At 44.7% G+C, this 60948-nt stretch overlaps 1 protein-coding gene and 1 pseudogene across 4 annotated transcripts; one reads left to right on the top strand and one right to left on the bottom strand.

Annotated features, from left to right (window-relative positions):
• The first annotated feature begins 3604 nt into the window (after window positions 1-3604).
• On the top strand, window positions 3605-54860 carry EMB2411 (DNA replication helicase). 4 transcript variants are annotated; one of them, XM_086782250.1, is made up of 36 exons: window positions 3605-4072; window positions 4830-4903; window positions 5007-5243; window positions 5396-5683; window positions 5770-5829; window positions 6120-6572; window positions 6853-6900; window positions 11799-11860; window positions 12082-12214; window positions 12528-12638; window positions 15173-15269; window positions 15425-15507; window positions 15640-15705; window positions 15914-16069; window positions 16221-16276; window positions 18461-18518; window positions 18615-18725; window positions 29874-29930; window positions 30050-30187; window positions 30287-30526; window positions 30971-31045; window positions 31216-31337; window positions 31453-31522; window positions 31722-31826; window positions 38173-38340; window positions 38521-38590; window positions 38670-38821; window positions 38978-39055; window positions 39170-39262; window positions 39375-39518; window positions 39669-39708; window positions 39805-39878; window positions 40033-40179; window positions 40343-40459; window positions 54130-54201; window positions 54391-54860. In XM_086782250.1, the coding sequence occupies exons 1-36, from the start codon at window positions 3898-3900 to the stop codon at window positions 54496-54498; spliced, it is 4338 nt and encodes a 1445-aa protein (XP_086638376.1). In that variant the 5' UTR covers window positions 3605-3897; the 3' UTR covers window positions 54499-54860. The 4 variants fall into 4 exon arrangements, with proteins under 4 accessions (XP_086638376.1, XP_086638378.1, XP_086638379.1 ...); XM_086782253.1 differs by having other exon boundaries at window positions 3806-4072; window positions 5770-5854; XM_086782251.1 differs by lacking the exon at window positions 3605-4072 and adding an exon at window positions 4589-4725.
• On the bottom strand, window positions 11203-11626 carry LOC147612976 (sm-like protein LSM8 pseudogene; annotated as a pseudogene).
• Window positions 54861-60948: the final 6088 nt, after the last annotated feature.

The raw sequence follows: 60948 nt of genomic DNA, 5'->3' as shown, positions 1-60948 counted from the left end.
CATTGATCCTTGCTCAACACTATGCATTGGGGATGATGCCCAACTGGGATTGCATGGCGAGGTAAGATTATGTGAAATTTATAGAAATGCTTTCTTTGTAGGTGGATGTCAATGTAGAAAAGAGTGTTGGGATAGTCTCTTGAATCACCATGCAAAAGAAGGGCAAGTGATTGCGGTGCTTTATGTAGGATGTGAAGGTAGGATGTGAAGATTGCACTATGGTAGCCCGTAAATTAGGCATGAACATAGTTTGTATTGATCCCAAAGAGAAGGTTGTGAAGGCTATCTTGATGAGCATGTCATTGTTTCCACCACTAAAGGGGCTTGGCCCGACGATGTAGATGCAGAGAAAGAAGATCATTGTAACCTCTTGTTCGTTAGCAATATATTCTTGGTGTTGCGATCACTCTATTGTCATCTATTCTTACATGGTATTAGAGCACATGCTTTGATTGTTCCACTTTGGAGAATGGAATAGGAATACGGTGAGACATGGGAAGAAGAAGCCTCTTTTAACATCATAGGAACAATCCCAAGAGAGTGAGACTGAAAGGAAGGAAGAGTGAAAATGAGTGGGAAAGGACAGGCAATAGACAACTAATCAGAGAGAGGTGGGGAGAGGGTTAAGGGTGATGAAGACAAGGAGGGAGAGAGGGGGAGAGAGAGGGAGAAAGAGAGAGAGAGAGAGAGAGAGGGAGACAATGATAACAGCTAATGAAAGAGAGGAGGGGAGAGGGTTAAGGGTGACAGAGATACGGAGGGAGAAAAAGAGAGACATGGGAGAGTGATAGATAGTGATAGACAACTAATGAAAGAGAGGAGGGAGATGGTTAAGGGTGATGGAGACAAGGAGGGAGAGAGGGGGAGAAAGAGAGAGACATGGGGGAGAGAGGGGGACTGGGGAGATCGAGAAAGTGGGAGGAGAGGGTGAGGGCAAGAGGGAGGGAGACGAGAGAGAGAGAGAGAGAGAGAGAGAGAGAGAGAGAGAGGCAGATTGAGGAATTGATGAGGGAGACTTGGGAAGAGGAGAATGTGAGAACTTTGATGCAAGGGAGGAGAGGGCGACAGATAGGGTGAGAGTTAAGGGTGCTGGAGAAAAAAAGGGAGAGATAGGGAGAAAGACAAAAACAAAGAGAGAGAGAGAGAGAGAGAGAGAGAGAGAGAGAGAGAGAGAGAGAGAACAAGGATTTGATGGAGAAAAAGAGCGAGAGAGAGGGAGAAAGACATAGACAAAGAGGGAGAGAGAGCGAGAACAAGGATTTTGATATCTTTCATAACTTTGCAAAATCTTAGATAAGATGAGGGAGATTTGGGAGAAATATAGAGACAAGAGGGAGAGAGAGAGTGAGAACAAGATGAGGGAGACTTGGGAGAAAGACATAGACAAAGAGGGAGAAAGAAAGATTTTATTAACGTCTTCCAAAAGACTGAACTCGGCCTATGAGACAAATCGGAGTACCTGTATGGGGTATCCTCTGTCATCCCAACAAAATGGAGAAAGACATAGACAAGGGCGATGGAGAAAAAGAGGGAGAGATAGGGAGAAAGACATAGACAAAGAGGGAGAGAGAGCAAGAACAAGGATTTTGATATCTTTCTAAGATAACTTTGCAAAATCTTAGATAAGACGAGGGAGACTTGGGAGGAGAGGGTGATAACTTTGATGCAAGAGAGGAGAGGGTGAGATGTCGACAGATAGGGAGAGGGTTAACAGTGATGGAGAAAAAGAGGGAGAGGCAGGGAGAAAGATAGAGATAAGAGGGAGGGAGAGCGAGAACAAGAGAGATGGTGAGAGGGCGACATATAGGGAGAGAGAGCGGAGTTGTTAGAGGAGGAGCTGAGCTGGGCTAGGCAGCGGTGGTGGTGATGGAGGAGCTAACCTAGGCTAAGCAGTAGTTAGTGGTGGTGGAGGAGCTGAGCTAGGCTACTACAACGGCTGTAGTAATGGTAAAGATGCGAGGAGTTGAGTTGGGCTAGGCCGAGCGACGAGCGACTATAGTAATGGTAAAGATGGGAGGAGCTGAGCTGGGCTAGGCCAAGTGACAAACGACTGTAGTAATGGTAAATATGGGAGGAGCTGAGCTGGGCGGCTAAGCAATGGTGGTGGTGGTGCTAGGCTGAGCGACAATGGTTGTAGTAATGGTAAAGATGGGAGAAGCTACTTATAGAAGGCTAGTGAGAGAATATATCAATTTTAGAGAGAGAGAGAGAGAGAGAGAGAGAGAGAGAGAGAGAGAGAGAGAGAGAGAGAGAGAGAGAGTTTGACACAAGAAGCTCCCTTTGATGAAGCTCATTCTTTGCCAAGCCTCTAAGGGATGTAGGTTTACTAAGTTGTAACTCATGCACTTCTTCTTGTTCTAATGGATGAGTTTCTCAGAAGGTTCAAAGATCTCAGAGAGCAGCTTGCATGTATTGATGAGGCATATTCAGACAATTCATTACTGTCTACTATTCTCATAGCTATGTCGGATTCACACTTTGACTCATCATGACAGGTAACCCCAATGCCCTTACATTTGATGAGTTGGTTTATAGTGCGATTTTGCAAGAAGAGCAATCCTAACAAAACCGGACATAATATGCATGTGGGAGATTAGGCATTCACTACCAATTAAAAAGGTAAAGGCAAAGCCTTCCCTCAAGGGCGACTACAAGCCAAAGGCAAAATCAACCTAGTCTTCTAGCAAGGATGCTGAGAAAGGGGGATGATAAGCATAAGAAGAAAGGAAAATGCAACTATTGTAAGAAACCATGCCATTATATCAATGAATGCAATAAATAGGTTATAGTAGGATAAAAAGAAAGATTTAGGCATGGTTGTGATGATGCATCAACACACCAAGTGCCACAAAGGCTAGAGAAGGATAAGAAGAAAGATCAGGCATGGCTGTGGTGATGCATTAACACACCAAGTGCTAAAAAGGAGTCAATGAACTATACACAGGATGATTGGGCATTCATTGTGCATTGTAGTTATGACCCTTCGGTTGATGATGTATGCATGTCAGTGGATGGCTGGTATTTTAATAGTAGTGTGAGCAAGCACATTACTTCTTAGCTTGGTTTGTTTTCCTTTGTTAAGTCTTCTACTCAAGGAGGCATGGTCACATGTACGAACAACTCCTCATACTTGGGCAAGAGTCACTAACATCTTGAGCACTCATCGCATGATTAAAAACTATATTTCAATTTTAGTATATATTGTTAATTTAGGGAATACCCTTGAAGAATCATCTTGCTACAAGGTGTGTACACATTATTATAGGCTAATTTGGCCTTGAGTAGACATTAATACACTTCTCTCTCTCTTTCTTACTCCCCCAAAATCATAACATCAATGCTTGTGATGGTCAAACGATCCCCCTCTCAGATGGTGTACGATGGAGTAAGAAGGTCAAGAAGGTAAGATGGACTAGCAAGAGCATATGCGGGGCCCTCATCTAAAGGGTGTTTACAGACTATGGGCTTACCCATGAAAAAGGTTGAGAGCTATGGGCAGGCACCTTTTTGATAAACAATTGCTGGGCGACAATACCCTTTACAAATCGCGGGCATGTCCATGAAAAAGGCATCCTACAACTCAGAGCTGTGGGCAGGCTATTTCGCCCGAAACTGGAAGAGTGGTTGCTGGGCTCTAGTTAGCAAACACATCAGCGTTGAGGATGCATGGGTGTAGTCATAGTCTATAAAAAATGTTAGACGAGCATGTGATTGATTGGTTGTTGGGCAAAACTTTTTGGTGGGATTAACAAGCTCTCACAATGAGCTCTTGTTCATAACATGCACGAGAGTTAAAGGAACCGGCGGGGAAGCTTTCTTGTTTAGCTTTCGCTGTGGTGTTCAGGTTGGAGCTTGCTATGCTGTGAGCAACGCACCCATTACATTGGAGGCCTAGCTATGGCTCCCCACAGGCGAGGAGCTTCCTCCACTTCGGCGAAGCGTCAGCAGCAGCAGACCCAATCCACTCAGCCTGGCATCCAACGCTTCTTCAACAAGAATGCGCGGAGCTCCTCTTCAGCGTCTTCAGCACGTGCTGCCGAGCCTGCTTCTCAATCGGTTACACCCCCTCAAGGTACTTTTACCCAACAAAATAATCGTCCTTTCTCACTCTCTCAAATCTATTCTCTTCCGCGCTAGGACTCGCATTGATCGATTGGGGGTTTTCTGTTCACGACTTGGTTCTCCTACGTGCTGTTCATGCCGTGCACTTACAGGGTTTTCTCCGTGCTGTACGCACGAGCCATTATGGTTTGCTTCATGCGAATAGGGTTTTCCTCCATTCTGCCATGCGTGATGATGTTCGCAGTTGTGTCAACTGACCTAGGCTTTTTCTCCATGCCCTGATTAGTGGCATGCAAAGCCTTCATGGTCCTTATGCTGGAATCATCGCACACACAGATGCACACACCTGCATTTTTGCAAGAGGTGGATAGTGATGCATGTGTATGCAATTTTGTGACACCAACTTTGCCCTAGAGTACTTGCATAGAGTATGATTTGATGTTAAGGCAATGTGACATGGCGTTGTTATCCATCTTCATTTCTCCTATTTTATGTTTCCATATCTTCACAAGGATCCCATATGGAATGAAAACGAATGGCTGTTTCAATAACTACATCCATGCAGTATGTGATTTCGTCTATGCCCCGTGCCATAAGAATGCTGTTAGCGTTTCTGTTTCTTTTCACCTTGGGGGGGTGTTTGCTTCTTGCCAAGGGCTTAAGGTACTCGCTTCTTTTTCTCCATTAAGGTTTATTCATGCTGTTAGGGGTTCTATTTAAGTCTGCCAATAAGGGAATCAAGCTAAAAACATCTTGTGTGAAATTAGGCACGAATATCAAGCCGCCTCTTGCTGCAGATAACCAACGGCAGGATAAACGGTTGCGGATTTCTCCTGGCATGGTCTGCCTCTTACTCTTTACTCTCTGGATGTATACAAACTCCAGCTTCTATAGCTGTTGAATGGACTTTGGTAGGAACATATTACATGAACTACTTTTTACAGCTCATACAGCAGAGCCAGGATGATGGAGGCGGGGACCAGGTAGTATGGAGAATGTCGCCCACTGCAGATCGCCTCCAAGAAGCTTCTGCCATTGATAATGTCCATCACTCAAGATCAAATGTACCCATTCTGTACACTAGTAAAAATGTGTGCAGCCTGCCTAACGTGCACCAAATTCTCAACAGGACGCCAGCAGGTGGGGGTAGTGTACCATTGACAACACTTCCTAATAAAAAGGTTAGCAAATCAAGTGCTAGTTTTTCCTGCGCATTGCCAATCTATTATAATTTTTTGGATATGGAAGATCATTATTAATGGTGATCTATGCTGCACACACTGCTTGTGGTGTTATATCAAGGCTTACTAGCATGTTTTCATTTACATGGCAGAGGTCTCCTGGCCTGGCTGGAAAGCTTGAGCGGTGGCTCTCTACATCTGAGACAACGCCTATCGTCAAGCAGGGGGATCATTGTGGAGCCTTGAAAATTATACCCAAACATGTCACTGTGCAATCACAGGAGGCTTCAGAATGGCACCAACAAACACCTGCCTCAAGAGATAAAGAGAATGATGTTGCTGCTATTATTGTATCGGGGCTGGGGTTTGATTCGAACCCACAGAAAACATCACAGGGTCAAGGCCATTCGGTTTTGTCTTCGTCACGCCGTCACTCATCGGTACTTACGGAAAACAGCAATTGTGGTGCATGCACATTTGAGGAAAGGCATTCTTTTGAACTCTAATGCTATTACTTGAATTGTAGGTGGTCAAATCACAGAGGAAGAGAAGTGCTAAGCAAAGAGGAACAGGCCAACGGCGGAAGGTTTTTGAGCTCTTCTGATTTTGCGGTTTGCTTAATGGAGCATTGCTTGTTGGTTTTATGGACACACTTAGGTTATTATATGAAAGGAGAGCCGTCTTTGCTCGTAACGTTGTCTTAGGTGTTCTTCACAAGGGTTCACCTGTGCACTTCACATCTGCCGTGGGCCGCAGATCCTTGTGATCTAGGCCTTAATAAAGTGTTTGTGCTCATAGTGCGTGGTAACTTGAGATGGCAGAGGTTGGTCTTTTCATATACAGTTCTTTGTCATGACAGCTGATACATTTTGGCAGGCATTACTCGAGTTACTGGATCAGGTGCAGAATGTCATGTCCGATCCTGAGTCTGTTTCTAGCCACGCTGATGGCCATGCAGATCACTTCAAGAAAGAGCAGGCCACAAAGTGCTTTCCAGCTTGTAACCAGATAAAACCAGCAAAAGAGAGTAGGATGGCAGAAGCAGTGTCAGGTTCTAGAAATGCTCTTGCCACATCTTTAGAAAATGCAGCCAAGGATTCCTGTTTATATTTGTCTCAGGAAAACATGTCTGAAAGGCAATTATGTACAACAGAGGATCTACAGCAAGGTGCTCCTAGTGTTTCAGAGGCAGATCCTAAGCATGCTGTCAATAGCAGGAATTGTGTGGAGGCTCTTTTGCAGCACTCTAAGTCTGACCAGAAAATGCTTGCTGACATCCACGCATCTATACCTGAAGCTCTTGCAAGCATTCATTTCCTTGTCCTAGAGGTCAGCTCTTGACGTCAGTGCAAAGACTTGTTGTTTTCTGTGTATTAAGATAGAACTTGTGGCTTGTTTCCCACTGATTGCACAAGTCATAATATGCAGGTTGTGTAGGTTACTTGAGTCATGATATTTCCCACTGATTGCACAAGTCATGATATGTAGGTTGTGTAGCTCTTGACGTCAGTGCAAAGACTTGTTGTTTTCTGTGTATTAAGATAGAACTTGTGGCTTATTTCCCACTGATTGCACAAGTCATGATATGTAGCATTTGGGTCTTGTGTAGGTTGCTGACACAGCTGACAAAAGCAGTCAAAATAGCTCTCCTAAAAAGGTAACCTTTCCTATTCTCGTATTTTTTTTTTCTTCTCTTGGTAGATCACTTTTTGTTTGGAGATGTTCGAGTCATCTCTCTCTCTCTCTCTCTCTCTCTCTCTTTCCCTCTCTCTTTCCCTCTCTCTCTCTCTCTCTCATGTTGTCTTGACATCCAATTTACTCATGGATCACATGTAGCATCTTTTTGGTCTCATAGACCTTGACCAAGAAAAGATTGGATTCAAGAGATTGCCAACTGTCTTAGTGAGAGCTACACTCATCAGATGAGCCCAAATTGCACCAAGAATGGCAATTTGTTTGTGCGGTTGCTGACTGGCAGCCTTGTGGGGATGCAGACAGTGTCAGAATACGCAGCGGAGATGATGACCAGATCTGGGAACACAAGAGCAAAAACGCATGCAGAAAAAACAGCACAAGAGAGAGAGAGAAGTAGGCGTGTAACTCTGCTCTATATACACAAGAAGATCCCGAATATGATACACAAAGTGGTATGGGGGTGGGGGCCTATTTATATGCCCCCACATGTGCAGTTGGCCTGCTGAAAAAGGCTCCACGACTGCATATGCAGTCGGCCAGCAGCATGCAGCCAGTCGGCCAGCTCTGAGGAGTCCACGACTGATCAAGTACAGTCGGCCAGCTCCAGTACACACATCTGATGTAGTCGGCCAGCAAATGGATCCTCTTGTCAACTCAGGGCTGCCTCCCAAGCCACAGAAAAAATGGAAAAAATAAGGGAAAAATGCGGAGAGTGGGGAAAAATGGTAAAACACCTCATAAGGGCGGGCACACCCACAACAAAGGCCCTAGTGTCTAAAGCTGGACAGGAGATGACTTCTAACACCCCCTCTCAGCTCCTGGTTGTGTAACCAACCACCACTGGGAGCTGGGGTGCCGCCTGAGCAAGTCCTGAGAGAGCGACTTCGTGAAAGAGGTCCACCGTACTGTCCTCCGTCGAACAGAACTCTAGCAAGATGTCATCAGCAACGATTTGTTCACGAACAAAGTGCCTCTGGATGACTATGGGTTCCTCCAGTGGAAGCCCAAACCTGCCATGCAACCTCTGCATCCTCACCACCTCACAAGCAGCATCACAAACAGCCGGGTACTCTGCCTGTGTTCTCGACAAGGCAAAAGATGACTGTCTCCAACTGCTCCGTAAAACTGCTCCTGGGCCTGAAGTAGATCCCCTCGTGTCCGGATCTCCTCCCCAAACTGAGTCACTCCAACCGTGGAGTCGGACTCCATCCAACAATCCCCCTCCTGTATACAAGAGTCCCTGATCCTTCGCATGCCGCAGAAACCACAGGAAACGCAATCCTGCCCCCCAAAGAGACATCTGCAACCATGAGCTCAACTGCCTCATCAGGAAGCTCCCGTCCAATCTGGTGTCCATCAACCAGATCAATGAACCATACAGCTTCTGAGTCAAAAAGGCATCACACTGCTCACAAGGATCAACACCTGTTACGGTGCACAAACAAGTCCTGGAAACCTGTTGAAGACCATGCAAGGCCTTCTGAAACCTGTCAACCACCCCCTCTGAATCCGGAACCACAAAGCCTGGAGAAACCACCTCCTTCTGCAAGTAAGCACCTGCCACTTGCCTGGCTTTCTGAAAGGTCCCCGTGGAAAGAACATCCTCATCTACTGGAGGTTCTTTTTCCCGAACACGACGAGACATCAGAGCATAAGTGACTTGTTCAGTTTCCTCTGACTCACGAACACAAGAACCACCAACATCGGTACTAGAGAGTTCCTGTCAACTGCTGCCATCTAGTGGTAAGCTATCCACCATCTGGTCCCGGAAAGCCCGTGCCTGCAGCGTATCCACACTTAAATGGCCATTACCAGACTGCCACTCATCACAAACTTGAGGACCTGGGAGAGAGAGTGCTGAAAGCCTGTAAACTCTATTCTCCACTCCGCCTTCCCAAACCACCTGGTCTGTTGCTTTGTCCCGGAGAGCAACAAAGTGCTCATCAAACTCCACCCGTACGCCAGTCTTGCAAACCTGATGCACTGACAACAGATGAAAACCAAGTGCCGGAACATACAACACCTGGGAGAAATGCTTCCCTTCTCTGCCATAGGGTACTATCTCTATCCTGCCCTCGCTGTGAACTGGGATAGTGGATGTATTCCCAGTAAGAATATGACCAGAAAGCCTGCAGAGATTCTGTAAACCGGAACGGGAAGGAGTCATGTGCCTAGAAGCACCACTATCGAGAATCCACTCCCGAGTATCCGTTGTGGAGAGTCCTCCAATCTCCTCCCTGCATGAAGAAAATGAAGCATCGGTGTCCATCACCTCCAGGTGCACAAAAGCCGGAGTCTTCATGATTGCTGCTGAGGAATCTTCACCCTTCTCGGTCTTCCGCTTGGGACACTGCCTCCAATAGTGGCCTTTCTCGCCACAATCATTACAGGTCCTCTCTGCCTTCAGTTTCTCGCGGTCAACGTCGGACTTCTTCTCAGAAGACTTCTCCGATGAAGCCTTCCCTTTGCCCGAGTTACGGCCTTTCGACCGTTGGCCAGTTAAGGCCTCCGAACCTCCACCCTGAGGAGGGTTCGTGAATCGTTCCTCGTGGTCTAGGACCATGGGCACAAGCTCCTCCCACGTGATGGTGCTGAGCCTGCCATTGGTAATCAACGATGAGTAAAATGCAGAGTATGAAGAGGGCAAATGTGACAGCAAGGTTATGGCCATGTCCTCTGACGATATCTCCTTCCCAGCTTGAAGAACTTCCTGCTGAAGAGCCTGCAGCTTGTTAATATGCTCCCGCATCGTCGACGACTTTGCAGGGCTCATAACCCGCGTCTGTACTTCCAAGGAAATCCTTTTCATGGGCGATACCCTGTTGTAAAGTGAGGCCAAATGTTGCCATATACCTCTGGCCAGCGTCATATGCTTTCCATAATTGATTACCTGTGGTGTGCAGTTGAGAAAGATAAACGAACGGACCCTAGCGTTGACACGATCCCACATCTGTGTCTGAGCCTCCCGGTCCTTCCGGATCGACGGTAACTCCCCTTCCTCTACTTCCGGCCGTGGAACACCAACAACGACGAAATCGGCGAGGTCGTAAGACTCCAGAACAGATTCCATCATCACCTTCCATATGCCGTAGTTGCTCCCGTCCAACTGACGGTCCACCGGGAACGTGGGGAGTGTCGGGATCTTCACATGTCTCTCGGCCATCTCAAACAGATCTGCCATTGCGGGGATGTCCTCTGAAAAGGGTGGGTGGGTGGGAACAAAGAAGAACTAAAACCTGCAAGTGGCTGTCCAGCAAATTAGCCCGCCTTCCTCTTGCTTCTTCTCTTCCCGAACAATCCAAAACAGTCCACCAATCAGCCACAAAACAGTCCCCCTCTTGCTCACACAAATCCCAAGACCTATCTAGAGCCTAGGGCTCTGATACCATGTCAATACGCAGCGGAGATGATGACCAGATCTGGGAACACAAGAGCAAAAACGCATGCAGAAAAAACAGCACAAGAGAGAGAGAGAAGTAGGCGTGTAACTTTGCTCTATATACACAAGAAGATCCCGAATATGATACACAAAGTGGTATGGGTGTGGGGGCCTATTTATATGCCCCCACATGTGCAGTTGGCCTGCTGAAAAAGGCTCCATGACTGCATATGCAGTCGACCAGCAGCATGCAGCCAGTCGGCCAGCTCTGAGGAGTCCACGATTGATCAAGTACAGTCAGCCAGCTCCAGTACACACATCTGCTCCAGTACACACATCTGATGTAGTCGGCCAGCAAATGGATCCTCCTGCCAACTCAGGGCTGCCTCCCAAGCCACAGAAAAAATGGGAAAAATAAGGGAAAAATGCGGAGAGTGGGGAAAAATGGTAAAACACCTCATAAGGGCGAGCACACCCACAACAAAGGCCCTGGTGTCTAAAACTGGACAGGAGATGACTTCTAACAGACAGACAGCCCGTAGATACTCTCAAAGTGCAAATAGACACGTAAACACAAGTCTTCACAAGCGACCAGTTTACAGACCATGTCAAACCCATTTGCTGATACAAAAGCTCCATCTAGCCACAGTGAACCATATCATGAAAACAAAGTGAAAACCTCAAAATGCTATCTAAAGCAAAGCAGCATCAGTCTTTGTAGTAGCTTAGTCACCTGACACTCTTGTCCACTCTACAAAAACCCTCCCCTCAAACCTGTACGGACTCCTCGGGACAAATTCACCATCATGAAATTGGTATGGAGTACTTGCATCAAGCAAGCTTGCACTGTCAAGTTTTTGAAGGAAAAAAAGGCTAATTGGGAATTTCCACGAGAAGATTCCAGAAGATCAGAAGTGTTGGAGAAGGGCCTAGCATTCTGTAAGATGCTGACACTGTTAAGATCACCTCCATAAGACCATCTAATGTTGCGCAGGCTTAAGAGGATGTGCACACACTGAGTCCATGTCCAGATTTGCATCTAGCACATCATCCAGCTCCCCTACAACAGCAATATTGTCTCCTTGTATAATGTAAAGCCCTAAGACCAACTGTTCATCACCAACCTTGGTCGAATACACTCGTTCGTGGGACTCGTCCAATATAAGGTTGGTGGCCTGATCAAAGCCCTTAAGTATGCCCACAATGTTGCGACCATCATTTGTGATAACGGAGATGGTCTGGTTGACAAGGGGTTCCAAGCTGGTTGTGGCCATTGCAATTGGTCCTGTTTTTGGAGCACAGCCCCTCTCTCTCTCTCTCTCTCTCTCTCTCTCTCTCTCTCTCTCTCTCACACACACACACACACACACACACACACACACACACACAAATGAATGCATGTGCACAGAAAAGTTTTGACCTAGCTTTCATGAGTTTGGTCTGAATGTAACCCTATGTGTGTTCTGACCTCTTTGTTGAAGGTTTTGCGGTTACTCAACGAATATAGTGGGGTTGAGCGGGTTTTGTACCTTGTTGATGAGTGGTAAGAAAGGTCAATTTTTGAATGCAATGTGCATTTTCTTTGATAAAATGGCTTTTAGAAGTATGCTTGTGCTTAATTACCAAAATACACAAGGTACTACATGCCTGTGCAAAGGTTTATTTAAAATCAGTTAACGACCTCAATTTGAAACAGGCTATGTGAAAGCGATTTTTATAAACTGACTGCAAAAGGCTCTGCTGACAGTTTTCTGCAAAATGCAGGTTCTTTACAGTTGTGCGACCCGGTGACACTGTGAATGTAATCGGCGACTTTGATTTGGATGGCAAGTGCAGTATAGATCGAAACAACAATCTGCTAGTTGTGCACCCCGATGTTTTAATATCAGGATCAAAAGTAGGTTTTCAATGCTGTCTGCTCCTCCTTGTCAACATTTTTGGCAGCTGTACTGTTAAGCCCTGAATGTAAATGTATGAACTGTTTCACCACCTAATAATCCCTTTTTAGTCACGATAGAATAGCTGGATTTGCTCTCAGCCATTTGGAAATACTCTGTGCTGGAAATACTCTGTACTATGATCGACCACTGTTTTTTAATTGGCTTGCTTTTACTCTCTTCTAGGCAATTGTTTTCTGATTATTTTGGACATATTCAGGTCTTGTGATGGTACAATGCTGTATAGCTTGATTGCTCATTGCTGCCTAGCAGGTTGGGACTAGCTTCAGCTGTCCAAGGAGGGCAGTTTTAGATGAGCGAATTAGGTCAAGCTCAGTGGCTTTTCCTGCTTTGTTGGGGACAATGATGCACGAGCTTTTTCAGGTCTGAATGTTTTCCCTGCCTTTTCTGATTTGAAAGTTTAGATTTGGAGTTCTGGTGGCGGCGTCAAAATCTCATAGCATGCTTTCCCTCGACGATTCAGAATGCTTATGCTTTTGTTGCGTCATTTTGTCTGTTTTCTTCTGTTTTGCATTTTTCTTCATTTAAGCAAGCATGAGTGATATATGAGGCTCATTAGTTCTAATCCTTATAGGGCAGCCCATTCCCTCATTCATGATCATATGCTTCTCCATGAAGCCTGTATGCCTTCTCATGCACAATTGTTCGAATATAGCATATTTCATATTTACACTTCTTGAAATGAAAAAGGGCAATGTGCCTCATGTACCTTTCGATCCCATACTTGATGTTTCTAAACACCTTGCTTTTGAGCTCATGACTTGAATCTGCCTTGCAAGTTGCAACCCCATTGCAGATAGCAAATGAAACGTGGACACCGTCATTAAATGATTCATAGAATTAAGGATCACGTCTAGGTGCGATCCATGTGGAGTCAACAGCAAAGTGAGATGGCTAGAAAGGAGCCATAGGGGGTAAATCTCAAGTGTTATGCCTGTGTCAAAAAGGTTGGGGGTGTGTACCGTCAGATCTTTGTGCCATACACCATGAACACTGTGTTTGATTTTTTATGTGTAACATGTGGAAGTTTACAAACAGGATTATACTTCGGATAACGAATATTCAGCACCTTGGTTCCTGACGATTTGCACAATGTAGCGAAAGTAAGAGTGCAAGAGAGAGAGAGAAATGAAATGAAATGTTATATTAACGTCTTCAAAAGGCCAAAGTGACCTATGAGACCAAAGTTACAACCATGTGACATCTGATACACGGTCTGGAAAAGAAAAGAAAGAACTGAAGGTAAGAAAAGAGAGAGAGAGAGAGGAGAATCACAATAAAGGCACAGTACACCCGATTGGGTCCAAGGTTGGATCAAAACGTACGTACGGATCCAATCCGTACCGTACATCCGTACCGTACGGGGATCCGTACGTACGGATCGAACCGTACGCGATTTTTTTTTCTTTGCTTTGCTTTGCTTTGCTTGCCTGCAATAAACGTTTCGCTTGGATAAACGTTTTTTTTTGGGGGTTTCGCCTGCGGTAGCGTCTGGACTCCGTACGGCGCACACCTTCCGGTAAGGGCCTCTACAGTCGCACTCTCTCTCTCTCTCTTCGCTACTGTCGCCGTCGCTACTATCGCCGTCGCCTTCCTTTTGCTTCGCCTCCTTCCCGACGCCTCGCCACCCTTGCTCATCTTCTGTGTTCGCCTGGTCTCGGCCCCTTTTCGCCACCCCCCCAAGGCAGCAACATAACTCTCTCTCTCTCTCTCAGAGCCTTAGCCCACCCTCTGTGGACCGTGCATAGAGCTCTCAGCCTCTCTCTCCTTCAAGTCTCTCTCTCTCTCTCTCAGCTGAGCTGCCCACTAAATATTATGCATTGCATGATTGCTGAATCCTGATTGAAATTGTATGGCATTGTGCACTGAATTTGTCAGAGCAATCATGCATTGACTTGTGATTCTAATTTCTCACTTTTGAATTAGTAGGTTTTTGACCTTGTTGTGTCTCTATTTCGAAAGTTTTATATGTCAATGTGGACATGGACTGAAATACCGTGTAGGTGGCTGAAATTTTTGAGATTTTATGTATTTTTACCAATAGTACGTATTTTTACGTACCTTAATTTTTTTTCCGTACCAAACAACGTACAATACGTACAGTACATAACGTTTGGAACCACCTTGATTGGGTCCCAAATACTCTCTGCAGGGCCCCCACCAAGGATGGTGTATTTGCTTTATTGAATGATGAGAAAAAGACTCAAATCTGTAGATCTTCTCTTGGCTGTAAATCTTCAGCTTGTAGATGATCTGTTCTTGAGCTTCAATCCACCTTTGTGTTATGCTCCCCTTGGCTGTCCTGGCCCTTGGAACACTTCAGCACTTTGTGAATTATGAGATAATTTGACCTTTATTAAGCCCATGCCTATTTTGTCAACAAGTGGCTGCTCGGTGGATTCTAGAAGGTTGTCGGCCTGCTGAAATGCTGCCCACGGCCTGTTTCATGTTCATTAAATAGGTGCCCTCCACATTATGTACTGGCCACCTTTGCTCTTGATGCCTTGTGCACTGGCCCTCCATGGGCTAGCTGACTGGCTGCCCAGGCCTTAGGGGTTGGCCAACTGGCTGTCCTTGCCTTCTAGGCTTGGCCGGCAGCCAGTTCTTGCCCCCTAGGGGCTTAGAGTGGAACCCTGGCTGACTCGTCCTGGATTGGGGCTCACAAGGGACTAGTTACCTGTTGTACATACTGTTGTACATATATGTCCACGTGGCATCCAAGTGCGGGATGCACATGACATTATGCTTTTTCAAGGGTGCCAAGAATGCAATCATTACACATGAAACGTGATAAGCTGTTTGCTATTGTTGCTATTTTGTGGTTCAATCCAAATGGCAAATACAACCTGAATTCCACTGACAAGATGTTTTGTTCTGAGCTTTTTGACACTTCTCAGGTTGGACTGATCAGCAAGGCCACAAGCAAACTGGTTTTGGAGCAGGAAGCAGAAGTCCTCGTGCGCCGATATATTGACAGCCTCTTTGCATGTGGAGGTGATTTCTGTTGCCTTGCATTCCTTTTACTATTTATAACCCTTAGCCTGCAAGCAGCAGTTTTTATGTTTGCTCATCAAGATTTTCTTTCTCATGTGAGGCGAATCTTACCTTGGTGGTGGGTGTTTGTTTTTTTAACCATGTCAACAAGGCAGGTAATGAGAGAGACGCACTGGACAAGCTGAGAGATTGTATACCCACAATAATGAACTGGTTGGATTGCTTCCTTCATGCCTCTGTAAGCTCCTGCATTCCACATGGTTGTAGTGTTGAAATGGATTTTCTTGGCAATTGGTTCTTACTGCAAGTCTCTTATTGCTCCACCAAGATGACATACATTAACTCTTTGATTGATGGGATTGAAGAGAAGCCTCCTGCATTGCCGAAGGTGGACTTTGGAAGGAAGAGCAGCCAGCTGTCTGTATCAGTATCTGAGGTACTGTGAAGTAGGAGTTCTCATGTTTCTGTGAGAAGAAAAAGAAGGGTTGACTGCTTGTCAATACTGCCCTTTAGACACTTTTCCCTGTGGTTGAAAACTAGTCAGATGGAGAGAGGAATTTGCTTGTATTCCATTACTCATATTCATGGTAACAAGCTGGCCCTTGTGGTCTAGCAACTTTCTAATAGAGATTTGATTGCTTCAGGTGATTGATATTGAGGAGATGATATACTCTCCCAAGTTTGGGCTGAAAGGGATGATTGATGCGTCTCTACTCGTGAAGTTTGGTGGCATGAACTTGGGTGAGAAGGATCGGATCTTGCCTTTAGAGTTCAAAACAGGAAAACTAACAACTGGACAAGTAAGCTCCACTTTAGAAAACTGCATTTCACTAAGTTGTGGCATAAAGTCTTGTCATGGTTTTTTCACCAAGCTAAATCGATTAAGGTAACTTTATCTTGCACTTAATGTTCTTGAATTTTCTGATTGTTGCTTTGAACCTTGAAATGCAGGCTGCTTTGGAGCATCGAGCACAGGTCATTTTGTATACTCTCCTCATGTCTGACAGGTACGAAAGGCGGATCATCCTTATAACTGTTTGTAGGGTGATTTTTTCTGATGTGAAGAGGTTGATTTATGGGGAATTCCCATATGTTTGTTTTTGAATTTGCAACCCAAAATACAAGAAAGCTTTTTTGCACAGACAAAACTGATTAAGCATAAAAACAGGAACATTTTGTTGCTGGGGCAGCAACCTTGTTTTTCTCTATGGGCACTTCGAAGAGTTTTTTTTCCTAAACCAAACCTTTCAATACTCGACTCTGCATGGAAAAAGTTTGTTTAAGGGTCATGGCTTGTGACACCTGCATATATAATTGGACGTTGTACTCAATGCATGATTTGTTTATGCCACATCAACATGCCTCCTCCTGTTCATGCTGGTGAATTCAAGCTCCAAACTGCCTAGGTTTGAAACCATGAGGAGTATCATGCTTGTAAATTTTGGTGATGTCACAAGGAATAAGTACGGGATACATCTTGTGTAGTTGTGTTTTTGTTGGCTGTTGGGAAGTGGCCCTCTAATATACTCGTATGTCTTCTGTAATTCACATTGTCACCAAACCTTGATAGAATTGCATAAGCTTGGTCAATTTGTGAAGCAACGAAACTGGTACATTGGCTAGCGGAAGATGCCTGATTAATGACTTTTGGTGTGTTACTTTAATGCTGAAGAGAAGCGAGGAAAGAGATATTATTTAGACACTCAATTAATAATTTTGGTGTGTCCATTTTATTGCTAAAGAAAATTAAAAAGAGAGGAGAGAGATATTATGTCAGACACTCAATAAGGTCCCAATAACACAGTGAAGGGCCCCCACCTTGTGGTTTATTTGCTTTATGCAGGCTAGTCTTATAAACTACACCTCTGCACCTCTACAACAACAAATTAGTGTTGGCAGATGCCATTTGTGGCCTTCGGCAGTGCTCAGATGCCATGCAAATTCATCCTTTGCTGCTTAGTTGGCATGCAAGAAGGGGTATAGCCTCTGCTTTGGAGATGAAAGCTGTCTGGCCAAGCATGCTAAAAAGAGGGGTGAGCACTTGCTTCTCTGTACAACCACTCACTGGGTCCCAAAACGAATATAGACAAGAGGTTGGCTCTCCAAGATCCAAAGTCTCTAGGCAAGGTTCACTTCCACCAAGGATCTGCCAAATGCAGCACATGGCAGCTCCCAATCCGTATTGCCAACTCAAGGTCAACGTGAGATCGCAGTTAGAGCATATCGTCCAAAGAGGTTGGCTCTCCAAGATGCAAATTCCCAAGGTGAGATTCATTTACACCAAGGATCTGCCAAGTGCAGCCCATGGCAGGTCCCAATCTGTATTGCAAAATCAGGGTCAATGTGAGATCCTAATTAGAGCACCTTGTGCCCTGTTGCAAGTGTCATCTGGAGTGAACATTAAGCAAGTATCAAAAAGCCCGAATCAGAATGCCAAGCAGGGTTCGTCATTTGGTTACTTCCTCATGTGCATCATTCGGCTAGTTGTAAATTGTGTAACACTTGTGTATTCAAATTGAAAACATTCTTAGAGCATTTCCTACGAATTGCTCGCAGATAATGATTAGATAACCCTGCTAAGGCCAGACCCAGTCCCTAATGGATCTATACAAAGAACAGCCAATGCACTGTATAGGCCGAGCTCCTAATGAGTCTATACAAAGGAGACAGTCCATACATTGTATAGGCCCAGCTCCTTGTGGGTCTATATGAAGGAATGCCCGGGCTTTTGGGTTAGTAATGTGTACTTACAACACCAAATTAGTCAGACTTTTTGATGTTATCCCCTAAGCTCCTGTTGTAAGATAGCTGTACTGTACTGTTCAAATTATTCCTTATGCCATACTGAACACCAAAGCTTCCATACAGGTCTGATTTATCTTGGACCTTATTGAGCAGCCGTTATACTTCTCCATGCAGCCCGTATGCATATAAGTCTTTTGAACATGGAATCTTTTTTATCTATTCTTTTTAATTGATAAGGGCAACGTACCTGATGTACCTTATCCGTTTTCTTCATTCTGTAAGCAAATACGTACTGTACGTTTCTAACCGCCTGGCGCATTAGGGTGAGTCAAATCCCCTAACATGAGTGGGTTCTTATCAGCCGATTTGCGATCTACTTTAACATTTTTATTTGCAAATAAAAATGATACGGTGGCTGATGATACAGTGTTGCATGAATTTGGCAGATATTTGGAATCTGTAGATAGTGGATTGCTTTATTACCTCCAAACCAATCAAACTCAGGTATTCTTTCTCTAGAAAAAGGCTTACACAGGTTGATTGATATTCTACTCAGTAATGCTTGTGAATGGTCTAGTACGTATTGGTCTGGGCTTGTAGGGTGTGGCAATTCAACATGCTGATCTTGTGGGACTTGTCATGAGGCGAAATGAACATGCCACAAATCTGCTGTCGGCATCATCAACCCAGCAACTTCCACCAATGCTGCAGGTTTGTTTCACGTATGCTTGTCTGTTAACTTGTTGAGAAAGGGATTCTTGAGGATTTCTTGAGCTGTGATCACCCCCTCCAGCGAACTGAGCTGCTGCCTCCTCTCCTCCTTCCGCTCCCCACTCGCTACCGCCCCCTCTCACCCTCTGCTCACATGCGCCCCCTCCTTCCGCTTGTGCACCCCTCCCCCCCCCTCTTCCCCCCTCTTCCCAACTGTGTCCCCTTCTTCCGCCTGTGTACCTCCCCCCTCCTTCCGCCTTCGCACCTCTCCCCCTCTCTTTTTCTGCCTGCACCCTCCCTTTGGTCCCGTCTCGCCCCCTCTTTCCGCCTGTGCCCCCATCCTCCTCTCACTCTGCCCCCTCCTGCGCCTCTTCCATCTCTCATGCTGCCCCCACCTTCCCCCCCTTTTTCTTACGCTGCCCCCCCCTCCCTCCGCTCCACCTCTCTGCTCGCCCCAGCTCCCTGTAGCCCCCCCCCCTCCCCTCGCTTCCCTCCCCCGCAGCCTCTCCAGTCCCCCCCCCCCACCCGTCTCCCTTTGGCTCTGACTCTCCGTCCCCTCCATTATCATTTGGCAGTTTCTCTAGTTCTTGGGAATTTTATCATTCGGCCAGCCGAGGGCCCTTCTGGTCTTCATCCCTCGGGAGGACTCCACGGCAACCGCTCTGTCATCCCTGACCGAGGCTGCCATCCCTTGCCTATTCTTCTTAGAAGCGGACCTCCAGCTCCTTGCTTGGATAGTTGCATCCCTAGAGGCCTCCACTCTGGTGTGCAAGATTGTTGGTAGCCGCCCGGTACGCGGACAACTCCGAGATCTTCTACAGGCTAGCACTCCTTGGAGTGCTTGCAAATTCATCCTAGGATTGTCTGTGACTACTCCCCGTCAAAACCCACGCCCAAGACTCTTCGAGTGGAGGGCAGTTCCGATAGTTCTTTCTCCCACAGAGATTGATATGCGGATTGTCTCATGGAACATTCAGGGTTTGGGGGGGCCTCAGTGTTTTCAGGGGCGAGGCATCCTTAGAGGAGAGCTCCATTGCGCTCTCTTTGAGCTCCCCCCCCCATCCAGCTTGAATTCTGCGCCCCCCCCTCCTTGCCTCTATTCCGCCCCCTGTGCTGGCCGTGCCCTACCCGCTTCCACCCTCCCACCCTTCGCTACTTTGCACCCCCCTCCCCTACCCTTTTTTTTTTCGCCCCCCCCTTCGCCCGCCAAGCCTGATTCCCCCCCACCCCCCCCCCCCACCCCCCCCTTTCGTTCCAAGCCTTAGGAAGGAATATTTTCCTCCTCTCCCGGTGATTGGTGGTGCCATCGAGAGAGTGATGGAATCCCTCCCCACTGGTGTCTCAGCCCTTGCATAGGCAGCCGAGATTCCATCCCTCCGCATCTGTGTTACCTCACCAGATTTAGTGCCTCACGTCATATCTATTCCTTGCCTCCAGGGTGACCCCATCATGCTACGCGTGGAGTATTTAGGCCTTCTAGGTTAATGCTTCATTTGCAGGTAGATGGTACATCCAGCTAGAGCTTACCCTCGGTGCCAGTCTAGGAGACCGCCTCCGGTGGTTCCTCCATCTGTTCCCCGCTCAAATCCTCACTAGAGGAGAGAGAGAGAGAGGCAGGTTTCCAGGCAGCGGAGCATCAGGTCCCGATCGTCGCAGACGACCTAGCTGGCAGAGAGTGGCAGACGGTTGGCCTGCACTCGGGCCGTCAGCCGACCACCAGAGCTGAGTGCCATCATCGCGCGTGTTAGGATGGCAAAGTACAGGAGGATTTAGTTCTGTCAGAGAACCATTTTGAGCATTTATCACAGCACCTATCTGTTGGTGATGGACTCCCTCCGATCACGGAGCGGGCCTGGTCGATTTACCGTCAAGATTCCTCCCCCGGCTCTCAATGCCCAGTGAGGCCGGTAAACCTCACCGAGTCCCCGACGAGCCTCTCCTAGCAGCCTTCCTCTCCGATGGATATCTCCTAGTAGCACCACTCTCCGGCCTCTTTGTCCCCCGCCCCCGTGCCACCTCCCACGCCTCCTCCCCCTCCTCCATCCTCACCCCCAACTCTACCTGCAGCAGTTCCTTCTGCCTTGTCCTCGTCAGAGCCCGCTCTCCCTCCCCCTCCGCCTCTTTAGAGCACTCCCGTCGATCCCAACAGCCCTTGACACGAGTGGAGACAATCGGCGAGTTCCGTTCGTTGCTTAATTCACCGTTTCTTTGAGCCGGTTGAGATGACCATTGTTGTCTCCTCGATGAGGGCTCTCCTGCTAGAGTTCCTAGGTGGGTCCCCAGGATCTTGGGGCAGCCTGTGGATTATAGTTTCTTCCGATGTCTTCCTGTGGAAGGGACATATATGTTTGAGGGGATAGTAGCCCCTATTCGGATATGTGTGGTTTTACACCACTCCAGACCCTCTACGCTAGAGAATGGCGCGATGATCTTCTATTTCCCGTTGAGTGTAGTCTCCGAGACGGAGTGGAATTGAGAGTCGGTGGTTGTCGCCATCCAGGGCTAGGCAGTTGAGCTCTCCCATCATCTTCATGATCTTCGCATCACCGACATACTCACCCATCTATGACCATTGGCTAGGATGGAGTTTGGAGGATCATGCCACAGAGACCAGGATGGGGAGATGGTGGCCTCCAGCTAGGAGGTGTTGCTTTTTGTGTTCATGCATACTTCTGTCGTAGTACCTCTCCCCCCTTCATATAGGTGCCTCCATTGTGATCGATGGAGTCTGGAGTATGCATACTCTTGCGCTCAGATAAAGTGGCGTCACATGGAGGACAGGATCAACGCCCACTTGGCGCGCCTTCGTCCCAAGATGGATTGTGATTATTCCCCGTCTAAACCCTCGCCCAAGACTCTTCGAGTGGAGGGCAGTTCCGCTAGTTCCGCCTCACATAGAGATTGATATGTGGATAGTCTCATGGAACATACAGGGTTTAGGGGAGCCTTGATGCTTTTTGAGACGAGGTGTCCTCAGAGGAGAGCTTGAGAGAGCCACAGTTGGGGGACCTATTGACATTGTTTTCCTCCAGTAGCATCACCTTTCTGAGGGGCGCACTCGTTGATGCGGGAAGATTTTACCAGGTAGGAGTCATTACTTTTTGGTCTCCATCCTTCTGCCCTTCAGGGACACAGGGAGGGGTTTGTATTTCCATCAGTGAGAGTAGATTTTGTCGGAAGTGACAGCTCAGGAGTCATAGTTTTGGGGCGAGCACAGTGGTTTACCATTTTGATTGGAGAGGATAGCATTGGCTTCCTCAATGTTTATGCCCCGAACTCCTGCAGGTAGAGCCTTCTTTTGGAGCACAGTCCGGCAAGTCCTTCCCTTGGCTGACTTTTGGTGCATGGGTGGTGACTTCAACATGATAGAGGTAGCAAAGGAGAGACTTGGAGGAGTCTCAAGAGCATCGTACTCTGACTGGGAGGAGATGATACTGGTACTTAGGGGACAGGACCCTTGGCATCTTCTAGAGTTTGGGTGCAACCTTGGGAGCCTTAGCTTCTTGCGATTGGAGAGGAGGAGCACCGGCCCCAACCTCTCTAGACTTGATAGGTGTTATGTTGATGAGTAGGCTTGCAGCTGTGGGGGCATGATTGGTATCTTGGCAAGCACTACTTTTTTCAGAGCACGCCTTGGTTATTTTGTCCCTAGAGGACCCTTAGAGACATGACAGGCATGCGAGCTCTAGGATTTCAGATAGCCTCATTGAGGACCCCAAGGTTTGTAGCAGGACAGAGCAGATATGGGTGGGATTGGACTTTATCTCAGGCTTCGCTGAGTGCACATTGGATGTGGGCCTAGGGGAGAGATCAACGGTTTCTTGCAAGAGGCAACCTAGAGCAGATTGGAGGGATTTTGGGAGTAGGAGAGGAGTTTGAGGAGGGGTCTGGCCTCTCTACAGCGCCTTTTGGAGAGTTTCCCAGATAGCCTATGGATTGAGAGTCAGCTTGCTGTCGCCTGCATGGAGATTGGATCCATTGAGGAGAGGAGGGTTGAGTACAGGTACCATGACAGGGCTTCATTCTGGACTTAGGCCGGTGATAGAGTCATAGGGGATTTCTTTGAGATAGCCGGCCCGCAGATGGTATTCACAGGTTGCGTGGCCAGGATGGAGCTATTGTTTGTGATCCCCCCCATGTGAGAGCCATCGCCATTGATTTTTTTTCGATCTCTTCTCACTGGTGCTCCATTATCCCCATAGGTGATGGATGTGTGCAAGAGGGTCTGGCGGCACATGAGAGAGGTGGTTCCCCCCTCTCTTCGGTCCTTCTTATTGACTCCATTCACTGTGGAGGAGTTGGAAGAGGCGTTGACGGCACTACCCAGGGGCGGACAGGCTTCCAGTCTCTTTCTTTCTTTGTCACTAGGACCTCATGGAAGGTGGCCTTCGAGCTACCTTCAATGAGACTATGCTCACGTGTGCCATGCCAAAGAGGCTCTCAGAGGGTTTGATACGTTTGATTCCTAAGGAGGGTGGTAATAGATTGGAGATCCGTTAGTGGAGACCCATCACTCTTCTAGGGACCGCCTATTAGATCTTGGCCAAGGCCATCAGCAAGAGACTCCTGCCTTTCCTCCCTGACTTGATTCATGACACTCAGATTGGCTTTGTTTAGGATTGGAGCATCTTGGACAAAATCTTCACCTTTTGGGAGGTGATAACGTCGCTAGGATGCGGCAGCAAGACCTCATAGTGCTACTACTAGATTTTGTGAAAGCTTATGATAGAGGGGATTGGAGCTTTCTGGAGGGCACGATGAGCCAGAGGGGATTCTCCTTGGAGTGGATTCGTGGGGTTTTAGGACTCTATTCAACCTCGCATAGCCAGGAACTCATTCAAAGAGCCCATGGCGACAGATTTCTCCTTTCTTGCTCTGTATGACAAGGTTGTCCTCTGGCACCTTACCCCTTCCTATTCGTCGCCGAGGCCATGAGTAGTTTTCGCTCAGCCTAGGAGACCGGACTTCAGGGGTTTCGTCTCCCCTTCTGCCTTCAGGAGGAGCTACTTTACTCAGAGTTTGCAGAGGACACAACAGCTTACATTTCAGGAGATGTGGGGAATCTCTAGAGATTCGTGGATGCGATTGAGACCTTTTGTTGCGCATCACGAGCATTGATCAACTGGCACAAGCCGTGTGGTTTTGGGTAGGCCAGTTGAGACTTTCCAGTGGATCTCAAGGGGCACTCCAGTTCGCTATCTTGGATGCTAGGTGGACATTGATATTTCTCTTAAGTAGCAGCTCGCCCCTCTTCTTTTGAGTATTTGGAAGAAGCTTTTATATTGGAGTTCTGTGAGACTCTCCCTAGCAAGCAGAGTGGTGGTGGCAAACTAGATTCTTCTTGCCACTATGTGGTACATCACTTTGTGTTGTGCCTGCTCTCGAGCTTGTATTGGCTAGGTAGAGCGTTTGATCCGGTAGTGACGGGAGGCTTGCCAGGGCCAAGGTGGCATGGGGAGTGATCATTCAGCTGGGGCTAGGCCTCATTAACCCTGCTATTCAGAGCCGTGCCCTGTTGGGCAAGCTGATTGTTCGAGCACTCCTTCCCGGTGGTGAGCCTTGGAAGGATTTTCTCTTGGCCCAGATTTTAGCCTGCACCCCGAGTCTAGGGGACCCTTGACTGTAGAGCAGATGGATCTTCACAGAGATGTGGGCCTTCGGTTTTAGTCCCACTTTTGAGGACAGATTTGCAGCCAGTTTACTTTGAGTTGGGATCACCTCAAGTTGGCCCTTAGGCAGATAGCTCCAGTAGCTTCAGAGGAGCGGCTTCGATAGCCATTGGTTTGGAACCCCTAGATCCGTTTACCTAGTGGTCACATGTCGGGGGCTTGACCTCATGTATCATGGAGCATTGAGCATAGGACTTGCCAAGTCCCTTCGAGACTTGGTTGCACACAGACAGTTACCCCCGGAGGTGCAGGAAAGAGACTCGACAGGGATCCAAGGTAGAGATAGGCTTGACATCGACATCGACATCGACATCGACTCAGCTATTCCTCAGGAATGGTTGACTCCTATCCTAGACCCGACTCCCCATGTGTGGCTTGGCGTGTTTTCCAGGCATGATATTCTTGTGGTAGTCAATGGAGCGGATGAGGGTAGTGCTATGCTCACCTTTTCTATTGGATCCCATAACAAATTAGAGAGATCCAAGCTCCCCTTAGAGGATTTCAATGGCTGCACCTTACAAAGGGTGAGGGTGATTGGATTTCAGGCTCAGGAGTGGCACATAGCACATAGACCAACCACCTGCCAAGGTGGTCAGGTAGAGATTCTGGCGGCTATGGATATGGGAGTGTTGACCTCTCAAGCGCATTTAGTGGGACTCGGGTGAGTGGACTTGGCATGACCCCGCTGATCGGGAGGAGACTCTGGATGCCCCCTTCTTTGCATACATAGCGCGGCTAGGCCACAAGATCCAGATGCCAGAGATTGATGGCACCCCGGTAGTAGCAGCACCGTGGCAATCACAGGGCCTCTCACAGTGCTTCCAAGATTTTTGGAAGAGGCTAGAAAGATTACCGTCTTTCTTTGGCTGATGGCACATAGGAGCTTGGCAGTCGGCACTTGGTTGGGAGTTGGAGGTAGGCCAGCAGCTTGCCCGAGGTGCGGCCACCCCCAGGATTCTCAGCGACGTTGTCTTTGGGATTGCCCAAAGACTCAAAAGGTTTGGCGGTGGATTCTCCGCATCTTCACTATGGATAGGGCATCGACCTTGATCATTATATGGGGCACTGTCGCTTGGGCCACAGAGGTGAGGTGGTGAGGGTTTACTTGGAGGATGGGGGAGGGCTAGCCCTTCGGGTCTCTCACCGCCGCATGTCAGCAATACCAGTCTCACAGTCCCACCTACAGATCACTGGAGACCAGGCTCATGCCAGAGATGGGAGATTTGCAGTAGCATTGCTGCCTGGCACATATGGCGAGCTAGTTGCAGTGAAGCCATTGAGGGTACCCACAATCCACTAGCTGAGTCTATCAAGAGCATTTGGCTCGATATCATACATACCCTTTGCAGCCAGTGAGGGAAGTTGCAGGGAGGATTTGACCGCATGAGATAGCGGCGGGAAGCTTTCTTGAGGCTTTGGTGGCTTGGCCCTTTTGTCACTGATAGAGGTGGTGACTCCACTTGGCATTATAGACCACTTGTGTGGTTGTTCCCTCCTCCCTCCCCTGTATGAGATAGCCTTTTCCTCAGAGAGCGGCTAGCCGGAGGAGAAGCGTCTCTTTTCCCTCCTTTGATTACTTGATTCCCGTCCTATACATGAGGCGAGATTGTATTTAGCCCTTCATGGCTACTCTTTCAATAACTAATAGAAGGATCTTTTTACCGAGAAAAGAAAAGAGGAGAGCTCCATAGAGCTGCAGTTGGGGGACCCATTGACATTCTTTTCCTCCAAGAGCACCATCTCTCCAAGGGGCGTACCTGTCGCTGCGGGAAGATTTTACCAAGCAAGAGTGACACTTAGGGTCTCCCTCGTTTGGCCCCTCCGGGACATGGGGGGTTGGTATTTTTGTTAGTGAGGAGCTCTTGCTAGCAGTGGTTAGCTCAGGTGTCAGTCACAGGGCGAGCTCAGTGGGTTACCATTAGGATTGGAGAGGATTGTGTGGGCTTCCTCAATGTTTATGCCCCGAACGTCACAACTAGTAGAGCCACCTTCTAGAGTACAGTTCGTCAGTCCCTCCCTTGGGCTGATTTTTGGTGCATGGGTGGAGACTTTAACATGATCGAGTCAGCAGAGGATAGACTTGGAGGAGGCACGGCTATAGCCTCAAGCTCATAGTTCTCTGCTTGGGAGGAATCGATCCTCGCACTCAGGGGACAGGACCCTTGGCACTTGCCAGAGTTTGGGCGCAGCCTTGGGAGTCTGTGCTTCTTGCGGTCTGACAGGAGGAGCACCGGCCCCAATCTCTCTCGACTTGATAGATTCTGTGTGGATGAGTGGGCTTGCGATTCGGTAGTGGAGACCCATCACCCTCCTTGGGACCGCCTACAAGATTTTGGCCAAGGCCATTAGTCGGAGACTTGAGCCTTTCCTCCTTGACTTGATCCATGACACTCAGCTAGGTTTTGTTTAGGATCGGAGCATTCTAGACAACATCTTCACTTTCTGGGAGGCGAAAGCTTCAGCCAGGATGTGGTAGCAAGACCTCATCGTGCTCCTTCTAGATTTTGAGAAAGCTTATGATAGACTTGAGTGGGGCTTTCTGGAGGGCACGATATATCGGATGGGGTTCCCAGTGGAGTGGATCCGCGATGCTTTAGGCCTCTACTCAGCCTCTCAAAGTCAGGTTCTCATTCAGGGAGCTCGAGATGATTTCTCGCTCGGTCCAGCAAGGCTGTCCACAGGCACCATACCTCTTCCTATTTGTCACTGAGGCCATGAACAGTTTTCTCAGCCTAGGAGATGGGGCTCTAGAGCTTGCGTCTCCCCATCTGTACTAAGGTGGAGCTGCTGGACTTAGAGTTTGCAGGCAACACAGCAGTATACTTATTTGGAGATGTGGGGAATTTCCAGAGATTTGCAGAGGTGATAGAGATATTTTGTCGTGCATCAAGAGTGTAGATCAATTGGCACAAGTCGTGTGGTTTTTGGGTAGGCTCTACACCCGCCCGGACTCGGTGTCCAGATGAGGCTTTCCAGTGGATCTCGAGGGGCACTCCAGTCCACTATCTTGGATGCCAAGTGGGCATCGATATCTCCCCGGAGTAGTAGCTTGCCCCTCTTCTTCTTAGGCATTCGGAAGAAGCTTTTGTGCTGGAGTTCAACGAGGCTTTCCTTAGCGAGCTGAGTGGTGTGGCGAACCAGGTCCTTCTTGCCACCATGAGGTATATTACCTCTTGTTGGGCCATCTCTCGAGCTTGCATTGGTCAGGTATAGCGGTTGATCATATCTTTTTGTGGGCTGACAATGATGGGAGGCTTGCCTTGGCCAAGGTGGCTTGGAGAGTGATCATTTAGCCATGACACAGAGGGGGCCTACGCGTCATCGACCCCACCATTCAGAGCCGTGCCCTGTTGGGTAAATTCATTGTTAGAGGAATTCTCCCAGGTGGTGAGCCTTGGAAGGACTTCCTCTTGGCTAGGATTTCAGCCCACGCTCTGAGCCTAGGGGAGCCTTGGCTGCAGAGCACCAGATGGTTCTTCACAGAGATGCGGACCCATGGTTTTAGCCCAGCTTTTGAGGATAGATTTGCCACGAGCCTACTCCAAGCTTGGGATCACCTCAGGTTGGCCCTCTAGTAGTCAGTTCGGGTAGCCTCAGAGGCCCGGCCTCGTATCTTGGGGAGCGTTGAGCATAGGACTTGCCAGATCCCTTGGAGATTGACTTGCATTCAGATAGCTTCTCCCTGAGGCTCAAGAAATAGAAAGAAAGAAAAGATGTATTAATTCTACGGAAGGCCAGATTGACCTAAGACAAATCTGTATACAACAAGTCCGTGTCCGGGGATTCGGGGTAGAGATAGACTCAACCTCGACATCGACTCTGCCATTTCTCAAGAGTGGTTGACCCCTATCCCAAACCTGTTCCCCCCGCAGTGGCTGGGCGTTTTTACTAGGCATGATATTCTCTTGGCAGTTCATGGCGCGGATGAGAGCTGTGCTTTGCTCACTTTTTTGATTGGATCCCATGGTAGATTAGAGGGATCAGAGCCCCCTTTGGATGACTTTAGTGGATGCACCTTACAATGGGTAAGAGTGATTGAATTTCAGGCACATGAGTGGCACATTGACCCCCCCGTTGGCCAAAGTGGCCAGGGAGAGACTGACGTTTCTGGATTTGGGAGAGCCGGCCCCTCAAGCGCCTCCAGTGGGACCTGAGGGAGTGGACTTGGCGTGATCTTGTTGACAGGGAGGAGACTCTGGGTACCCCGTTCTTTGCATACACCGCAGGATCCAGATGCTCGAGGTTGAGGGCACCCCGGCAACAATAGTATACTAGCAATCGTAGGGCCTCTCACAACGGCTTCTCTCAGATTTTTGGGAGAGGGCTTTGGGATAGTTTTCGGCCTCGAAAGATCACCCTCTTTCTTTGGTTGCTAGCACACAGGAGTTTGGCGGTTGGCATGTGGCTGGCCATTGGAAGTCTCGACCAGTAGCTTGTCCGAGGTGCGACCACCCTCAAGAGTCTTAGCGACATTGTCTTTGGGATTGCCCGAAGTCTCGGCAGGTTTGGCAGCGGATTCTCCGCATTTTCACGATGGACACGACCTTGACCCGTATCTTTATCATGGGGCACTGTCATAGCTTATGAAGAGGAAGGTGGGGGCTAGCCCTTAATGTCTTTCACCTTCACATTTCGCCAGTACCAGTCCTAGCCCCTTCTATTGATCATTGGACTCTGTGTTCGTGCCAGAGATGGGAGATTTGTAGCAGCATTGTAGCCTGGTACATCTGGAGAGCTCGATGCAGCGAAGTCGTCGAAGGCACCCACACTTCACGTGCGGAGTCCATCACGAGCATTGAGCATTTGGCTTGACATTATTCATACCATCTGCGGTCAGCGGGGTCCGGGGAAGCTGCGGGGTGGCTCTGACCACATGCAGAAGTGGCGGGAAGCCTTCTTGAGGTTTTGGTGGCTTGGCCCTTTTCTCACAGATAGAGGTGGTGATCCCACTTGGCATTACAGTCCTCTTGTATGGTTATTCCCTCCCCCTCCCCCTGTATGAGATAGCCTTCTCATAGAGCGGCCAGCCGGAGGAGAAGTGCATCTTTCTCCACCTTTTGATTCTTTGATCCCCGCCCCGTACATGGAGACGAGCTTGTATCTAGCCCTTTCGTGGCCCTTCGAGGCTGATTTTTTGTTAACTAATAAAAGGATCTTTTCCGCGGGGAAAAAATAACTTGTTGAGAAAGATGGGGGCAAGATTCCTCATCAATGGAGATGAAAGTCTTAGGTTCCAGTCCCCTTATTGCTGTTTCATTTTGCCGCCTTCTCTAGGCTACACTCTCCAGCCTTCCCTTGCCAGGACTTGGCCTTGTTTGGCCTTCCAGTTGCTTGATTCTCCTCCCAGTATCTTCCAATTTTGTGCCCCTTCTGCAATATGATAAAAACTGATAGTGGTCCTCTGCTGAGGCCAAAGACTTTGAAGGGGGAAGAGAGGAGTTGCAAAGCAGGTACTGAATTTCTCGTTTGATATCTGCAGAGCGTGCATGTGTGCCAAAGGTGCTGGCATCTTGATACTTGCAGCATTTATCATAAGGTTTGGCTCTATTCTCCCCTCTCTTACCTTACAGTCTCCAAAATTTTAAGCTTCTATTTTAAAACCTTTTACATTAAGAAAATGATACGCATATTACTAGAGGGTAACATCCTCTACAGGCTCAGGAAGGAGGAACAGCTGAGAGCAGTGGGATAGGAGAATTATTCAATGAAAAGACCGAGCATCTCAGCGGTTCTCATTTTGGGTTTTTGAAGCTATGGGACCGTCTTATTGATCTTGAAGCACAAGAGCTGCAAGTATGTGGTTTTCTTGTTTTCTCATTAGAAAAACAGTTGGGGTGTCATGTGGTATCATAGCTTTCATGTGAGTTGGAACTCTTGATACTTGTCTTTTAGGCTTCACAAAGAGAGATATGGAGGCTTCCAGCCCAGGAACGTGAAGAAGCGGGGAGTTGTCTCTCATCAATGAGAATCAACATCTGGCCAGATGGATTTTGTGAAGAACAGAAGAAAAGGGGTGCCCTTGTCTACTCTTTTTCCAGAGACATTTCATATACACTATCAAATGGGAAAGAAAGGCAAAGTGTCCAATTGAATGGTTTGCATGAGCGATCTTTCTCTTGTGGTGATCATGTGGTACTTCTCAATATCTACTCTTTTATGCCCTAATTTTCACAATCAAATCCAGGCATCGTATGTTAGGATAAATTGCGTCCGATTTTGATGATTAATGAATAGAGCATTTTCCTTTATGCCCTACATGTGTGTGTGTGTGTGTGTGGTGGTGGTGGGGGGGGAGGGGGGTTTGAATGTTCTACTCTGTTACAATTCCAATATGTTCTATTTTGTTCCATTGAAGGACTGAACACAGGTGGCGAGTGGCATTTTAGTTCTCTAGATAGGTACAAATGTATGGAGGGCTTACATAAACATTGGTTCTTTATCTCCAAAAAATGATCCCATCTGTCTTTGCCATTGGAACTTCAAATAATTGTTGTTTATCTTTCTTTTGTTGGGGGGGCGGGGGGGTTGTGTTCAGGCTAGACTAACTACACAATCTGTGTGCTTTATTTGGCACAGCTGCTTAGTACGGAAAGTGGGCATGTTGCAGTTGCAGCTGGTTCCATATGTGACATTACAGAAGACTCTGTATCGGTATTGGTTCACAGATAGCCCATCACTGTTGTATGTTCATGCATCTGAGCCACAAGTACATCTTGACTGGTTCAAATATAATTTTCCGTATCATTACTGAACTGGAGATTTCTGAGATCATTGTTGTGTTACTACACTCTTTCTGAGATGCTGTTTATGAATTTTGTCAGATAACGCTCTCACATCAGTTACGACTTCCACGAGAAGAAGGGATTTCAGACAAGGAGCTTCTTCTCAAGCAGGTTTGGCGTATCGACAAGGATGAGACGGCTTCCTTTTTGGCTGCTATGAGGTATTCTTATTCAATGATAGCTGGTGACTCAAATAGGTGTGCACAGAGTGTAGGTGCTACTGTTTGTTATGATCAGGTATGCTTCTCTTTTCCTTGACAAAACCTTGTACGATAGGTTTAATGTGCTGCAACTATTTCTGAAGAGTGGACACGAGCAGGGTCGCCGGCTCATAGTTGATCTCGAGGTAAATTTGTGCGCAGTGATAAATCCTGTTTGAAGTGCAGGTGCAGATTTTGTGGTGGGCTATACATTTTTTAGTCATAGTGCATACAAGGGGTGCTGGTTGGGGGGGGTCTTTGCCCTTGGAGGTGAACCCTTCACCACCAGGGCATGCCCATGGACGCGATTTTAATGTTACTTCTTGATCATTGTCTTGTTTACAGCCACCCAGATTTGACAGTGGAGGTTTCTTCAGTCAAGATCTGGCTGCTTTGTATGTGCGGTCAGCACCAGATTTGAATGACGACCAACGCCGTGCCATTTTCAAAGTAAACTCCTACTGGTCAATTTCCCCATAATCATATGCAGAGCTGGTATGGTGAATGGAAGGCTCTTTGTGTGTGCACGTGCATATGTGCATGCATGTGTGTGTGCACACTCATGTGCACATATGTGGTGCACATACATTCATGCATGCGTGAGCACATATGTGCTAATGTGTACTTGCAAGCTTGCAATGGTTCAAGTGGTTGTCCATGTGAGTGCGTACACATGGATGACGTAGGAGCTTTTTGTGGTTTCTGCAGCATTTGTTCTCATCTCGTGGAGAGATGGGGCCCTAATGTGGGGGCTGCATCAATGACCTCGTGGTGGCCCTCCAAATCCACAGCTGGTGGTGGGCCGTCTATGTTTCTCAGGTGGATCTCTTGGATGTGAAGCTGGCATGCAGATGGTTGCCGCCTTAGGTTTCTAGTGCACTGTAGCTGGAGCGCTGTCCAACGTAACCCCTGGGAGCTCCAAAGCTTGCAGGGTATGCTACTGGGTCCGTCCAGTGGATTCCTTGGGATTGGGCTGGAGTGACTGGCGACTGCTGCCTCCTCACTGTAAACCAGAGTAAAGCAGCTTGTGATGAAGGCCTGTGGGGTATCCTGGACCCTGTCCTCCCGGCGGATAAAGAAAGAAAGTAATATTAATGTCTACGAAAGACCACCCCAAGGATCTAAGAGACCAAAAGTGATACAATGGTACCATAATGAGCCATGAAAAATTGAAAGAAAAAGTAAAGAGAAAACATTCAACACTGGTGTATGTACTTGTAATCAGCAGATGATCCTGTGTAGAGTGAGATATGCTGTGATCCACAGCGAGAAAGAAAGAAAGATATACTAAGCGTCTACTAAAGACCCAATGGGCCTATGCGACCTACAATAATGTCCATGGCATATTTCATCATGGAACATAAAATAAAAATAGAACAAATCAAAACTATCTCACTGGACAGCGAGAAAGAAAGAAAGAAGAAAGATATATTAACGTCTGCGAAAGGCCAAAGTGGCCTATGAGACCAAAACATAGTACACAGCTGATGGTGTCTCATCAAAAGTAAGACAAAAAGGACTAAAAAAGTCCTAAAACAGTCCTAAACAGCTATGAAAGGAAAATACTCCTACTGAGGTACAACAAAAGTGTATAATATCTACAACTAGCATAAGACTGGTGTAATCTGCTCATCTCAGTATCTCTCTCATGGGGTGCTGTAAGATAGAGAAACTAAAGTGGCGGGGCAGTCGTCTCATGTGGTGGGTGAAATTTAGTTAAATTTATCTTTTTGCATAGATAAGTTTAAATGATAAAAGAAGAATTTTCACTATATTGGAATTCAAATGTTTAGATGAGAAAAGTGGAATTTTTAGCTTAAAGGAATTGATAGTTATTTCTAAAAAGAAGGATTTCAAGTTTATTAAAAAAAATAGGTATTGATATTTTAGTTTTTTAGTTAAAAGATGAATTTTCATGATATTTGAGAAAAGATGGATTTGAATTAAATTCTAATGTCAAAAAATGAATTTTCATTATAATTCTACCTAATGAATTAAGGTTGAGAATTTATGTGAGAAAAAGAATATCTTGGATATTTGAACTGGTAAAAACACTAAATGGATATTTACCCAAAAACTAGATGTTTAGTTGAAGGAATCTTGGTAGAACTAAACTGAATGAATTTAGTTAGACTACGTAAGGTCGGACAATAAACCTAATTGTCCTTCTCTCGAACTGAATCCGACAAAAACTTTGTGATGACCAATTCCAGTTACTAAATCCAAAGAATAGACTACTGGAACTAATCTAGTTTTTCCCTTACCAATCTCCCCAAGAATCTAGTTGGATAAATGGATAAAATGACGGTGCTTTGGCTCTGTCAAGGGTGACTCCTCTTGAAGGATGTCTATGGGACTTTTGGCTCGCCGAGGGGGTAGTGGAGGTCGTAGTCGTATCTGCCGGGGTGGCCTTGGCCCTGAAAAAATTTGTCATGGCTCGTTGGCGGGGTGGATCCTGGTGTGCTGTCCTGGCTCGTAGGAGAGCCTCTTGATGGCGTCTGAGCTCCAATAAGAAAAGCCCCAAACACCTCTTATCCTCAAACTCCATCACATGTCGTAATGGTCCAAAACCCTCTTGGAAGAGACACCAGTATCTCCCTTGTATCTCATACTACACAGTACATACATTTAAGCATACACAACAGAGGGGTCATAACTAAGGAAAGGAAACCTGACTGTGGCATTGTCGTTAATTTGGGCTTCATTGACAGCGTTGCCAATAAAGGCTTCACCATTGACAAAATTAAGGACATAATCAAGGCCCTAGTAAGGTGTGTGTACATTGCTTCCACACAAACTTGCACATTGACAGATTCATTGGTCTTGACATGCATGTTGGATACATCAAGGCATTCAGCTTTGTCGACAGATCTTCCTTGACATTGCAATTGTTGTTGTCATTTTTGTCATTGAGATTCACCACATCTCACAGAGTGATAATTTACCATTTTTGTGCAAAATATGATACGTCTAGTAAGCACAGAAATTTTATTCAAAATATGACCATTGACCGGAAGAGACATCATCCTGAAATGCAAGATGTATGCAGCCAATCTTGGATACAACGATGCCATACAAATCTAGATGGAGTAGATGAGAAGAAAACCCCATGGTTTCCCTCATAAAAGCATTGCGTCTAGCTTGCACAGATTTAGAAGGTCCCTGTATATGCATCCAAATGGCCATAAGATGTTGAAATATCTTAGTGATCTTACATCCATGTGTTGGAGATGCATTAGTCTAGGTGACACTTAACCTTAGTGTATGGCACTTTGTGGATGACTAAAGGTTTAATTCGAAGGTCTTAGTTTAATAGTTTAAGTGGCAATCATCCTAGGTGGCACCCCCTTGATTATAGCCACACTAGTGTGATCTAGGAAGGTGGAGTAATTTGATGGGAGTACATGGCTACCTTGTGAGCCCCTTTTAATGTGTACACTCTCTTCTTTGTAAGCAACTTTGTGGTGTTACAACTTAGTGAATTGCTTTGTGGAAAGCACTATGTCGAGATTTTATCTTAAGCTCTTAATGTTTGTGATTATGCTTGATTAGTGTCCATGTTTGTGATTAGCATTATAGTTAGGACAAGCTTAGTGCTTCTTCAATCCTTAAGTAGAGTATGTATAATAGCTGCTTAAATGATGCATATGGACTGAATATAATACTATGCATAATGGAGTTGATAGTTATATAGTCTTGTGGGTTGACTACCATGAGTATATAACATGCATGTTCCTAAAAGTGAATTTGGGCATGTTCCTGGATTCATCTAGGTATATAATTCAGCCGTATTAGCGGACATATAGATTTCACACTGTGAAGTTTTCGTCCGAGTTGCGGCCAGTTGATATTGTGCTTATTCTTTCTATCTTTAGCGGTGCATTTTCCCTATCAACTACTTATTTGTTGTACTAATTCTTTCTATTTGCTACTTCCCTTAGTGCTAGGCTTCATTATGGCTGAGTTTGCCCTGCATCTCCGGAGGTTTGACAGAAACTAAGTACGAAGGGCTTTGTGTGAATATATGCTCTTATGTGTGTGTGTGTGTGTGTGCGTGGAGTGCGTGTGTGAGAGTATATCTTGATACAGAGCTCTACACCCACTATTAGGCCACTGATGACGTTAGTGGGGGATGTCGTAGTATCTAGTCCATACTATGCATAATGGAGTTGATAGTTATAATATAGTCTTGTGGGTTGACTACCATGAGTATATAACATGCACGTTCCTAAAAGGTGAATTTGGGTATGTTCCTAGATTCATCTAACCTTCTAAATTTGCCAAGTTGTGATTTTGGCAATAATCAGTAAGTGTTCACTTTGCCAAGGGATGGTACAATTTGGAAATTAGGAAGTTTCTCCAAAATGCATCTCCTAACGACCCCTCCATGCACCAGGATGGTAGGGTCATGAGACCTACCCTCGTAAAAAATATGTGGCCGACCATGGTATAGAGCCCCAAGTGATGCAACCTTTGCTTTTAGTGAAACCGTCAACAATGAGTTGGCCAAGGAACACCATGGGAGGAAGTTTGCTTTGAAATTTATAAGATGAAAAATACATGCCTCCATTAAGGGGAGGCTGTATAAGGTGTAATTTGTGGCTTTAGGCTTTGGTGTAACATTGCCGCTAGAGTCATTCTAAGAGGTTGAAATAGGTCCAGTCCAGGAAGGGTTTGGATGGTGCCTATCACTCCAAACTAGAATGTCCTGACTAGGTTGTACTTGGTCTCGGAGGTAGTGGAGTTTAAGGATGCATCCCAAAAGGGGAGTTGTTGAAATTTTGGGTCAGCATTGACATTGTGTGATTGAGGGGAGGTAGGTCGTCCTCCTCAAATTGATGATTAAGGGGAGGTAAGGGTCTCCAAAAAATGTATGCATTTGTATGGTCTTTTTGTCCAAGGTTCTTCGGAAATTGGTGATAAGTTGGGTGTGAAAAAGGTGAGAGATTCTTTATGTGATGTGTGGAGATGCTCTTTTGAGCTATAAAGTTGCTTTACTTGGAGTCTCACTAAAGGGAAAATTTTGATGCAGTTTTTTTTTTCCAACTAGCCATAGGCTCAAGATCCTTCCGTAGTTATCGTTTTCTCACCACCCATATGCGCGTTTTTATTTGCCCGTAGGCAATGTTGCCGAGGAAGCACCTTGTGGGGCTTTGAACATAGTCACAAAAAAACCCGTTTCTAACTTTTGAAACCTCAAAACCTCGAAATAGTTTCAAAAACCCTCGAAACACTCTACAGTATGGTAGTTTTGCCCAAATTTTAGGTTTCATTTTTTTGATTTTTAGGTTTTCGAAGTTTTTTGACATTGCCCTCTTGGTCCAAACATGCCCCTGGAACTTGCCAATAGTTGGTTGCAAGGGAAAATCATGTCCGTGTGCAACTCCCCTTGGTCTAAAAAATCTCAAAACTGAAAGAAAATCATGTCCCTATGTAACTTCCCTTGGCTACATGGATACCCTAAATTGATGATTCTCGTCCCACTAAAAAACGCTTAGAGAACTACCTTCTATTGACCCATAGCTTGCCCTTCGTTGCACTGGATTCGTCCATTTGAAACCTTCGAAACGTATGTATATGTATGTATATATACATAAATACATAAATGCATACATATATTAATACCCGCTACAGGACGACAGTTTTGTCCAAATTTCAGGGTTTTTTTTATTTTTAGGTTTTTGAGGTTTTTTGACGTTGCCCTCTTGGTCCAAAAAATGCCCTTGAAACTTGTCAATAGGCTGTTGCAAGGGAAAATCATGTCTGTGTGCAACTCCCCTTGGTCTAAAAAATCTCAAAATTGAAAGAAAATCATGTTCCTGTGTAACTCCCCTTGGCTACATACATACCCTAAACTGATGATTCTCCCATCCCACTGAAAAACGCTTAGAGAACTACCTTCTATTGGCCTTCGTTGCACTGGATTCGTCCATTCAAAACCTTCAAAATGTATGTATACTTATGTTTATATACATACATACATAAATACATACATATAATTGTATATAAATACGTATATTTAAATGATCTTTCGTTTAAATACATATATATACGTACGTACATATACATACATACGTAAATACATATATAAATACGTATATTTAAACGATCTTTCGTTGCACTGTATTCATCCATTCAAAACCTTCGAAATGTATGTATATGTATGTATGTAGATATACGTATGTATGTATGTATGTATGTATGTATGTATGTATATATGTATGAATGAATGTATGTATGTATGTGTGTGTGTGTGTGTGTGTGTGTGTGTGTGTGTGTGTGTGTGTGTGTGTGTGTGTGTAAACCTGTGGTTTTTTTAGCGATGGATGAAACCTTTTGAAAAAAAACCTTCAAAACCTCGAAACGTTTCTTGTGACTATAGTTTTGAACCGAGGACCACCTAGGGTCCTAGACAAACACCTCTACCACTTGAGCTATCACCTCATTGGCAGAATTCTGCAGTTATCTTGATGCTTTGAATCTATCCTTTGTTCATTAGCTTATCTTTGTGTTAGTCTTAAAGCATGTATTTAGTGCTTTGTTATGATCCACCCTAGCTCTACCAATTTTTGTACCCATTGTAATTTCATTTTAAGTGAGCTGATTACTTGAAAGAGTTCATGTTTTGTGCATGCCGAATGGTTTTGGTTGAGAGATTGTGCATGTTTAGAAAATATGGTTTAGATTTTGTGCTTGTTCATGTCTATCTGGATGTGTGCATCACGGTTCTCTTCTAAGTAAGCCGATTTTCTGCCTGTTTGTGAGAGAGTACGTGCTTATTCTGGTTGTTTTATAGATACTCTCTGCTCGGGACTATGCCCTTGTACTTGGGATGCCAGGAACAGGCAAGACTTCGACTATTGTTCATGCTGTGAAGGCGCTGCTTTCTCGTGGAGCTTCCATTCTTCTCACATCATATACCAACTCTGCTGTTGACAACATTCTTCTCAAGCTGAAACTACAGGTATGAATGACATGGCAGTCAAAAGGCTCTGCAAAGTGCTGTTTAGACCTTAGTGATTTTGTTAGAGTTCAAATTATGATGCCAATCATTTTGCCTTGCTGTGTATTGGGGAACCACTTACCCCGTCTCAGTCCTGGATATGCTGTTCCTTGTGATCTGAGTTTGTTCAATAAATCACAGGGAGTCGATTTTGTCCGCCTTGGGAGAGAGAAAGCCATACACCCTGACTTGAAAGATCACGTGATTGAAGGTGCAATTAAAGCTTGAATTTAATGATGTGTGTTTTGTTTCTGGTTTTATTGTCTAATAGACACACCTTGTTTATGTAGGCCTTGGTCTCAGCACAGTTCAGGAGCTAGAGCTGCGAATGAGTGAAGTCCATGTTGTGGCCGCTACGTGTTTAGGAGTGACACACCCTTTGCTTACAAACAGAAAGTTTGATGTTTGCATTATTGACGAGGCTGGACAGATAACTTTGCCCGTATGTGATAGCTGACTTGTGTGCGTGAGTGGGTGCACGTGCACAAGTGCGTGTATGTAGCAGTACATATGTATCGTTTGACTTGCTTGAATTTCATATTTACTCCTTTAATTTAGAAGAGTTTGGAAGCTGATGGTTCTTGGATCTCTCGCACAGGTGTGTCTTGGCCCCTTGCGTTTTGCAAATTCATTTGTTCTTGTTGGTGATCATTACCAACTTCCTCCCTTGGTTCGGGTAATGAGTTGTAGCATTCAGCGCAGTTATTTTTTGTTTTGGGTCAACGGAATAGGACCATGTTTAGTTTCATTCTTGTCGTTAATTATTAGTATCTGGTGTCATTGCAAGTAGAATGCAGAGGCTCGAGAAAAAGGTTTGGCTGTGAGTATGTTTAGAAGGTTATCAGAAGCACACCCTCAGGCTATTGCTGCTCTCCAATGCCAGGTGCTTGTGGAATTTGTATGTAATTCATATAGATGGAAGCTTTACAAATACAGTGCGAAAGTTTCTATTCTTATTTTTGTGATTGGCTGTCATAATTGTTCTGTGTAAGCAGTATCGGATGTGTGCTGGCATCATGAGCCTTTGCAACGCTTTGATATATGGTGATCGTTTACGTTGTGGCTCACCTGAAGTTGCCAATGCTCAGTTGGAGATCATGGATAATATTGCGCACTGCGGACCCTTCTGGTTACAGAAGGTGTGCTTTTGATTCCTTTATCAATTTTGAATGTGGAGGTTCCTCGGGGGAGGGGTGGGTTTGGGTGGTGGTGTTTGCTCACTGAAAAAATGTATGATAATCCCTGAGTGCAGAGGAGATGTTTTATTTTTTTGGTTTTTTTGTTCGCAGGTTATAGATGCAGCTAAGTCTGTTGTATTTCTCAACACAGGTATAGGAAAACATGTGTCTTTTTGGTGTTGCTATGAGTATTTCTGATACATATGATACGTGATCTCATCACTATTTCCTTCACCTGCCATGACAGATATGCTGATTGCTCATGAAGTACGCACTCGAAGCACAATACACAACACGACTGAAGCTTCTATTGTGATCACGGTGAATTTTTGTTTTTCTTTTCTTATGTCATATACTTAAAGCCTTGATTTTTTGGGGTTTTGAAGTAATTAGTCAGTACCTGGTCGGTAGATGTTTCCATCGGTGTGGCAGTGGGAGTGAAGTTTTTATATATAAAAAAATATCTGATTTTCAGGTAATAAAGCGTATCTTGGAGGTGGGGGTGGATGCAAAGGATATTGGTGTTATTAGTCCCTACAATTATCAAGTCCAGCATATTCGGCGGTTATTAGCTTCAGATGGGTTAGCTGCATTGGAAGTGCATACAATTGACCGGTTTCAGGTGTGATTATGGTTGAAAAATTGATTCTAGATTTCCTCACTTTGTTATCAAATGAGCTGCTAAATGACTATTATGTCTGAATGTTGAAATGATTGTAAAAATGGTTTTCATTTTCTTGTTGACATGATTTATATTTAATGTTTTAATAAGCTTTGTTCTGCAGGGCCGTGACAAGGACTGTGTGCTGGTTTCATTTGTCAAATCAACTTGTCGAGGAAAGAGTTCATCCACTCTACTGGCGGACTGGCACCGTATTAATGTTGCCATCACTCGTGCTAAAGTAAGTAGTATGTATTGGGAAAGAAAAGATAAATTAACTTCTTCAAAAGACCCAAAGGGTCTATGAGACCAAAGAGCAATACAATAATTTCATGAATACTCTCATCCATGGGAAAACTGAAAACTTAACTAGCTACTTATATCATGAAAATTTGTCGATGAGAAAAGGTGGTACAGGTAGCCCTGTGACTAATACGAAGTGCCAGAACAGTTAGGTGGAGGCAGCCTCATCCAATAAGAGTTACTATCCTCCTCCATAATAGAGTGCAGAGCGGTGGTGAGAGAGAAAGAAGAAAGAAAGTTATATTAACGTCTACAAAAGACCAAAGGTTGTATGACACCAAAAGTGTTACGATGTGTCCATGAAGTGACAGAATCACGGAAACAACATGATTAAAAAAAACCCAATTAGGGCTGAGAGAAGAAACAACAGCCTTGGTACAATGTTACAATGATACGATGTGGGTCCTCAACATCTATGACTTTATGGAGGTTTTCCACATCGACTGCTTGTGGAGGGGCACTCCTGTATCTTTGGAGGATCTCACGGATCTTAAGCTGTTGGGTGGATTATCTCATCAGACCAGTGGGTCTTGGGCATCTAGCTTGGTGCACTTGGATTGCTCTGTCTAAGGAGATGCCCAGGAGGTGGGGTGGCACATGCGTTGTCAATCAGTGTGCGCTCCCTGGTCCGTTGAGTAGGGGGCATCTAGGGTCAGATGAAAGATGTCACCATTTGGCTGTCCAAGTGGCTCTCCCCTATTTCGTGCCAAAGTACGGGAAGGCCAGGTAGTTTTGTCTCGCCCGTACTGAGGCCAAGCCTCGTGTCACCTCACCCGTAGTAGTGGACAAGACGTGGAACCCACTGTCAGGGATCCTAGTTTAGGCCTCCCATTGAGTCAATTCCGTGCTCGGGAAGACTTGCTATTTATAGGTTCCAAGAATGGGAGATATGTCCATTGCATAATGCATGTGCACGTATCTTTACTTGCTTGAAACTAATTTCGCATGACTTGTTTTCATGTGACTGCCATCCAGTTCATGGGTAGGGGACGCCCACCCGTGAACTGTGCGAGGCCTTGTATTTTGACACGGTTTGTGGCATGTGAACAGGTGGTGAGTATTCATTTAAACCCTTGTTTATTATTATAAAGGTTACCTTTGCTGTTAACATTCATTAAAGTCGGGCACTTGCCATGGGCCAGTGCCCGGGGCCCAAGGGATCGAGGTTAGGGAAGCCCAACCTTTTGGTACCCTTTTGATGACCATGTAAACACACATAAGTGTGTGTGTACACTAAAAGGAGGTTCCCCGCTTGGTTTGAGGTGGGTTGTGCCATGTGGCACACAGGGTTTGGACCCCTCTAGCTCTTGCCCATCATCCATGTGCATGACTCTCTCCTTCTCCTTCACGCCTTTGGTGAAGCGCAGCACTTCCTGCTGCTGAATCTGCAAGTCAACATATACACAAGAGCTCAGCCATCAAGGGGTGCATTGAGCATGGGACCTGCCAGGTCCCTTAGAGATTGGATTGCACACAAGCAGTTACCCCCACAGCTTCAAGAGAGAGGCCTGACTTGGATCCGGGGTAGAGGCAAGCTCAGCATTGACATCGACTCTGCTATCCCTCAGGAGTGGCTAACACATGTCCCAGACCGGACTCCCCCCTGTGGCTAGGCATGTTTACCAAGCATGACATTCTTTTGGCAGTCTATGGAGCGGACGAGGACAGTGGTTTGCTCACTTTTTCTATTGGTTTTCATGGCAAATTAGAGAGATCCGAGCCTCCCTTGGAGGATTTCAGTGGCTCCACCTTACAGAGAGTGAGGGTGATTGGATTCCAAGCACGGAAGTGGCACATAGACCCCCCACCTGACAAGGCGGCCAAGGAGAGATTCCGACAGCTCTATCTACCGACCATTGGCGACCGGGCTCATGCCAAGGATGGGAGATTTGCAGAAGCATTGTAGTCTGGCACATATGGCGAGCTAGATGTTGCGAAGCCATAGAGTGTACCCACTCTCTGCCTATTGAGTCTATCAGGAGCATCTGGCTAGACATCATCCATACCCTCCGCGGTCAGTGGGGGAAGTTGCAGGGTGGCTCTAACCACATGCGGAAGCGGCGGGAAGCTTTCTTGAGGCTCCAATTGCTTGGCCCTTTTCTCACAGATAGAGGTGGTGACCCCACTTGGCATTACAGACCACCTGTGTGGTTGTTCCCCTTCCTCCCCTTGTATGAGATAGCCTTCTCCTCATAGAGCAGCCAACCGGAGGAGAAGTGTCTTCTTTCCCCTCTTTTGATTATTTGATCCCCGCCCTGTACATGAGGCGAGTTTGTATTTAGCCCTTCATGGTTGCATTTAGCCCTTTGTGGCTGTTTTTCATTAACTAATAGAAGGATCTTTTTCCCGAAAAAAAACAAATCCCAAAAAGCTTCGTACTTCATGTACGGAAGGTAGCTCGCACCAACTCCAAAGGGCTTCTATCTTTACAGGATCCATCATGACGCCATCCTTTCGCACAATGTGTCCCAAATAATGAATCTCTAAGTGAAAAATCAATTTTCTTCGCAATGATAAAGAGCTTGTGCTTATGAAGCTCTTCAAACACAATAGCCCAGTGTTGGCAGTGTTCCTCCTCATCGAAAAACACACCTGTGAATTTCCGATGCTCATGGAAAATGTGATCATTTTGTTGGAGGTGGCCGAGGCATTCATGCATATTTTCAGCCTTCCCTCCAATCTTTACATCTTTCACAAAGGGTTTAGAATATTGTCCACTCTTTTCCATGCTATAACCAGCCCTCTCTTTCCCTTGAAAGCATGGTCACCTTTGCCATAATGTTGCAATTATGCTCCAATTGCTCGGTGGCAAGAGTAGTTGCTATGTAGTCCTATAAAGTAGCATTGTGATTCGTATCAAGACCGGATTTGTAAACCGGTTGAAGTCCAGACATGAACGTCCTATTCTTCTCAAATCCACCCACAAACAAAAAAGGAGAGACCTATTCCAAAATTTGTTCACATATGTCTGCACAAACTCATTATCTTTCTGCTCTATCTTGTCCAACTTGCTCATGATCATCTCCACAGCATTGGGAGGTAAGAACTGTGCATAAAACCTCTACCTCTCTTTGAAGACCTCCCATGTATGAACTGGGCTGCTAGAAAGCTTTTCAATGATATACCAATTGGCAATCAACACCAACTTCAAAACCTTGAAATCAGCCTTTAAATACATGGCTTTTTCAGACAAAGGTGATTGGTGGAGTGCAACAACAGAACTCTATTCAATTGAGCGTCAACCCAATAAATCCATTAGAGATTTTATCCTTTGGATAAAACTCTTGGACTCACGTTGTAAGTCATGGGAAAAATTAAACGATGTTCAATTGAAGAGACGTTTCATGATGGGCTTAAAGAATAACAGCTTATGCAACTTGATCATTGTATCCAATCCGGAAACATTCGATCAATAATGTAAAGAAGCAATACGTTTAGATGACAACATTCTAGAAGATGATCATGCTACGAGGAGTTTCTCATCTAAACCAAGTGAAGCAATGGCAAAAGAAAGATCGATCTCGGAATTGACATTTCCAAAATTTTATGTAGCCTTGCTTAAAACCTTACAGCCAACATCTCTAAGAGAGGATGAAAACCTTTAAAACCAAACATCCTTAATGTCTGTAAAAGTGAGGAACGAAATGCCTTGTGTTGAGTGCAATCACTACGATCATCCCAATCCTCATTGTGTATACAAGGCACCTGTTCTTCTATATTGCATATATTGTAAAATCTTTGATCATGATACTAAAAAGTGTTCCGCTTCATCAACAATGGACTCAAAACCTCCATCTTCCGTGCACCAAACAGAAACAGTCCAAAGGGTAGAAACTGCTCAAGAAGCAGTTAATCGAACACTTTAGTGTTTCTATTGTCGTGGATCTCACAAGGTGACAGATTGCACAGTTTAGAATTCTTCCATGCCCATAGTCACTGACACCTTGCGACCAATGTGTGAACGATGTGGCATTGATTACATGTTCCAAGATTGTCCAAGACGAGTTGCTTCAATGCAACTTGTCTCACAAAATACAACTCTTAACATCTTAAGTGTACAAAACGGGCAATTGTCCACGGTGTCCTTGAATGTGCTTACACGCTTACAAGCCAAGGTACGAGAAACATTCAAAAGGAACGCAAAAGACAATATCTCAACATGGGTAGAAGAACATGCTTTAAAACAGAACCTAAAAGAGAAAACAAAACCTTCTAAACCCAAGAAAGACAAGGGACAACAAAGTATCGAAACCAAAGGTGAATTAAAAGACAGGAAAAAGGAGCCTGTAGAGGACATAAATCCAAAAGGAGGCAAAAACACGAAAGAGCCAAAAGCTCTACATGATGCACAAGCACCTTAAAGACCGCCACACAAACCTCGACACCCATATGTGCGACACAGGATACCAAAACCCAAAAGAAAATTCGATCTCGTCGCATGGGTAAACATAATGGAAAATTGACAAACCAAAGAAAGTCAAAGAATGAAACAAGTTCTAGTACATCACTAAGTGAGGATGAAACAAGTTCTTTACATCACGAAGTGAGGATGAAAGAAGTTCTTACTCTTTGCTCAATGCACCACATAGACCAATCAAGAAACTAGAACCCACCCAACCACCCCAAATGGATAATGATGCTCACATGACATATGCGGAACGCAAAAAGCAAGCTTGGGAGAGCATGCTTAGCTTGGTTGAATGTCTTACAGGGTCATCGGTTGTGATTGAGCCTCATAATGCCAATCATAAAATAGCAAACCAAAATATAAAGCCTAGATGAGTACCGATTTCTCTTTCAAGAGGAAGACATACTCTCTACAGAAGAGTCATTTGAAACAGATTGTACGAACTACATGCTTGAGAAAGCACGTAAGGAATTTGTTAATTCCCTTGCAAGATTAAAGCAGTCGCTCAAAACCTCATTCGGAGGAATGCTCTTCTCTCATGATAAAGCCAGCATCATATCAACACTTGCACCTTTAAGGACTCAACTTGAGTTATACGAGGACATAAAGAACTCCATAAAACAGGACTGTAAGAATCGTAAGTTTCCAAACAGATCTCATTAAGAATTGTGAGAGGGTCAAGTGTGCTAGTGTACGTATTGGGTACTCTTGAAAAAGCTGAAAGCCAAAATGAGGATAAAAGTGGATGGGAGTATGGAACAGAAACATGATCTGAAGCCGAAACAATAACTGAAACACCCATGGTTCCTTTGGAAGATTCTATCATGGTATGGTTGGATTTCCATACAAGCAATGATGTTAAGCGCAAACGCGCATTGATTAGCTATAGAGCTAGTCATAACATCGTGACAATAGACACTTGGGTGTCATTGGGACAACCTAAACTCATCCCTACAAGCAATAGTCTCGCACAAGGAGCCAAGGGACAAAACATTGAAGTTCTAGGTTACTTTAGATACACTACTCAAACAATCGATGGGCGATACGGAATTTACCTCATCATCGTCAACAATGCCCATGAGTCTTAAACCTGCAGTCTCCGCGGCAACCAAAGTCAAGGAGGGTCCCAAACCTTCCACATCAACCCAAAAGAAAACTCCACTAGGACAACCACAATCAAGGTATTTTTATAGTATCAAGATGTGGGTGGCAAAGCAGCTACTTGTAGCTCAAGGCTACTATGAAGGTGTCAATTAAATTTGGGTGTCTCGGCAGTCAAAGTCTCTTCCACAACGCAGCACTCGGAGGCCAAGGAAAAAGAAAAGTACTGCCCAACACAGTCCACCAAAGCCTATGATAGGAGTTCCTAAAAAAACTCCACCAAGTCATTAAGTGTGGGTACCAAAAACACTACTGCACACACAAGGGTACTACCAAAGAAATACTAACTCTTGGGTCCCCAAGCGCATCACAAAGGTCCCTACGCTTGCACATAGAAGGAAGCCTCAGCACCAAGCACATTGGCTACCAGTTTACAATGTTCATCAAAGATGAGTGCCTGTGCATGTGCTTCAACAACAAGGATACTATGATAGTAATTCCATCATATGGTTGCCAAAATCGAACAATGTGAAGCAAATCTCACCACCGACTTCAATCCCAACAACTTCACCTAAAGTTCGACAAGAATGGAGACCCAAGCAACGACAAGCAAATCACTCGAACACTCATGCATTCAGCACCAACACAAGAGCTTGTTTGTTCAAGCAAACAATGAACAGTCTTTCCTACTGCCTCGACAACATTTGAGCAATAAATTCAAGAACTAATACTGACGTCTACAAAACGGAGACATATGAGTGCATCAAGAACAAAATAACAATGCTCTTGTCACCTCTCTGGATGTGAGAAATAAGTGCATAAGATGATGTTTGCAAGTCATGACCTAGATGATCCATAAAAAAAAAAAAACCTTCGGGATCAAAAATTGCAACTTCACCGAATTAGGCCATTTCACGAAATAACCCTTTATGGCCAAAAATCCTGCAATCTCACGAGTTCAGGTTTCTCACGAATTATAGTCTCACGGCTATATTACGCAACGGCCACTATATATTTATTAAGCTTATTGCTTACTATTCTTTTGGCTAAATTAATGTAGCTGCTGCTCCATGAGTACATATCCATACTCATGCACTGGAAAACATTTGTACCAAAATCTCACCATCAACAACTTCTAGATACATCCTTGGATAGGGGGACCATGGTGGGCGAAAGCCTGGTCAATGATACAACCCATCGCTTGGAATTTTCCTTCAAAATATAAACCTTTCCAAACGATGCCACCATCTTTAGAAGTCAATGGTCTTCGATCCTTAGTGAAGATACCTATATTAGTCTCACAAGTCGACGTAATTCTTTCAATCCTCACCAACAAGTGGCTACTTCAATACAAAGCAGTTCAATAAGAGTCTATATGACTTAATTCTTTTACTTCATGTAAATCTGCTTCATAAGAGCACTTAAATATACATAAAAACTCGTAATGGTGTCATGGAGTATTTATGGCGATTCTCGCTTCAAGAGTCTGTGGCAGCAAGATAGGATGATGTACTTCATGGATATATTATGAGAGTAGTCATTGTAATAGCGTTGTAGAGCTTGGAGACCTCAAGGGTTACGAGCTTGGCCATTGGAAAGATCCTCACGACAGTTGCGGTTCACAGGTAATCTCTTTTTGGATGTGTTTCAAGGGGGGTTAGGGTGACCCATAACATAGAGGTATCGTACTTACTACACATGATTCAGCGCTATTTCTTTTGGCCAAGGATACGCAAGGATATTGAGGCATATGTACGTGCATGTATCACATTCCAAAAGGTCAAGTTTGAGAGGTAAAAGGCTCCGAGTTCACTTTAATCGTTGTCTATTTCATCCCAAGTATTGCAATGGAAGTTATCATGGATTTGCCTTGTACTCAGCAAGGCAATGATGCTATTTGGACCCAACTAATCAAAGCCGACCTCTTTAGACTGGAGACCTATGTCACATGGCTAGATCCACTGCAGCTTCCTACAAAGATGGAGTTTTACCGAGACCACTCACCCGACGAGACATTAACTAACTAACTTGAGCCGACCTCTTTAGACTGGAGACCTATGTCACATGGCTGGATCCGCTGCAGCTTCCCACAAAGATGTAGTTTTACCGAGACCACTTTATGAGGTTTACAGAATATGGCTTCATTCAAAAGCTTGGCTATCTTTATAGACACATGTCACATGCCATGAGGAATGCGATCAGCTAGATCAGAGTCTCATCACATCAGCGGAGAGTGGAGACTGGGCAATTAGAGGGCTTTGTCAGAGAGAACACGATCTGCCAATTTTGTTCACTAGAGGTCGAGATAGAGAACCAGTCTCTTTTCACATGCCCAGTGTACTATGAGATACCAAGGAGGTTTCATTGACTCTTCAGGTAGGGCTTTGGGCCATTGTCTCGGGTCATTGATTTCCCATACCAATGATGCCTCGGATTATATCTCATTGAGTTGTGCCGCCATAGAGATCAACTATGCATAATAGAGGCACAAAGGCAGACACCTGATACCTCATGGGCCACCATCACGAGTTTCTTTTGTAACTACACCGGCTAGGTGTGAACGTCCTTGGGCACCGTCTCATGAATAATACGCACATCAACACTTAAAATGTAATAGCCACAATGCACAAAACAATTGAAAGATACATCACTATACAAGATACTCTGCAAAAAAAAAAAAAAGCATTGCATAGTACACCATTGGGGCCACAAACGGGCTGACCCTCCCTCCCTCTCAATACTGAAGTATATTATTGGAGTGTTTTAATCTATGTACAAGATTCCAAGGGCTTTCTAGCCATATAATCCAATGCAAATGCAAATATGAAGACAAGTTACCCAAACAAGAGTAGTGTCGGAGTAGCTTGTCGATGCCAGATTCGTCGAACGAGTCAAAGTAGCCTAGCCACCAGTCTCATACACCTGGAGGGGAGTGAACACGAAACTGTCATTCTCCGAGACCATGCACGAACATGCGCTCTCATACTAGAGCGTGGCTCACAATGCACTCTCTCGCAAAGACCGTGGCTGAAGCCTCCCTGGTACGAGTACACAAACATGTACACAAACACGCACAAGTACACGAACACGTATTGGTATGCGCTTTCTAATAGCAGGTACTCAAACAGGTACAGTCGGAGCCAGTTCACAGCAAATACATCCGGTTCAGTAGATGTAATGTAATTTTCAGCAGGTACAAAAAGATGTACAGCCAACAAGAGATGCAGATAGTACGGCTAGTACAACAGCTAAATCCTTGCTCAAGGTAGATTATCATGATCGTCAACCCGACGACGCTAGCCATGGTGTGGGCCGACTTCAAGACTAGGACGGCAGGAGGCCTGGTGACCAGGCTAGGCCTCTCCCACCTACACTTTGGACACCTCGTGGATTGGAGAGGCTATCATTTGCCAAAATGCATGAGCTGGGTGTGTAGATGGGTCACCAGTTTCATCATGCTACAGAGTCTATTCGACACATCGTGGCTCTCTTATTAGCACGATATTCTCCCATCAGCAAGAATGACTGTAAGTACAGCAGGTACAGTAGGGCTTTCAGCAAGTACAGAAGTTGGTGCAGCAAGTACTACTACAAGTACAGAAGATACAGTGGGGTTTTCAACAATTGGTGCAAGAAGTACTACTAAGTACAGCAGGTATGGTCGGTTTTCAGCAAGTACAGCAGGTACAAAAGGTGATGTTGGGTACATCAAGTACAGTTGCAGGTGCAGTTGGCAGTTGTACGGCAGCAAGGGGAGCTCTTGTGTATATGTTGATTTGCAGATTCAGTAGTAGGAAGTAATGCGCTTCACCAAAAACGTGAAGGAGAGAGAGAATCGTGTGCATAGATAGTGGGCAGGAGCTGGAAGGATCCAACCCTTGTGTACCACATGACACAGCTCACCTCAAACCAAGGTGGGCACGTCCTTTTAGTGCGCACACACTCATGTGTGTTTACATTGTCAAAAGGGTGCCCACAGGTTGGGCTGCGCTAACATGGATCCCTTGGGCCCTAGGCACTGGCCGGTGCCTGACTTTAACGAATGTGAACAACAAAGGTTATAAAACCTTTAAAATAATAAACAAGGGTTTAAATGAATACTTACCTCCAGTTCATATGCCACAAACCATGTCAAAATACAGGGCACTCGCACGGTTCACAGATGCGCGGCCCCTGCCCATGAACACGTCATGGCAAGCAGTCACACGAAAACAGTTTCAAGCAAGCAGATATGCGTGCACATGGAGGAACCCGTATTCCCTGGCATGAAATTGGCTTCGTGGGAAGCCTAAACTGGGAAACTGGGATCTGTGACAGTGAGTTCCATGTCCTCGCCACACTACCGGTGACACGAGGCTTGGCCTCCTGTAGGTGACACAAGTCCTAGCCTCAATACGGGCGACACAAAGCTCCCTGGCCTCCCGTACTTTAACAAGAAACAAAGGAGAGCCAAATGGTGACATCCCCCTCCCCCCTCTAAATAGTTGTCCTCAACTGAAAAGCCTCCAAATATGCCTAAAGAAGCTATGGGTAATCTCTGAAGTAATCTTCATCAATCCATCTTGCGTCGATAGGCAAATAGTTCTCAAACATCACAACAAGGTATCGCTTGGAAAGCTTACTGGCCAATAGCTTTTTCTCCTTTTGAAACACAATTTGCTCAAGTTGAAAAACTTCCTCTAGCTCATCAACCTCTGGCGGCTCTGCTGTGACATGCTCCTCTGCCTCAAGCCCTACATACTTCTGCAATAGACTCGTATGAAAGGCATTGTGAATCCTCCAATGATCAGGCAATGCAAGCCAGAAAGCAACCTCATTGATCTGCTTGATCACCTTAAAAGGTCTAGAATACCTGGTAGGGAGCTTGCGACGTGCTCTCTCCTTTCTCGGTCTCTTATTACGGAGTCTTGCTTTCTCAAATTTCAGCAATACCCAATCATTCTCTTTGATGTCCACCTCTATTCTATGCTTGTCCCTCTTATGTTTGTCCTGTGAACGAGCAATGGTTGTCCGCACTTGTGCAAAGGCAACATCAAGATCTCTGACATACTCATCTGCTGCAAAGATTTCATCCTTAGTGCATAGGATGTGTGGCAATATCACTTTTCCATATACAATCTCAAACAGGGCCTTTCTCAAGACATGCATTGTGTTGTTATATGCAAACTCTACCACGAGTAGATACTTCTCCCAAACTGTTTTTTGATCTGCGACATAGCATTTGTGGAGATCCAACACAACTAAATTTGCCACCTCATTTTGCCCATCCATTGGGGGATGATAAGAGCGACGTGAAGTCCACCTTAATGCCCATCTTGTCAAACAGAGCTCTCCAAAAGAGACTCGTAGTCTTGGGATCTCTATCCCCCACCATGGATTTAGGCATACCATGGTGTTTGAACACTTATGCCACAAACATCTTGACCATATACTCAGGCTTGATGGTCTTTCTGAACGGCAAGAAGTGTGTCTGCTTGCTATATCTGTCAACAATGTTAATGTCTCGTCGGGTGATTGGTAATAGTGGTGCATCCAAACTGTAGTGGAATGGGGGAAGACAATCCATATGAAGTCCACGTGAGAGGAACCATTTTGTAACCTTGACATACCATACTCCAACACATGTCTTGTCTTAGCTAGCCGCTTCGACGACTCCAGTGCCAACTCAGGGAGACTCTCTTTGTCCAAGGTATAGAGGCGGTATATGAAGGTCACTGTTGGGAAGAGGGCATCAACTACGAAGGGGGGGTGCTCCAAACACTGCAAGAATAATGGAGTGGAGCTCTGAGGGCTTACTCTGAATCATCCATGGAAACATCATGACTAGCAATCCCTCTATCCTCCTCCAGTCATCCTCCCTGGTATCTGGTCCCCCAAAAGGAGGCCCTATGCATCACATCATGTGTCAGAAGCGTGTCAAAAAGCCACCCCTTAGTGCTAGGCTCCTAAAAGTGAGCCTGGAAGCATTCTCTCTCCAATCATACACCTTGTCGATAGCCAAGGCTAGGTGGCTGGGTGCATAGTGAAGTAGGGTCCAGAGAAGGAGACTCCCAAGTGTACATAAGATGAGACTATGTCTACTTGATGCCCTGTGTGTGTGTGCGCGCGCGCGCGCGCGTAGCCGACTCCGTCCAGCGTTTCAGTAAGCACTTGTCAAGGGGTGAAACGTTTCAGTGTTTCTTACCCCGTTTCGAGGTGAAACATTTCGGGGCTGAAACGATTTGCGGTGATGCTGGATGGGAGTTTGCCATGGTGTTGGGGAGCATCTTGGATCATCTGGCGGAGGGAGGATCGTGATGCTTGGGGCCGGGGACATCTCGCCTGCAGTAAAGCTCGAGCCCTCTCACTAGTAACACCCGGGGGTGTGGAACCGTGGGTTGTGTCTGGGTGGTGGTCTCTGAGGTATGGGAGCGTATGTCAAAGAAATCTGTGATGATAGTCTGAGGTGAGTCCTGCTGAGTGTGTTTCTCAGAGTGCTGCGTCAATATTGTCTCTCTATGGTGCCTGAGCTCTCCATCGAAAACGTGCCTAGGCATCTGCCTCACCCATGAGAGTGGACTGAAACCGTCATGGAAGAGACGAAGGAATCTCCCTTGGATCACAGAGATGTGCTCGGCTCTACTAGCTTCCACTCTTAAGCCGTGAGAGGATACCTGACCAATATGGCTTGTGGCGAGTGTCTATGTATCCTGGGTTCTCCATCCTCCAAAACTTTCAAGAAGTGCTCTCTATAGAACCGGAGCTTCCTGCTAAGCTGTGGTATGGACACCCATTCCCCATGTGTGAAGCCCTAGCAAGTACAAAGACCTACCACTTGAGAGAGAGAGAGAGAGAGAGAGAGTAATATTAATGTAATAACGACGCAAAGGGTCTATGAGAAAGGTGATACAATACTGTCATGGAAATACTAAGCCATGGAGAGAAGAGAACTGAATGAAAAAACAACTGCTACCAATGCCTGTGGTATACGTGCATTGCAGTGTGAGAGGGAGCCGCGCAACGATCTGCTGATAGTGATACCATCCTCAGGGCAGGTCTGATGGATGACAGGATGTCTGGCCTTTGTGATGGGACTCTGCCATGGTGTTGGAGAGCATCCTGGATCATCTGGTGGAGGGAGGATCGTGTTCTTGTGGCCAGGGAGATCTCGCCTGCAGTATAGCTCGAGCCCTCTCACTAGTAACACCCTGGGTGTGCGGAACCGTGGGGTTGTGTCTGAGTGGTGGTCTCTGAGGTATGGGGCGTATGTCAAAGAACTCTGTGATGATAGTCTGAGGTAAGTCCTGCTGAGTCTGTTTCTTGGAGTGCTGCCTCAATACTGTCTCTCTATGGTGCCTGAGCTCCATCGAAAACATGCATAGGCATCTCTGATTTTCATACTGCATCACCCATGAGAGTGGATTGCAACCGTCATGGTAGAGACACAGGAATCTCCCTTGGATCTCATAGTAGTCTGGGCAAAGATGTGCTCGGCTCTCCTAGCCTCCACTCTTACGCCGTAGGAGGATACCTGACATGCCGTATGGCTTGTGACATGTGTCTTTATGTATCCCAGGTTCTCCATCCTCTGAAACTCTCAAAAAGTGTTCTCTATAGATCCTGCTAAGCTGTGGTGGGGACACCCATTCCCAATGTGTGAAGCCCTAGCAAGTCCAACTGATTAATACAGTTGATCTCTTGCCGTGAGAGATCCAGGTATGGGGAGTCTAGGCTATACTGAAAAGGAGGGAGGCGGTCCATCTGGAGGCCATGTGTGTCAAACAACTCAACCACTTTGGAGTACCATGCTGGTTCTGGTAACGATGGTGATACTGATGATGAGAAGGGTAGTCTCGCCTGGTGTAACTGCAGGGATGACTCAAGTGCCAGTCTCGGGAGACAGTCCCTAGTAAGTGTATATATATGCTGAATGTACGTGATGGTCTGGAAGAGGGCATCTGTGACCAAGGAGGCTACCCCAAACTCTGCTAGCACAATAGCATGTGGCACCGATGCGTTGCTCCTGATCAAAGGTGATAGCAGGCAAGAGAGAGAGAGAGAGAGAGAGAGAGAGAGAGAGAGAGAGAGAGAGCATTATTCTTTTTCTTTTCCTTATACAGAAAAAGTTGATACTGATTGGCTCACAGAAGACACTATCTGCAACTCCAGTTCTCAAATTTTTAATTAACCAGGTAAGGTCAGCTGGTTAATTTTGAACATTTAAAAATTTTTTTCTGTTCAGTTTTGATTCAGATCTTTGAAAGAAAGGCTAATGTTGCTTGCTTGAGCCACTGCATTATTTTTAGGAACTGAGAACTGGAGTTAACTTTGGCTGACATATCTGTACTTATCTGCACATAACTATTAAGATGTGTTTGCAGGTGGAGCAAGGTGGAGGGTTAGTCAACATCCCTCAGGATGCAAAGCTCCTGCTTGGTGGCTTAACACGATGTAATGCAGTGCATCCCACCGGTCATGGCAATAACTAGGAGGATAGCTTGATGCAAAGAGACCTTTTAATTCGGACGCGATTTGGGGCGTCGAGTCCAAGTTGTACTCTTACATGCCCAAACAAATTTTGTGCACTGACAAGCAGCATATTTATCTCGATGTAACCCAAAGGCATCTCATTTTGGTGATTCATTGATCCCTTGCTATTTGAAGGGTAGTGGGCAATGCTGTGTATTCTTGTAATATACCTCAAAATGAAAGCTGCAATCCAATAAGCTGCCTTGCCCGACCAAGAAGATCAATTCTCTCTCAGAAAGAAAACTTCATAGCTCCAGGCCGGCTCTGGAAACTTATTACTTCATAGTGTGCTTGGACAATTAAGAGCATATACTTGATTAAAGGGTCTGCCTTGGTTTTCAATTAAGGTGCTCAATTAATAGCCAACGTCGACGTCACACATCAGTCACAATCACTGCCATATAAAAGAAATCTGGACAAGCTTTGCAGATATTGTCCCCTTAACATGCTCACCTTGTCTGACATTTGTCAATTTAAGGACAAATGGTGGAGAGCTACTAATTTTAGGTGGAGGAAGCTCTGCAGTGGACTTTTCAACCACTAGTACATCTTCAATTCGGCCACGCCTGCTCCCTAACTCCATTGTCTACAAGACTTAATGTAAGCTAAGGGGGTGATGTACAACTGGTCCTCTCCTTTGTGTTTGGCAAAGGGTTTTTCAACCACAAATGTATCAAAGGGCTGTAATTCAAAATTTCTTCAACTTGACCCAAAGCTCAAGTTATTGGGTTAATGATGAAGGCTATAAGTTTCCCTAGCCAAAATTTTTGGTTCAAAAGCCCACTACTTGATTTACGGCCATAGCTTGCGACACATGGAAATTAATGTTAATGTTGCGACAATGACTTGAGAAGGCAGGATAGGAAGGCGCCATACTCGAGCTACAATTGTTGCAAGTCGTGGCTCTCTTCTTCCTTATTAGTGTTGCAGTTGCGAGGTCTCTTTGCCATAGCCACGAGCTCAAAGGTGGGCTCTCTATGAGTACTAGAAAGTGTGTGGAGTTGGCTTGGGTCGTGCTTCTTGCGAGTGCTATATGCCAACTTTGCACGTCGTTTGAGCTACTTCTCAGCTCATAATCTACGTGATCTGTTCATTGGTTGCGTCGGGAGAGCACACCCTAAACCTTAAACCCTAAACCCTAAACCGGTTGCAGGCTCTTTCACCACCACCATCACATAGAACAAGCAAGACGAGGTGGTGGTGGAGAGCTCTCAGCAAGCATCGTAGGCTCTAGATCAAAAGCATTCTCATAAGCAGCATCTTGGTGGGATTGGCTTCTCCTAGGAGCCTTGGAAATGGTGTACATGTAAATAAATCTTTGCCATTATCTTCACCTAACTATACGATCAATCATCTTTCTTACATTTCGTTTCATCCTTTCTAACTTTGATTTATGGTTCAATTACAGTTAGTGATTAAAATTAATTACTTTTATTAAGAGAAATTTGGACTCGAATTGAGTCTTCTAAGTATTGTTATACATTCTCTCTATAAAAATGAACGTTTGGTGAAATTTTTATTAATCAACTTAAAAGTGAACAAAGTTTGGATATTTGGAATCTAATCTTTCGAGACTTTTTTAATAATATATAGCATGATATTTTGTATATTCAAGAAGTCTCAAAATTCAGTGATGACGGTGTGATACATTAGGTATTACATCATCAAAATTGTCCATCATGTTATATATCATTGAAAGGTCTCGATGAGTAGATTCTAATTGTTTAAACTTCGTTGTCCATCAAGTTATATATAATTGAAAAGTCTCGAAGAGTAGATTTTAAATGTTAAAACTTCGCTCTCTTCTAAGTTGATTTGTAAGAATTTCATCGTGCATTTATTTTTGTAGAGAGAATGTGTATTAATCTTTAAAGGATTTAATTTGATTTCAAATTTTTTTTTAATGAGACGTTTTAATCCATCATAGAACAATTAAGACGAGGTGGTGATGAAAAGCACTCTGGAGAAATTTGGACTTAAATTAAGTTTTTTAAGGATTGTTATACATTCTTTCTATGTTAAAAATGGGTGTATAATGAAATTTTTATAAATCAACTCAGGAGTAAGCAGAGTTTGGACATTTAAAATTTACTCTTGGAGACCTTTCTAATGATATATACCATGATGAGTAATTTTGAATATTCAAGAAGTCTATAAATTTGGTGATGATGTGTACATTACGTGTCAAAAGGTTTCGAAGAGTAGATTTTAAATGTCTAAACTTCGCTCACTTTTGAGTTGATTTTCAAAAATTTTAGTATGCGTCCATTTTTGTAAAGAGAATGTGTAGCAATACTTAAAGAATGTGTAGCAATAGTATGCGTCCATTTTTGTAAAGAGAATGTGTAGCAATACTTAAAGAACATAATTTGAGTCTAATTTTCTCTTCATGGTTGAGTCGGGGAGAGCACTTTAATAGAGGACTCTTTCACCACCATCATATAGAACAAGCAAGACCAGGTGGCGCTAGAAAAAGTGCAGAAAGTTGAAAGTTGTGTGGTAATGCAGTAAAGTTAGGCATTATGTATTGTAGCTCTATGACATTAACATCACTAGAGTTCATCCTAATGTTACTTTGGAGAAATCTATCTATATAAATTGAAGTTGAGTACTGGATGACGATTCTCCACATTGCAAATATAAGTTGTCTTGCTTGACCAAGAACAATTATTTCTCAGAAAGAAAACTTCACAGCTTGAGGCCGGCTCTAGAAACTTATTACTTCATTGAATGCTTGGACATTATAGAGCGCTTGGACAATTAAGAGCATATACTTGGTTAATGGTATGTCTTGGTTTTCAATCAATGTGTGTACCACATGAGTCATAATCACTGCTATATAAAAGAAATCTAGACAAGCTTTGCAGATATTGTCTCCTTAACATGCTCACCTTGCCTTAATTTGTCAATGTAAGCGAGACTTAAATGGTGAAAAGCTACTAATTTTAGGTGGAGGAAGCTCTCATGATAATGGCAGGAGACTTTTCAACCACTAGTACATCTTCAATTCGGCCACATCTGCTCCTTAACTCCACTGATGTAAGCTAAGGGGGTGATGCATAACTGGTCCTCTCCTCTGTGTTTGGCAAATGGCTTTTTAACCACAAATGTATCAAAGGGCTGCAATTCAAAATTTCTTCAACTTGACCCAAAGCTAAAGTTATTGGGGTAAGGATGAAGGCTATAAGTTTTCCTAGCCAGAATTTTTGGTTAAGTCCACTGCTTGCTTTACGACCATAGCTTGCAACACATGGAAATTAATGTTAGTGTTGCAACACATGGAAATTAATGTTAATGTTACGACCATAGCTTGCAACACATGGAAATTAATGTTAATGTTGCAACAAAAACTTCAGAAGGCAGGATAAGGAAGGCCGAGCTACAATGGTTGCGGGTGGTGGCTCTCTTCTTCCTTGTTAGTGTTGCATCTGCGAGGCCTCTCTGTGAAACCCACGAGCTCAAAGGTTGGCTCTCAGGCGTCCCGTTTGGGAGGACGGTCTTATTAGCATTTCCAAGCTTCTCGGGCAGCTTATATCCATTCTTGACGAGCGACCTCTCGTTCTTTTTTTGGTTCACAATGGTCTTGTCTTGTCTTGGGCGTTATTCTTCACACAGTCAACATTGCAGAAGAAAACGAGATGCTCGTGTGCTTCATCTTTGCTGCAACAACTCGATTGTGTGGGCTCTCTGGGGCTTCCGCCACCGATGTCTGCCAACTTTGTACGTCGTTTGAGCTACTTCTTCAGCTCAGAACAATATAGCATGATATTTTACATATTCAAGAAGTCTCTAAATTTAGTGGAGACGTAGTACTACTACATCATCACATTTAGAGACTTAGTAGTACTATATCATCACACTAAATTTAGAGACTTCTTGAATATGTAAAATATCATGCTATATATTATTGAAAAGGTCTCAAAGAGAAGATTCCAAATGTCCAAACTTCGCTCACTTTTGAGTTGATTTGTAAAAATTTCACTGTGCGTCTTTTTTATAGAGAGAGAATGTGTAGCAATCCTTATAAAGGACAAATTTGATTTCAAATTTCTTCTAATGAGACAGTTTAATTCATCACATAGAACAAGCAAGACAAGGTGATGGCGGAAAGCACTCAGGAGAAATTTGGACTCAAATTGAGTTTTTTAAGGATTGTTACACATTCTTTCTTTGCAAAAAATGGGTGTACAATGAAATTTTTGTAAATCAACTTAAAAGTGAGCGGTGTTCAGAACTCTTCGGAACCTTTTTAATCAAGAAGTCTCCAAATTTGGTGATGATGTGGCACATTATGTGCTAAATGGTCTTGCAGAGTAGATTCCAAATGTCTAAACTCCGCTCACTTTTGAGTTAATTTGTAAAAATTTCACCGTGTGTTCATTCTCGTAGAGAATGTATAACAATCCTTAAAGGATGCAATTTGAGTCCAAATTTCTCCTAATGGCCAAGTCGGGAGAGCACTTTGATAGAGGACTCTTTCACCACCGTCATATAGAACTAGCAAGACGAGATGGTAGTGGAGAGCACTCAAGACTAATCATCCGTTGTGGATAGAAAGTCAATTGATGCTGCTAAGATCGAGATCAAAAAGCATTTTCATAAGCAATACCTTGGTGAGGCTTGCTCCTTCTAGGAGCAGCAACAATGGTGTACATCTAAATAAATCTTTGCCATTACCTTTACTTAATTATAGGATCAATCATCTCTTATATTTTGTTTCATCCTTTCTACCTTTGATTTACATTATGTTGGTTTGATTAGAGCTCGTGTGATTAAGATTAATTATTATTTTTTATTAAGAGAAATTTGGATTCAAATTGGGTCTTAAAGGATTGTTACATATTCTCTCTCTACAAAAAACGGGTGTATGGTGAAATTTTTACAAATCAATGATAATGTGACACATAATGTACCACGTCATGACCAAATTGAAGACTTCTTGAATATACAAAATTATCCATTATGATATATATCATGAAAAAGATCTCGAAGAGTAGATTCTAAATATCTAAACTCCGCTCACTTCTGACCTATCACACTATATATTATTGGAAAGATCTCGAAGAGTAGATTCCAAATGTCCGAACTCCGCTTACTTCTGAATTTTATAAAAAATTCATCGTGTGCTCATTTTTGTAGAGAAAGAATATGTATTAATCTTTAAAGGACCCAATTTGAGTCCAATTTTTTTCTAATGAGATAACATGAATGAGAGCGAGAGAGAGAGACTTCGTGCTTCTCCTAGGAGCCCTCGAAATAAACCTTGGTGAGGCTGGCTTCTCCTAGGAGCCCTCGAAATGGTGTACACCTAAATAAACCTTTGTCATTATCTTCACCTAGAATTCTCGTTTCATCCTTTCTCCCTCTTTGATTTACATTACATTGGTTAGTGATGACTTAGTACTACGTCATTATTAAATTTAGAGACTTCTTGAATATGTAAAATATCATGCTATATATTATTGAAAAGTCTCAAAGAGAAGATTCCAAATGTGCAAACTTTTCTCACTTCTGAGTTGATTTGTAAAAATTTCACTGTGCGCCTATTTTTATAGAGAGAGAATGTGTAGCAATCCTTATAAAAGGGTTAATTTGATTTCAAATTTTTTCTAATGAGACAGTTTGATTCATCACATAGAACAAGCAAGACAAGGTGATGGCGGAAAGCACTCGGGAGAAATTTGGACTCAAATTGAGTTTTTTAAGGATTGTTACACATTCTTTCTTTGCAAAAAGTGGGCGTACAATGAAATTTTTGTAAATCAACTTAAAAGTGAGCGGTGTTCAGATATTTGGAATCTACTCTTCGGAACCTTTTTAATCAAGAAGTCTCCAAATTTGGTGATGATGTTGGCACATTATGTGCTAAATGGTCTTGAGTGAAGAGTAGATTCCAAATGTCTAAACTCCGCTCACTTTTAAGTTAATTTGTAAAAATTTCACCATGTGTCCATTTTTATAGAGAATGTATAACAATCCTTAAAGAATGCAATTTGAGTCCAAATTTCTTCTAATAGCTAAGTCGGGAGAGCACTTTGATAGAGGACTCTTTCACCACCATCATGTAGAACTAGCAAGACGAGATGGTAGCGGAGAGCACTCAAGACTAATCATCCGTTGTGGATAGAAAGTCAATTGATGCTAAGATCGAGATCAAAAAGCATTTTCATAAGCAATACCTTGGTGAGGCTGGCTCCGTCTAGGAGCGGCAACAATTGATGCTAAGATCGAGATCAAAAAGCATTTTCATAAGCAATACCTTGGTGAGGCTGGCTCCGTCTAGGAGCGGCAACAATGGTGTACATCTAAATAAATCTTTGCCATTACCTTTACTTAATTATAGGATCAATCATCTCTTATATTTTGTTTCATCCTTTCTACCTTTGATTTACATTATGTTGGTTTGATTA

This window comes from Cibotium barometz, chromosome 44 (assembly GCF_041138505.1).
Source record: "Cibotium barometz isolate CiBa-2024 chromosome 44, ASM4113850v1, whole genome shotgun sequence".
Classification (NCBI taxonomy): Eukaryota; Viridiplantae; Streptophyta; class Polypodiopsida; order Cyatheales; family Cibotiaceae; genus Cibotium; species Cibotium barometz.
This window is presented reverse-complemented; position numbering and strand designations above follow the sequence as displayed.

Excerpts from the sequence above, each read along its gene's own strand:
- EMB2411 (XM_086782250.1), top strand. The coding sequence starts at position 3,898 with ATGGCTCCCCACAGGCGAGGAGCTTCCTCCACTTCGGCGAAGCGTCAG. Across the intron at positions 16,277-18,460 it reads ACTCTCCTCATGTCTGACAG|ATATTTGGAATCTGTAGATA; the intron begins GTACGAAAGGCG and ends TGAATTTGGCAG. Across the intron at positions 39,709-39,804 it reads TGTTGTATTTCTCAACACAG|ATATGCTGATTGCTCATGAA; the intron begins GTATAGGAAAAC and ends CTGCCATGACAG.